At 34.3% G+C, this 61,727-nt stretch overlaps 3 protein-coding genes across 3 annotated transcripts; 1 reads left to right on the forward strand and 2 right to left on the reverse strand.

The window, feature by feature from the left end:
• Nucleotides 1-1,891: 1,891 nt before the first annotated feature.
• Nucleotides 1,892-9,467, reverse strand: LOC131630442 (exocyst complex component EXO84C-like). The gene is made up of 7 exons (XM_058901213.1): nucleotides 9,290-9,467; nucleotides 8,252-8,346; nucleotides 5,233-6,268; nucleotides 3,465-3,989; nucleotides 3,163-3,351; nucleotides 2,484-2,620; nucleotides 1,892-2,374 (listed from the first exon to the last, which is right to left on the reverse strand). Exons 1-7 carry the CDS (start codon nucleotides 9,383-9,385, stop codon nucleotides 2,131-2,133), a joined length of 2,322 nt encoding a protein of 773 aa, XP_058757196.1. The 5' UTR covers nucleotides 9,386-9,467; the 3' UTR covers nucleotides 1,892-2,130.
• Nucleotides 9,468-35,588: 26,121 nt separating this feature from the next.
• LOC131630462 (uncharacterized) lies at nucleotides 35,589-36,582 on the reverse strand. Its single transcript, XM_058901231.1, has one exon. The coding sequence runs from the start codon at nucleotides 36,580-36,582 to the stop codon at nucleotides 35,680-35,682; it is 903 nt and encodes a 300-aa protein (XP_058757214.1). The 3' UTR covers nucleotides 35,589-35,679.
• Nucleotides 36,583-50,739: 14,157 nt separating this feature from the next.
• On the forward strand, nucleotides 50,740-53,871 carry LOC131630443 (pentatricopeptide repeat-containing protein At1g10270-like). Its single transcript, XM_058901214.1, has one exon. The coding sequence runs from the start codon at nucleotides 50,855-50,857 to the stop codon at nucleotides 53,540-53,542; it is 2,688 nt and encodes an 895-aa protein (XP_058757197.1). The 5' UTR covers nucleotides 50,740-50,854; the 3' UTR covers nucleotides 53,543-53,871.
• The last annotated feature ends 7,856 nt before the right edge of the window (nucleotides 53,872-61,727 follow it).

The raw sequence follows: 61,727 nt of genomic DNA on the forward strand, positions 1-61,727 counted from the left end.
ATGTGCGGAGAGAGTAAAAGTGCATGGGGTCCACAATATTAAATCTGTCGTCTCTATTTCTCTGATGCACCAAGCAAGAGAAAATATGCTTTTCTCATGTTACTCTCTCTTACATTTCTCTCTTCACAAAATCACCTCAAACAAACAGACCATAAAGGTGTAATGGATTAGAAGGCGAGATTTTCAACTTCTAATTTTTGTTCCTAAAATATCTTTTGGCCAATTTCTGTTTGCACCTCCTTTTTAATTTTCTGATCCATTTTCTTGCTGACATTCACTTGAGTACACAATTAGGGATGAAATGAACTGAACGAATTAAATTGGTAATTTAGCACTTGTTAAAAAAAATAAACAGAGTTTTGCATAATGAAGGGAGGTTGGTTATGTCCAACCAATCACCTTTAATTCCTCAAATGTTACAAGAACTTCATTCATCCCCTCAAGGGGGACACTCGGGTTTTCTCTAAAAATATAAAAGGATAGTTGTCAGTTTATATTGGATTGGGATGAAGAATATTGTACATGATTTTGTAAGGTATACGTGCCAGCAATAGAAATACCTTGATGCATCACCAGAGGGATTCCCAGCCTGTTCCATACAAGATTTGGAGTGACTTTTCTATAGACTTTATTAGTGGGATACAGAGCCATATTGGTAGTGATGGATCGTTTGTCAAAATATAGTCACTTTGTGCCCCTCATTCCTATACAATCATGAATATAGCATAAGTGTTCACTAAAGAGGTCATACGCTTGTATGCCTGATTCCATCGTTAGTAATAGGGATATGGTATTTATGAGTCATTTTTTGAAGGAGTTATTCAAGTTACAGTGTACTTATTTGGAGATGAGTTTGGCTTATCACTCAGAGTCGGATGAACAAACGGAGATAGTGACTCATTGTCTTAAGACGTATCTTCGTTGTTTCATAGCAGTGACTCATTGTCTTAACACTTATCTTCGTTGTTTCATGGCAGTTGTTTCATAGCAGTGACTCATTGTCTTAAGACGTATCTTCGTTGTTTCATGGCAGATCAACATAAGTCATGGGTAGGGTGGCTCCATTGGGCACAATATTGGTTTAACACCACATATCATTCAGAGATGGATAAAACTCCATTTGAAATTATGTATGGAAGGAAACTACCATTGATTTTTCATTAGGGGATACGTGAAACAAGGGTGGAAGCAATGCAACGAGAATTACTTGTCAAAGATGAAGCCTTGCATCAATCGAGAGCACACTTGTTACACGCACAAGACATGATGAAATCACAAGCAGACAGAAAGTGATCACAGAAGTGCTTTGAAGTAGGAGGGAGGGTGTTTATGAAGTTAAGCGCTGATAGACAACGGTCACTAGCAGCTCATATCCATGTCAAGCTGGCAGCTAAACACTTTGGTCCCTATCCTATTGAGGCTTGTATAGGAGTTGTGGCATTCAAATTGAAACTACCTGAAGGGTCCAAAGTGCACTGTGTTTTTCACGTGTCACTCAAGAAGACAGTAGGAGGAAGGGCTACCAGAAAATTTAGAAGGTGATGGTTCTAAGATAGTTGAGTAGTTACCTTTGGTTGTAAGATTTTAGTCATGAGAAGGGAGCTGTAAGCTTCCCTATAGGAGCATAGCTCTGGAAGTACCTGGGTACAATTCTCTTGTCTGTAAACATTCCAATTTAACCATCAATAATAATCAAGCTTTATTTCACAACTTTATTCTATTGATCTCTGGTCATTTTGGGTTCCTAACAGTGTCAAGTGAGAATTTGAGAGAATGGGTCAATCTGATATAATCTTTGAAAAAGTGGGACCAAAATAAAACTTTTAAAACATGAACATCATAGCATTTATTACTAGAGAGATTCATTGATCAATTGAAAAATAATACAAAAACAGGGAGAGATTCAGATTAAGTGATTAACTTACCTTTTGTTCAAATCAAAATATACAAATAAATATGGATCTGTGATTATTCTCCAGCTCACAATTTTCTAATTCAAATACAACGAATCATGCTACCCTAGCAAGGTTTACAGACATGTTTATAATACATTATATACTTTACACTAGATAACAATCACATATAGCAAATTTCATAACTTACTCTATTTTAAATCTACATGAAAAAAAATCAATTATCAGGATCAGACAAGTTAGAGGGGCTGTCAAGTTCTGCCATGCTAGCAGAAGCAAAAGATTCAGTAGAGTCCATCGTAGACAGGGAAGAAACGGTATCTGAATCTGAGACAACCTCGTCATGGATAATGATGTGATCTTCATCAATATCAGATGTCTCTGATCCTGATGCCCCGAGCAAGAGTTTGTTTATTGCCGACTTTGCAGTTTCGACAAACCACTCATCCGCAGGAAGGGCACTAGATGGTAATGGCAATTTGTTGAAGTCAGAATTCGGCAATGAAATGCAACTAAGAGTAAGGATTGCAAAACATGAACCGAGACCACGGAAATGAATAACAATAATACCTTTGTGGGTTTATGCCCCTAGCGGAGAAGGTCCGGATGGCACGAGCAATAATAGCCGATGCTATCTGATGAACATGTCGAGATGGATATCCCGCAAACCGTGCGATTTCAACCGTAAAGTGCATATCAAGTATCAGCTGCCACAAAAAGTCAGTTATGGTTTGTAAGATGGGGGATACCAGTCTCTATAAACTCTACTTAGTCCTACTCATTTTTCAATGTGAGACTAAAATTTTTTTCAATACACCCTCTTACACCGTCCTACTCATGTTTCAATGTGAGACTTAAATTTTTTTTTAATACACATTATTGGTGTGTGGCCCAAATTGATAGGACTTGATAGTTGATACCAAATTAGAATTTCAGTTGGGTTTAACTCAACCCTTACAAAACCGGCTTGAAAGGTAGAGGGTGTCATTCTTTATAAACTCTTTTTAAGCCTTATCATTTTTCAAAATGGAACTTAGATTTTTCCCAATAAACCCAAACTATAGGCATTAGTTAAAATGGAACTTATATTTTTCCCAATAAACCCAGAATATAATTTTGCAGTCAAAGAACTATTTTAAAACTCGGGTTGCATTTGAATTACTGAATTTGGAAACAAAAGAATTCAAACAACCTGTAACTTACAATAATATAAACTTGGGAGTCATTATCTATGTAGAGTAGATAGTACCTGATGCAAACCAAGAGGCAGTAGAGGAGCTGAATTATCCTCCAAGACACCCCAAAATTCTTGCTCATCGGATAACCACATGACAACAGTCTCTGTTAATCTTGCAAGCAAAATTTTCTGTATTTTCTCCTTCCCAAGCAATACATCTCCAGCCACAGTAGCTAATTGCTGCAGCTTTGCAAATAATGCCTGCAAATATAGACCTCTGTCAGTACTAAAATAACACAGTTTTCAAAGTGCAAAAAACACACCCAAATGTTTACACACACACACATATAGAAGTAGAGAATGAGAATGAGGACCTGAAATGGAAGTGAAGGCAGTGGGCCAGAATCCAAGTAAAGATCCTCTTTGTTATCGCTCAAGTAAATATTTGCATTCAATCGGGTTTTTCCCTCTCTTGAATAGATGAAACTCAAAACATACTGCCGACAGAAGTGATCTCGAAGCTTGTCAAAAGAATGCTGAAGATGTTTCCTCCACTCCTTTAATTCTACGCTAGCATTTGTATTGAAACCAACACTCTCTGTGAGTCCACTATTTGGTTCTTTGCTTTCATTTTGTAGTATCCATGTCGACAATACAGCACTTGGTAATAGTTCATCCAAAATAGTAAACGCTATTCCTAATATTGCAAGTTGTTCCGAGTCTGTCTCAGCTCTGAAAGGCACAGCCTCTTTAAGCTCCGGAAGATTGTCATCATCCAAAGGACCCGGTAGTGATTTGATAAGAGCGTCCATGTATTTATCAAATAGTTGTATGATTCTATTTAGTACATTTCCTCCAAAGTGTAAAATAGTCATTGGTGTTAACTGTTCCAATATCTCCTGTATAGTTTGTAAAAATAAACGTTCTGTTATAACACGACAAAGCAAAATTACAAGCAAAATCATTCATTTAAACTCATTGAAAGACTCTTACTATTTTCACATACAAACTGAAATACACCAACAACAAAACAGGAGAAGAGAAGATGCAGAGACAAAGGTAGAGTGTGATCGATCATTTTGACCACGAAAGCCAATTATTGCTTTCAGGATATCCCTATCCACACCAATCTTGTTACTAAACCCTTGGGAAAATAGAAGCTCCTTCTAAGGACAATTCTTCTGTTAGGACTTAGGACAATGGCAATTTATAGTAATAATAGTAATTATATATTACATGTTATAGATCATTAGAAAAAACCCTCATTCCCCTGATTCTTTTTTTCTGTTTCTGAGTTGAAATCTCAGCCACTTCGTGGTTTGCTGGCACAATTGTTTGGAATAAGTTGTTTGCAGGTTCAGTATACTGTAAGATTGGTCCTTAAACATTGCATTTATTCTTAGTGATCTGAAAGGAGGAAAAACCCGAAACTTCATGCTGATGTACACATTTTGCAGATATTAGGGGTATTTGGTTGGAGCAGAACGCTCACACTTCCAAGGTGCTTCATATCCTTACTGTTGTTAAACTATGAAGCATGGACACTTGACACGACATGGGAAAAAATATTGCGATAGTCATCTGAGTTGTTGGACACGTGTACACTGTCATACGGGTGTCAGACAAGGGAACATGCCTCCTAAGTCCTAACTTCAGGGGTGTTTGTACTTCATAGTTGCTATGTGAATGTGATAGGAACTTTTCATGGTTTCTCTTAGGTATTTTTCTCATCCTTTCTACAAAAGAACTCCCCAATCAAATATGCAGAGGGATTATTAACAGGTTTTTCTTCTATTTTAAAAAATAACCCCCAAATACAGACACCTAGCCACTTATTTTAACAATAACATTTCTTCAATTTAAAAAACGGAAAACTCACAAGGAATTCTTAAAAAAACTATTTCCGGTTTATGGAAATTGTAGTGAATTTAATCAACAAATGGTAGGAATTCTCAAATTATTTAATATATCTCCAGTATAAATGTTTATAACAACAGAAAGAGCAAAAAGAGGTGGGAAAAATCAAAGCAAAGGATGTTTTATCAAAGGTTGCTTAATTCCATCAACCAAAAAAATGTGCAGGGAATGCATTAATTATTGTTTATTTGATGATATCCATATCAAATGATGAGCTTAACTTACTTCAATTACGTGCATAAATCGCACTCCACTGTCAACAAGCATGGTACTGGATGAAGATGCAACTGCGGAAAGTGAAGAGGCAAACTGTGGTGACAGTGGTAAGCATTCAGCCGATTCTGCCATGTCAAGAACTACTTTTCTAGCACGTCTAAAATTTGACTCTAAAACTTCTTCAACAGAAGGACGCAATAGCACCAATAGTAATTTAGACATTTTTAATCCTTGTGGCTCCAAAATTGAGCAGTACTTCAAACTGGCCTGAATGCAGATGCTAGCAGATCGTAAGGCAGACACTGTCTCAGATGATGGTGCATTCTCTTTCACCAATCGTACAAAATATTCAATTTTCCACTCAGCCCACTGAACAATTCTGTTTGTATAAACAGGATTATCTCCAAAAATCAAACCAGATTCCTTTATTGTCAATGAAATAACAGAGAAAACAATCTTAGACAATGTAAAAGGAAATGTTTCAGGACAGAAAGAGCTCGAAGGAAGCAACGCCTCAATTTTTTTTTGGAGGTGAGACCCATAAAATTTTAGCATTAGTTGATGTGCAACAGGACCTTTTCCAAGTTTTATCAAACCATCTAAGGCCTTCTTAAGCTCAGGAAAACTAACAGAAGGTTGCTCAGCAATTCCAATTAGCTGGTCTTCAAGCACTGCCTTTCTTTCCATGAGAGCAGACTTATATGAGGAACCTTCATCTGAAGAGTTATTCCCTGAGACTTTCAGCTCGGCAGAATTTTTTTCTTCAGCATCTAATGCCTCTAATGCTTCTTCAAACTTATGCTCAGCCAGAAGTACATCAATGTTTTCCAAGAATAGAGTTTTCTGGTCATTTCCCTCATTGGATAAAGGCTCAAGGGGTTCAGGTTCATGAGGAATTTCATCAACATCTTTGCTAGACTGATTCCACTTATCCAATTCATGGCAGACACCAGTCATTAAATCCTGTACAAGAATACCTTGAGCTGATATATGTTTTTGCAGATCAATCAATTCATGTTTGACCTCCACAGCTTCTTCAGATATCCTACAACATCAAGAACAAACAACTAAACGAAATTATGCAAAATAGAGGAAACTGATTTAAATTATAACAAAAGTATGTAACTTTACAGTTCAGATTTCAAATTTATCAAAAATATTGATATAGGAACCATTCATAAGCCTTTTGCTAACAGCTTGAACTTTGGGGAAGCTTGGTTTTCTGATCAAGTGGCGGCTTTGTGCTTCGTGCATACTTCAATCCCAAAAATTGCTTTTGTCTTTGTGCATATGAATATGTTGGAGATATACTACAGTATAACTAACCTACTGGGCAATATATTATGAGGTTAAGCTACTTAGATGATTATTGTTGGAAATTCAGCCTTAATTACACTCCGCCCCTTGCCGCCTAATCGCGCCATCTGGGTTGCCTTCATTGCAGCCTCTAGCACCTTTACTACTGTGTTGGATGTGAGGGGATGGTTTAGTCTTGCGTTGTCTAGAGATATGGCCTAAGGATTGGTTATAAAGTTCAGGCACACGTCATCTCAAAAGCCGGTTTTCTAAGGTTGAATTAAGTACTCCTAGAAATTGGATTGGGCCTAACTCAGCCTAACAAATTCCGCTTGTACGGTGAGAGTTGCTCTCACTTATAATTGCATATTCAGGTTGTCCCTCCTCCAACTTGGGACTCTTAACACACACCTCTCACACTCAGGACTGGACATCTCGAGCACCGCCCAAGTGGCCTGTTAGCAGAAACTTGATAGGTGGCTATAGATTTTGAATAGACTCTGATACTATATTAGATTTTAAATTGGATCTAACTCATCCCTACAAATTGGCTTGTAAGGAGGACTGATAGGCTATGATACCATCTTAGAATTTGGGCTATGTACATTCCAAATTCTAAGAGTTCTTAATAGAACTACACAAATGATAATACTACCAGCTTGATCCTCATCTTCCTCTGTAGTATCATTGGTGTAGAAACCTTTAACAAGCTATGCTTGCAACAGAAATGGTTGTCGTGAGTCGTGACAGTGGTTAATATGTTCATTAAATAAGATTATAAAAAATGTCATCAAAACTTAATAAAGATACAGTGAAGAAAAATGAAAATAGACTAGAGCTTTATTCGTGCTTATTAGCATAAAAGAAAATATCTTATACCATATATGATTATGACGCTTGTGTTAGAGTATCTTAGTATATCTTTAGGAATCAGTTTCTAATCTTAGATTATCTCTTAAGGTTAGTTTCTATATTATTTGGTTGTTATTTTAACTTTTTTCTCATATTCTAACAGGTATCAGATCAGCCAAAGAAAATGAATTGTTTAGTGTCTGCCAGGGGTGTCGAAGGCAGATTGTGGAATATGGCAGAAGGCCATAACAATCCAAATGAACACACCATTGCAGCTTATGTAGCCGACATGGTGCGCACCGCTTCACAAATTGGCTACGGTGGTTGCCAAAAAAAAAACTTCCACGCCATTTTAACAGCACTGGTATCTGCTTATTATAGGCCCTATATGGGTAAAGTTGAAGTCAAAAGTTCAAGGAACAACTTTCTAAACAACTTCACTAATAAGTAATAACTTATCCAGAAATATCTTACTCCCATTTTCACCACTCTATCAAAATGATCATTAATATGTTGACTACATCCCTTTTTAGAGACAACTGTTAAAGTTGTGTTAAACGATTATGGCTAAATGGTGATCACTCATATGACCGGTAACCAGTGCATATAGGTACCAGTTCAGAGACCAATTGAATGCATCATTTTCATTAATAAAAATAGAAATGGTCTCACATCCATACTCAGTAAGTACCTACTATGTGTGCTTGCAGTCATATCAATACAATAGACAAAATGTAAATGGGATATACAAAGGTTTTAGCATTCCTTACGGGATAACTGTAAATTAATTGAGATGGGAAATGCATGCTAGCTGCTTAATAGAGAAAATCAGGAGAATAGAAAGGAGCAAGAACATTTTAAGTTAGTTGATATATGTTACCTCAAGAAAGCCAAGTACTTTGAGTGCATATTGCCACATAAGTTCTCCACGGCATCCTTCAAATCTAAGAGTTCACAACAAAGCTTTCTAATTCCCTGAAATGAATGACAAGTTTTAACATCAATATCATCTAATGATACATGCACAGTACGGGCGGTGATGATTAGTTAAGCATAACCACTATACTATGCTATGCTTATGATGTTGAGCATGCTACCAAATCTAATAGTTTTAAAACGGAACTCTTGCAACATGCAAGCACACCAGGGCTACAACCAGTGTTATTGATAACGGATCATGGCAGAAAACCAAAAATCCGCTGCCACATCCGCCTTAAAACGCCATGGTGTTGCCGCCCTTCACAAATTGGTCAATGAAGTTGTCAAAAAATCCGCCACCGTAATTCACCATGGACAGTATTTGACAACACCAGCTACAATATACAGAAAAAATGACCAAAACAGTGATTTTACTACAAGTCTATTGGTACAAGACTTGTGAAGAACTTATGGAAATACCTTACAACATGTTCATAAATTGTTTTCAACTTATTGCTATAATCTCTCAGCGATAATTTACGAAAACAATTTGATTTTAATTCATCTTTTGTTATAAAAATAGCTTATACACCATGTCGTCAATCAGGAATTGCACGAAACATCGGTTTGTTCAAATTCTGCTACACTACATGGTTACATAGCTACAAATAGCAATGTATTGCAGAATAATATCAACTTGTTCAAATTCCGCACACACAATAGCGCCGCTATTTGACAACATTGCTTATACATAAGCCCATACATGTGTTTAATATAGAAAACCCTATCAAAAAGATAACTTTTTTAATTGAACTTAACCATCAAAACATCAAATCCGAGTTCCAAAAAAGACAGATGATGAGAATGAAGATAAACCCCCAATTTAATTTCTATTATCTAGAAATGTAGGTTACAAGGCATTGAAAAATTTCAAAAATTGAAGAGAATAATGATAAAAGGCATTGTTATTAATGGTAAAGTGAAAGAGGAAAAAGCAAACCTTTTCGGTTTGAGACTGGTAGAGAGAGTCGACCTTGGATTGAGGAATGATGCTCTCAATGGAAGGGAAATCATCTTCTTCCTCGCTACTTTCCATCGCTCTGTGTGTTGAGTTCGGAGAAGCAGTGTGTAGTTGTTGAAAGCTCAGCGAGGAAGTGAAACAGACGGAAATTTTTGTTTATTTACTTATTTAGATATTGATTGTCACTAAATATAAATTTCATTTTTTTTAGCTAAACCTCTATAACATATATTCATATAAAAAATATATTATTTTACTAGGTATAAAATAGTTTTACTCCCATATTATATGGATTCATTATTAAGATAATTTGGCTGAATATATGATGGTGATTGATTTATACTGTTAGTGTATATTATTTTATTTCTCTTCTTTTATATTAATTTATTTTGATCAATTATATTAAAAATATCTATGAATTTTGAAGTATATTTATTATTAGTTTTTTAAATATATTTTTCAATAATTTTATTAATTTGTCTTAAAAAGATCAAATTAAACATATATAAAAATAAAAAAATTTAGAAACGCAAATATGTGTAGGGTCATTCAAGTATTCTTGTTTTTTGTCAAAGATTAATCACGTGTTTTTTCTTCGAGATAAAATATCTTTATTTGAATGAGATATTTCGATTTCTTTTAATTGAATGGAATATCTCAATTTCTATAAAATTCTTAGTTTTGCAATGTCTTTCGTTCAAATTTTGTTGATAATTTTCTTTTGAGTAGTTATTTTTTAGTCTAAGCATCTCTTGTAATAATAATATCATCAATATAGACAAACACTTCTTTTTGCTTTTCTCCTTATTTATATTTAAAAAATAAAGTGTGATCTCTTTGATGTTGTTTACAATCCAAATGCAAGCATTGTCTTTGTAAATTTTCTAAATCATGCTTGATGGAACTAATTTAATCCATATAAGACATTCTTCAATGTTGTTAGCTAAAGTAACTAGAATAGCATTCTTGGCCGACCATTCCTGGAGACTCTAGATGTTGTGGCCTTTTTTGTCTACCTAAAGATAAAGTATCACAATAATTATGGTAGACCTGTTAGAGTCAAAGTCGGCCTTGGCGGAGCACGTCAAATACATGAAGCAATATTGAAAAATCCCTTGATGGTAGTCATTGTTCATGAATGAAGAGATGGGGGATTATGAAGCGTTGGATGTGGTTGACCTCGATGTTCGAGAAATACTTATCTTGCACTTTGTGAGATCTGTCTGCGTTCCTTCGACGATCGGCCTTAAGGAGTCTGTATGTGCTCATTCGGAAGTCGAATTTACCTTTGATGGGATATGTGGCAGTGGACTTTATTTTCTGATAGGACTCTCGCCTTTTTGTTGAACTGAGGGTTTGGTTCCTGTAGGTTTTCGCATTTGTATTTTATATGGGATCATGGCCCCAAATTTCTTCGGATTCTTGCATCTTCCAAGCATCGAGGTGGATCGTGTAGGCTGTGACCACCCCGATTTAATTTTGAACAGTATTAATATTATTTTACTATTACTATCTTTATTTTTAATTATTTTAATTAGGTGTTGGAGTATTTAAAATAATTAATTAGGTATTTTAATTAATTAATTAATTAATTATATTTAATTAATTTATTGGAATGATCGAGTTTATTAGAAAAATTAGAGATATTTTAGAGTTTGGAGAAAAATATAATTTTTATTAAAATTAGGGAGTAAGGGGTGAATTGAGTAAGAGTTTGGGTGCGGTGAGATTTAATGAAATGATTAAATTAGAGTAAGATTTAACTAAAATCAAATAATAAAATTAAAGTTTTAGAAAATAGAAAGAACATGGGTGAGAGGAGAATTGAGATAATTAGGCTGAATAAATAGATGGAGTGAGGTAGAGTTTTCTACTGTACGTGCAAAATTATGGAAAATAGGCTAAAAGAGGCGGACCTAGGAGAAACGTTGAAGAGCATGGAAAAATCTCAAAGACAAAAGTTTTAATACATATGTAATTTTGAGGTAAGGGGAGAATTATTCATATATGGGTGGATAAACATAGGGATGGTGAGGGTTTCTTATTCTCTTGTCTTCTCTCTTTCCCTATAATCTGTGTTTTTAATGTTTGTAGCCAAAGAAAGTTTGGACAAAATCCTTTTAGGCAATCAATTGATAATATTTTTTTGAGTAATATGATATGTATATTCATTTATATATCTTGATGTCTTATTTATGTCATTTGATGCCTTTATGATGATTGATGAGTTATAGTTACACCTTAAGGAAAAAGTGTAAAAATTAGATACATGTGTATGATTTGTGTATGTCTATGTTTATCTGTATGTTTTTGAGGTGGTGATAACTCAAATAGGCGAAATAGATGAGTTTTGGATATGTTCAATAGAGAAAAAAACACATAAAATCGCAGATAGACATATAAAGGGACTGACCGCCATATTTCATGCGTAACTTAAGTTTCGTAAGTCCCTTTGAGGTGTCGTTAGTTGCGTTAGAAAGCTAACGCGATAATCTTTATTTTGAAGCTGAGAAATTGAGTCTAGGATTACTACAGTAGTAGCAGTTATATAGTTTTTATACCAAAGGTGTAGTCAGTTTCAATTTTGCATTGGCCATCTTGTTTCACGCGTTACTTGAGTTTCGTAAATCCATTTAAGGTGTGGTCACTTGTTTTATAAATAGGGTTTAATGATATTTTAAATTGGAGAGTTTCATAATTTTATCATGAGTATGTGGTGTTTATGTTATTTAGAAGTAAGGCAATATGTTCTAGAGTTTATGCAGGAAATATTGTGATATGGCTGAACTGAAACGAATACAACTAGAGTTTTGTAACTCTGTTCGAGGTATGATCAGTTGTGTTAGAAAGGGAGTTTAAAGAGTTTTTAAACTGGAGAGATTCATAATTTTATCATAAGTATATAATATCTGGTGTTATTTTAAAGTTAGACAATTTTAGAGTTAAGTCTAGAGTTTTGGGAAACTCTTTAGCAATTTAAGGAATTAAATATATTTATACATAACTTTAAGTTGATTTAGTTGATATTTTTAGTGTTTTTTAAATTAAGAGGGTTGAGTTTGATATGTTTAGAGTTGATTTTAAGTTATTTGACATGTTTAGAGTTCAGTTTGAGGTATTTGATATTTTTATAGTTGAGTCTGACATGTTTTGAGCTGAGTCTGAAATGCTTTGAGTTAAATCACTTTCAATGAGTTATGTTGATGTGTTTGGAGTGTTATGTGTATCAATAATATTGAATTTGAGAAATCTGGCGTGTTCAGAGTCATGTTGAAGAGTAGTGAGATAAGACTAGAGTATGTCGGTGAGTAATATTGAGCATGTATAATAATATTCTTACTGTGTTGGTGAGCTTACATGAGTAATAATATGTTTACCATGTTGATGAGTATTGTTTAGCACATATGCTAATACTTTTCCCCGTCGATGAGTGTTGTATATATAATTATATGTTGTTGAGTTGTGATGACTTAAATATTGTCGAGTTATAATTATATGCATATGTTGAAAAGTGTACTAAGATAAAAAAAAACTAGGCTTAAATGTAGTTTTGGCCCCTTAAATTTCTCAATTGCTTGATTTTGGTCCCCTATGTTTCAATTGCTTAATTTTTGTCCCCAAAGTTTTGTAATTGCTTGATTTTGGCTCCACAAGTTTCAATTGCTTGATTATGATCCCTCAAGTTTGTCCCCCTTTTGCATTTGATAGTCCCCTAATGACATGTGGGCTAAATTTCTCTTTTTTTGTTGCTTTTTATCTTTTCTTTTTTTTTTTAATTTTCTTCTCTACAACTTTATTCTTCTTCTCTTTTTAATAGTTAAACTTTGAATGTAAAATCGTTGCCAAAACCAGTTAAAACCGTTGTCAAAACTCAGGAGGGACTAAAAATGAAACTGCAATATTTATAGGGACCAAAAACTTATTTAACCCAAAAAAGAAAAACAAAAAACAAAAAAAAATGAAATTTAGTCTACATGTCATTATGGGACTATCAAAAGCAAAAGGGGGACAAACTTGAGAGCTCAAAATCAAGCAATTGAAACTTAGGGGGCCAAAATTAAGCAATTAGAAAACTTAGGGGACCAAAATCAAGCAATTGAGAAATTTGGGGGTCAAAACTGCATTTAAGTCAAAAAAACTATTGCGGTGGCCTTAGTGGGCTATGTTTACAGCTCGAAGATGATTCAGTGGTGATTATTGCACTTGTATGTTTTTGTTGCATATCATGCAACATGTGTGTCATTGATAGATGTATGGACCTCGGTCTATTGACGAGTCTCTAGCTCAAAAGAGGGGATTAGTGACAAGTCGGGGTTCGAAGAGGAACCATCTGTGGGTGGACGAAATTAGCAACATAATTCTGATGTCCGGGATTGGTACCTCATGCATTAGAATTGAGGAGTTGGTTGCATTGCATATATAACTGAATTGTGAATCGATTATTGTTGTTGTGAATAATTCATGTATTGGTGAATCTTATGTATGATACTATCCTAATTGTTTATTACACCGTTAACATGATGAACGTATTTCTTACTCCTTTTATTTGCTTGTGTGGCTCTTTGTGCCAATGGTACAGATATTCAAGTGGAGGAGCATTAGTTGCTGTTGTGTGGAAGGATTGACATAGATGCCTACTTCGTTCTATTTATTGTTTTGTTGAGTTTACTTAGTATTTTCGCATTCCGCTCTGATATGTAACATTGGAAACAAGTTTTTTTGTTACGTGTTATATTTTCTTGAGTCGTTTGGATTATTTAATTAGGTAAATTATATTGAGATCAATAAATGAACTATTTGAAGTTTTGATGTTTTACTCTGTTGTATGTTTTATGCTCCATGCTTCTTCGAGAAAGTCAAAAATAAATTTCTATCAAAAGTACAAAAACAAGAATCACAAAAGCTTGTTTGCCTAAATAAATGATAATGGTACTTCTAAAATTCTCAAGCATTCACATTTTCTTTCACCTTTTTTTCCTCCTTCATCATCTGTTACAACCTTTGGCATAACTTATTCTCATAAATATTTTTTCTATTTTTTAATTTTCCTTTTTCAACGCTTTTTTCTCTTTCTTTTTCTTTCTCACCCGCATAACAACCAAACATTTTCTCCCCAACTTGAATACAACCAAACATAAAATGTGAATACGTCCAACTTTCTAAGACAATGGTAAAAATTTAAACCACGAGTTATGGTTGACGGTTCAAGAAAAAAGTTCAGAATCCACTTTAAAATTAACAATGAACTAATTAGTTATGTACAAGTTTCAAAAGTTAACATCAAAATGAATCCTGACACATGACTCCAAACAAAGACTTGTTTGAGGAACTATGTTATCAAGATGGTGGATCTGTATTGCTGGGGAACAACAAAGCTTATAAGATTACAGGTGTTGGATCTATTAGATTTAAGCTCCATGATGAGTCAATAAGATTGTTGACTAAAGTCATGTATGTACCTAATTTGAAGAGAAATTTGATTTCTCTTGGTGAATTCGACAAGAAAGGATATGTTTTCAAGGAGAGAGAAGTATCCTAAGAGTCATGAAGGGATCGAAGGAAGTCTTGAGAGGCGTGAAGAAACAAGACTTGTATACCCTTGAGGTTGAAGTTGTAAGTGGTTCTGCAGATGTTGCATCCATGAAACCTTTGTCAAAGACAAAAAATTGACACATGAGATTGGGCCATGTCAGTGAAAGGGGTCTGGTCGAATTGGGGAAACAAAATCTGCTTGGTGGAGACAAAGTCGAAAAGCTAAAGTTTTGTGAACCATGTGTACTAGGAAATTCTTGCAGAGTGAGGTTCAATAAAGGCAAACAAAGATCACATGGATCCCTTTATTACATCCATGTTGATCTTTGGGGGCCTGCATGTAACATCCCGATTTTTATTAATATTTTTATTAATTATATTAGTAATTATATTATTTGGTGTTTTTAATAATTACTTATTTATTTAGTTATTATGTGATATAATAATTATTTAAGTATTTAATTATGTGAGTGTTTGTATTTGACTCAATTGAGTTATTAGAGAGATATAACTAAATGGGCCTAAGTGATAGAAACATAATGGATGGATTGGTGGGTTAAGCCCAATTGACATAAGTGAGATAGTAAGAGAAGGTTAGGGTTTTAGAGGTTACTATTTTCATTTGGGGGAAAAAATAGGAAGAAGAGAAAAGAGGCAAAAGGGAAGAGAACAATGGTGGAAGAGAAAAGCTAGAAGAAACCTCATTTTCGCAGCAAGTTTCAGCATTGAGTCACCTTAGCAAAACGGATGTATCTCTCAATCCAACCGTTGGATCGTCGCGTGGTTTTGACACGATGTTCCTGACTCATAGAGGTAAGTTATGACCGGAGCGATTTTGATTTTGAGGATTTTAAGTTCGTCTGATAAGCTGATTTCCGAACTGTTTTTTAGGTGTGTCTCCAAATTATGTTTGAAGGATTTATTTTGGAGAAAAGCTTAGAGCTATGGTGAAAGATTTCATATTTGCCAAGGTAAGGGTGGGGTTCTTTCATGCTAAAGGGTTGTATGATAGTATGTTATAGTGGGTTTAATTCTATACTTTGATATCCATGTTCTTCTATGTTGCAATTTTGGGTATTTGATGATTGTTGGAATGTGATGATATAAATGTGATAAGTTGTGTGCAATTGATAATCTATGTGTATTAGATTGTTATGTTTGTTGTGAGTAAACCATTGATAGTGAAATAATGGGTTTTGTTATAGAATTGGAAAATAATGGAATAGAAATATAATAGTTGAATTGAAATTAATATAGTTTAATTATTAATTGGATAGTTAAATTATTAGTTGAATTGATTCCAATAAGTCTATGTGATTGGAATATACTTGAACTTGGACCAATTATTCGGTTTATCGGTAAATTACGGTATTTTGAGAAATTGTTTGTAATTGTGTTTTGGCTTGAATATGTATGTTGAGAAATATATATTGTCATGCCAATGATGTTGTTTTGATATTGATTCTTTATGGTTAGCTGATTAGCATTAATTCTAATGACTAATTGCTTGATGTTGAAAATGTGTGTTCATGTATAATTGACAAAAATGAGAATTAACATGAGATAGTATGATTACTAGTGTTAATTGGATAGTGTGAATCGTAATTGATTAATTGGCCTCTCATATGTGAATGATGTGTGTGTGTGTTGTGAATGTTGTGTACAATTGGTGGATAATTCATAGAGTTGAATTATTGTGATATGTGGAAAGTTAAGATGGTAGAGATGATCTTAATTGCATATATTTGTGAGATTGTACATACATTCATATCATAGTGTGCCTTGAAACATAGGTGGAATTGCTTTGAAACACAAGCGTGGCTTGGATTCTAGAGTGAATCGGAAAGCGGTAAACTATATGTTTACATTTGGTGGCTTTGGTCTTGTCCGGATATGAAGCGTGGCTAGATTCTATATGAATCGGAAGCGGTGGAACTTTGGGTCCATATTGGGTACCACATGCATAGAGTCACATGTCTTGCATTGAGTTACATTGGAGTTATGTGATGTTTGAATATATGTAATTATGTGATTAGGTGATTGTTATGTGTGCATGAGATGTGATAATTAAATTTGGTGATGTTTGATACATGATTTTGGTGATATATGTAAAAGAAACGTATATGATGCGAATGCAAAATATATATATATATATATATATATATATATATATATATATATATATATATATATATATATATATATATATATGTGTGTGTGTGTGTGTGTGTGTGTGTGTGTGTGTATTAATGATATATGTATATATGTGGAATATATGAACCATGTTTTGCCATTGTTGATAGTTGTATTAATTTACGTTGTGATTATGAAGTATATGTTATTATGTGCTTGAATGACATACTTGTAAACTTGAATACATTGTTATAGTTGATAGTTAACATTATTGTTGTGATGCAAATTGCTTATATTGAGAAGTGGTGAATTGTGTATGATTTTATCTTTGCTATATGTATTATCATACTTTCCTTTATAATGTTTGATATCTCACCCCTTCTGCTGATGTTTCCCCTACCATGAGAAATAGGCAGGTACTCAAGTATAACTGTGGAAGTTTGTAGATTCATCGTGTCTGGTTGGTGTGTCGCTCTGATACGTAGCACTCGGGGGTTGTCTATATTGTTGTTTCTATGTTGTTCATGTTTTAGTTGTTGAGTTCCAAATTGGATAATGAGAAGTACTATGATGTTTGAAGTTGTTTCCGATTAAATAAGATGATTTGTTTATAAATTCGAATGTTATGATTCTGCTGCATATTAAAATGAAGTTGGTTTGTCTAAGAGCTGTTATAAGTTGTTTTGTGCTTCTCTGAGATTAAAGTGCTATGTATCTGTTTATGAGTTGTTTATAGGAAGTAAATGTGATATCCCAAATGCTTGTTGATAGTTTTTAAAATACTCTGATTTCTCGCATGATATTTTTGGGTAGAATTTGGGGTGTTACACTGCAAGGTGTCCATCACATTCAGGAGCAAGGTATTTTTATCCATAGCTGATGATTATTCCAGAAAGTTATGGGTATTAATCCAGAAGACTAAGGATGAAACTTTTGAGAATTTCAAAAGTTGGAAGACTCTAGTTGAAAATAAGACTGGCAGAAAGGTAAAGAGGTTGAGAAACAACAATGGCCTTGAATTTTGCAAAGAGGCATTCGATAGTTTTTGTGCAGCATTTGGTATTGCAAGATATAAAACTACCACAGGTACTTCCTAACAAGATGGTTTGGTTGAAAGGTTTAATCGAACCATTTTGGAAAGAGTTAGATGCATGTTAGCTAGTGCTAGATTAAAAAAGGTGTTTTGGGCATAGGTTGCTTCAACAACAACATATCTAATAAATAGAATTCCTTCGATTGTGTTAGATATGAAGACACCTGAAGAAGTTTGGTTGGGGCATCCACCAGATTTCGAAAAACTTAGAATATCTGGCCGCGTAGCTTATGCTCACATTAGGCGAGACAAGGTCGAACCTAATGCTCTGAGATGCGTGTTCATGGGATACCATGAAGAAGTCAAAGCTTATAGGCTATGGTGTCCAGATCCATGTCACATGAGATGTATCACTAGTCGAGATGTATTTTTCAATGAAGCTAAGATGGTGTAATACGGTGAACTGACTTTATCGAAATGTTGCGGATAGCAAGAGTCGCCACCGACTTTTATTTTATCGAAATTAACAGAAAGGATAAAAGAACAGGAAAAACCTTTTAAAAAACTGAGCTCGGGGGGTAATTTATGCAAAGGGAAGGTGTAAGGCACCCTTTGCATCCATGGTTTTCCATGGGCTCTTAATTGCTTTGCTCTTTTGAAAGAAAAAGTGTAGAAAAGAAATAAGACTTTAGCTTGTAAATAAGCGTAGCTTTTTGAAGATTTTTGAGAAAAGGGTAGAAAATGATTTTAAACCAGAGCATGCAATTAAGGGCAAATTACCTGGTTAGATGAAAAATGTTCTTTAGCCTTTTAGGGCTATCCCTACCATAAGAGGGTAAGGAAGTCCTTTGATTTGGAGGTTGAAGGGTCGTCGAATCATCATTCGCCATAAGACTGTCCCATGCCATAGAGGGGCAGGTAGTCTAAGGGAAGGATCAGAATAGCCATTTTTCGTTTGGGCAACCAGAGGATACCTCAGCACTTCATAGGCAACTTCGAGGGACGAGATCATATTTGGCGAATCGAAGGCAGCATCATTTGGGACTTATGATCTTTGAATGAACTGAGGGCAACATTGTTGAAGTATCCTCGTATTCGAGGGACATGGCTATTCTGCAAAAAACACAAGGCAACAAGCAACGGGAAACAGGCAACAAGAGAGGTACCATAAAAGGCGTGTGGGTGCAACAATCACGTGATCAGATTCAGTTATAATTTATCTTGTAATTAAGTGATTCTAGATTCAGTTCAAGGTTACCACTCCCTAGGATTACTAACCACGTGGTAATATAGTGCATACAGTTTAAGTGCCTTCATGGCCAAACAATACACCAGGAAGCAGTTACAAAAATATTATGGGGAAGGGGAAAAAGAAACCAGGGGACCAGCAGGGCAATAGGTCTGACATAAATAATAATTAAGACAGGAAAATAAATGAGGTTAGGTTTTAGGGTTACCGACTATTGAGCTTTGACGGTTGGCTAACCCTGAAAATTGAAAAAAGAAAATAAATACAAAAGGGGTGAGTGCGTTATCAATTCGTTGACAGTTAAAGCTAACCCTAATTTGATAAAAAAAAGGTAAAAGAAAATTAAAAATAAAATATAGAATAGGACTTAGCTTTTGATCTGATATGGTTAGTAGTCGGGGGTAGCCTCGAGGTTAACCCTGAAAAATTGGCAAAGACAGACAGAAAGGAAGTGAGTGCAAAAAGAGTCCATTGAGTTTCGAGGACAAACCCTAATAACAATTTTATAGGGCAAACAAATAATAAAAATTGAGACTTAGCTTCGTAATAGGCGAGACGCACAGTCGGAAGATGTCTGGTGATTACCCTGAAAAAAAATGCACAAAGAAATGTTTTTCAGTGTAGGAATGATCTCGCCTTCTTGTGGATATTCCAAAGGAGTTTTCCCATCGTAGCGGTATTCCACTCTCTAAGAGAAATGACATTGAGTCCTCCGACTTTTGTATCTCCACAAATGTATTCCCACGAAACTGGTGCCTTTCTTGTTATTATCTCCTTGCCACTCCAAAGAAAACTTCGACATGTGGCCTCAATGTCTTTGATGACTTTTTGAGGTAAAGGGATTATTTGCATCCAAAAACTCGTGACAGCAAATAAAACGCTCTTAATCAACTGACATCTCCCCGCATAGCTTAATAGCCGTGCTGACCAATGTCTGATTCTCGCAACCACACGCTCAATAAGGGGTCTGCACTGTTGTATGGTAAGCCTACGACTAGATAATGGAATCCCCAAATAACGGAACAGCGTCTCTCCCTCTTCAAACTGTGTGTCTGTCAGAATTTGTTGTCTCTCAAGAAAACTCACTCCCCCAAACAGCACTTTACACTTTGCAGGGTGGGCCTTTAAACCTGTTGCATACGAGAACCCGTGGAATTCCTCCATGAGCAGCCTCACTGAATTTCTATCTCCTCTGCAGAACAAAATTAGATCATCAGCAAAGCTGATATTGGTAATTCCCAGCTTTGCACATTTTGGATGGTATTTGAATTGTGGTCTGTTTCTCAACTTGCGCAAACAGCGGGAGAGGTACTCCATTACCAAAACAAAGAGCAATGGGGACAAAGGATCCCCTTGTCGTAGTCCGCGATGAGCCTTGAGGAAATCCGTGATGATCCCGTTGATTGAGTACCTGTAGGAAACAGTAGAGACACACAACATCACCCAATCAATAAATTGCTTCGGAAAGTTCAGTTCACGCATAATACAATTAAGCGGCAGCCACTCAACGGTATCATACGCCTTTTGTATATCCATTTGGATGGCACACCGAGGCAAAACATTTTTCCGGCTATAACCTCGTATCAACTCATGGGCAAGGAATATATTATCATGAATTATTCTTCCTGGTACAAACGCCGATTGACTTCTATCCACCACTTCATTTATCACTCTACTCAGTCTCTTTGTCAAGATCTTGGAGATAATTTTGTAGAATGTTGTACAACATGCAGTAGGGCGGAGATCCTTCATGTGTTTTGCCTCAGGTATTTTGGGAATGAGGGTGACTACAGCACAGTTGATAGCAGCAAACATACGTTTGTCTCGAAAAAATTCCTGCACAGCCTTCATAAGATCTATTTTGATAATGTTCCACGCATGTTTGAAGAAACTAGCATTGTAACCATCGATCCCTGGGGCCTTATTATCTCCAATACTTGTGAGAGCTTCCTTTACTTCCTTCTCTGTAATAGGGGCAATCAGATTTTGTTGGCTCATCTCATCCAGTTGTTTTCCTTGCCTTAACACCTCAATATCCACATGTCTAAGTTGAGTTGCATGCGTACCAATCAAGTTCTTGTAGAATTCAAGCACCGTCTGTTCCAGAGCATCTGCTTGTGTGATTTTAGTACCATTGCTATCCTCCAAGCTGTGAATGCCATTTGCTTTGTGTCTGCCTTTTACTACAGCATGGAAGTATGCATTGTTTGCGTCTCCTAATTTAATCCAGTCCACTTTAGCTTTCTGTTGAAGTAATTTCTCTTCCTCTTCAGCGGCCTTCATCAATCGTTCCTCGATCCGTTTAACCTCCTGCAAATATTCCGGGTTAAACCTGTTTTGGGAAACCTTCATTTGTGCTTTTTCAAGTTGAATCCGATAGTTCTGGATCTGTTTCACCTCCATAGTCACCCTTCTATTCAATGCTCGCAGTTTTGGTTGAAGCCTCTTTAATCTCCTCCATAGAATCATCATTGGAGTACCTTGTACCTTCGTATTCCAGCTCTCTTGAACCGTTTTTAAGAAGTCCTCTTGCGTTAGCACATTATTCAGGAATTTGAATCTTGGTTGTGGTGGAATCATTTTCATATGCAGGCCCTGTATAGTCACCTTCAAAGGATTATGATCAGAAATATGATTGGGCAACACTTCAATATCACAGTTGGGGAAGGTCAAAAACCAACTTCTATTGCATATAGCTCTATCTATTCTAGAGTATATGGTATTAGCACTTTGATTGTTGGTCCATGTGAAATGTGAGCCTCTAGTTTCATGTTCAAACAGGCCAACTGTATCCATCATCTCCTCCAAATCAAGGAATTCCCAGTCATGCACTTGATTTCCTCCTGCCCTGTCCGCACTAGTGAGGACATTATTAAAATCTCCTATCACAATCCAACTGTCCAGGCATCCAGTGGAAATCCTACTAATATCATTCCATAACACTCTGCGATGTTGTAGCTGATTGTGTGCATAAATCACCGTCATCCAACACAGTCTAACATCAGTAGTGTCTAAAATCTCACAGTGAATGTATTGGTCAGAGCAATCCACCATCTTAAGCTTTACCTCCCTGTCCTTCCACATAATCCAAATACGTCCATTGTTGTGCTTATTGTAGTTGTCAATATAATTCCAATGTGGTCCAAAGTTATTTCTAATTGTTCTAGCCTTATTCTCCTTAACCTTAGTTTCAAGAAGCGCTATGCAAGACACATTTAGGTACCTGAGACAGGCTCCAATCTCAATGTGTCTAGCTCTCTTGTTTAAGCCCCGCATATTCCATGTACATATCATGGTGGTAAAGAACTCGAGGCTGCTTGGACCTCCAGCGTACCCAGAACATCAAAGCCATTGCTACAACCCACATCATTCTTTTTCTTATGCAAACTCAGCTCCCCCCCTATCGGGCTCTTGCCTTTGTTTCTGCTGGAAGCTCCCACCACTGTCCAGACAGGTTCATCTCCTTGGTTAGGGGTTTTTGTCACCGAGCTTTCCTCTGCATTCTGCACTTGTTCACTCTTCTTTAAAACTTCTTCACTCTTCTTTATCATTACTTCAGAGTCTGCAGCAATGGATGAAGCTTTCACTACCCATTGCTTCTTTTCTTGTTTCGGTTTTGTGTCACAGATATGTCCAACTTGATTGCATTGTTTACAAAATGGCGGTCTCCACTCATATTCCACAGATTGGACGATTCTGTTTCCTTGTGGATCTCTAATAGCAATGGTATCCTTTAGCTCTGTTGTGATATCCACTTCAATCAGCACCCTCGCATATGTAACTCTGAGCTTCTTAGCTGTGCATTCGTCAGTCATCATTGGTTTACCAATGATGCTAGCAATCTTCCCAATGCTCTGTTCCCCCCAAAACATGAGTGGGAGCTGTGGAAAATTGACCCAGATTGGTACAATCCTCACTGCATCCTTCATCATGGTGAAATGAGGGCTCCATTGTTGTAAGAACATTGGTTTCCTGTAAATCGTATATGGCCCCTTCCTAAGCACAACCTCCTTATCTTCTTTTGATTTCAAATTTATAATGAAGTATCCCTCTTCATTATAATACAGGTCTGGGAGAGTAACAAAGTTCCATGTATGCTGCATAAATCGTCGCACCGAAGTCATTGTCAGTTCTCCCCCTATCACATACATTATTAGGGCATTTTCCCAGAAAATCAATTCCGAAGCAATGTCTTGCTCGTCAATCTGGGCTTCAACCTCCCCTTCGACAATCATAGGCGCAGTATACGACAGTTCTAATCCATTAGACAGTAGGCGGTTCCCGCTAAGAACTTCCACCCAAGGTTTGGCCTTTGTCTCATCCTTTCGAGTATCTGATTCCTCCGGGATTGTGTCAAGTTTCTCAGATGTGCCATCAGAATCTACTAGCTTCGCTTCGGACTGTTTAACAATGGAACTTGGTTGAGTCGAGAACACCCTCACACTCGCCGGAGGCGTCGTTGCCGCCGGTTTCTTTGGTGGCCGGCCCCGTGCCTTTCCCATCGCTATCGCCGCTCTGCTAGGGTTTACAGGAAATAATTGTTTCTTTCACATTCGATCTCGTAAATCCTGATTAGGGCACAAGTTAACACTGGTTAATAGAATAAAATAAAAAACCAATTAATTGTTGGTTTTCAACCCAATTAATTAAATCGGTGACAATCGGGTTTCGATTAAATATCTAATCCTAATATTTATTTTTAATCAATGAATAAAAACTAATTAAAATTAAACAAAATTTAATCAAATTAAAACAATTAAAAATCAAATTATTAATAATAATAAAAATAAAAAAAAGTTCGAAAAAGAATATGTTTTTTAAGATTTTTAACAAATAATATAAATATATAATAAAACTAGTTTATGTAATAAAAAATAAAAGAAATTAAAATTTTCTTAGCTTTTGATTCGGTGGTGTGCATGTCTGAGGGTCCACGGTGGACCTGCGCTTCAAGATGCGTTGGATGAGTCTGGAGAATTAATCTGATGGACAGGATGATGGGGATGCATTCTGGTCACGCACGAGACAAGCATACTGGATCCATAAGCGAATCACTACATGCATTTTGTAAAAAAAAAAATAAGGGTCCTCAGTAGGGTTCGAACCCAAGCTACTTCCCTCGCCTTAAAGCGCTTTGCCAACTGATCCAAGTTTTTGCGATGATTTGTGAACACGTAACAAATAATATATACACAAACATAATTCAAAAGGAACAAGACTCAAACCAGACGCGCACCCTTTTTTATTTGAAACCAACCAATGAGACGTTGACAACGCTCATCTTCCTCCTTCGCCCGTCGCCTTAGGTACTTCCCTTTACTTACGGATGTGCACTTCGTCGCTATAGCTTCTGCAGGTAATAAACAACGCAAAACGCAACGAAAATACATTGCAAGGACATAGATCGAACGGGTCCAACCCCCTGAACACAGTAATAGCGTTAATACCGGCTAATTTCATCTATACGCAGAAACCCTAAAACGGAGCTTTCATAACCTAACAATGGCGGATTCATGTACCTATGCCTAAAACGAAATTAAATAAACCAGAACGCTTCCAAACATTGCCACGATCACAAATATATCGTTAAAACATGTTAAAGATGCTTGGACATGCGAAATCGAAATTTACAAAAAAAGCTATGAAACCGGGATCGAACCTTACAACTCAGGGAGATTTGTCTGCTTTTGAACGGCTAGGATGGATCAGAGTGAGCCAGGGAACGAGTTGGAATGCTTTGTATGGCTTGAATTGAAGTAGAACTCGGTCTGCAACCTCCTTGATTGTCACTATTTTTGAAGTTCACCTAGGGTTCTGAATGCTGCAAAAAACGTCCCCTAATGCCTTGGATCTATCACATACTTATAGTAGAACGTGTTAGGTCACAGATTTTTGGCCAATTCCATCTGATTCTTGGATTGTAAGTTTGAGAGATTTGATTTTTAAATCTTTCTAATTATGGCCAATCTTTATCCAATCTTGCCAATTTCACTTTGCACGAATTTTGGCATCTTATGTATTGTGATGGATTATTGAAATTAATCATTATGGTTCCTTTAATCAAATCTTTGATTTCCCTTTTATTTATGAGAATTATATCACCTTTAAATGAGTGAAAAATTCATATAAAATAAAATAAAAATCAATAATTCGTGAGGATTGACTTAAGTATCTTGGGTAACTTGAGGAACCGGATTGGGCCAAAAAAGATTGGGTCCCTTTGCAAGAAAATTCAATTTGAAGCCTTTTGTTTCACATTTTTTCTCTTGAAATCGACCAACTTTGACAAGGCATATCTCCCTCAATTTTTAAGATATGGAGGATTTCTAGGACTTTTTGGAAACCTCAAGATGTCCTCTACAAGCCACTTTCGAAGCTTTTTCCCATTTGAAGAATTTATCTTGATGATATGGGCTTTGACAAAAAACTATTTTTGGTTAACTTTCAAAAAGGACCTACAATCTTTTGATCCATATCTCTCGAATGAAGCATTTTTGGACTTGACTTGTGAGAGAAAAAATTGTAGAGAATTCAATTTCCTTCAAATTGAGCTTTGGGTGGGAAATTTCTGATGTTCCATGTGGAAGTTATGGCTGGTCAAAGTTCAGTTGACTTTCTCCTATGAAAACCCTAAGTTAGAAACTTTTGAATCTGTTGATTTCTGATCTTTCCTTGATGAACCATGATCAATTCTTGATCAAATGGTGAATGATACTTCAATATAAGGATGTTGACAAAAAATCAGGAGTTTTGACTTTTGTGAGCAATTGTCTGGGCAATCTTGTGAATCAGAGCTTGAAACTTAGCATAAGGATTATTTGAATCATATGAGAGGCCATGGAGTCCACTGGAGGTATCAGAACCTGACTTTTCTTTAAGAAAGGCAAAACCCTAGTTGGAGGGCGTTTGTTTAAGAGAGTGTATATTCCGTCAAGTATTGAGTCTTTGATTTCAGATGAGCTTGAGTATAAAAATGTGGTGGGCAAATTTTGAGGTATGACAGATGGCTTTCAAGAAAACTGATGATGTTGGTCAAAGTACAAAGATATATGAAGAATAGCTGGAATAGGGAGAAATTCCTATTAAGGTGGATCATGTGGATGCTGATGTGTGTATCCCAAATGATGTTGAAGAAGCACAAGATGCTGAAGATACTGAGGAAGTTGAGGAAGTTGTTGATGACTACCTGTTGGAATGAGATAGATCGAGAAGAGTCATCAAACCACCTCAGAAACTCACCTCATAGCTTATGCCTTAATCTCTAAAAGTAAGGTTCTAGATGAAGAACCTAAAGACTATAAGGAAGTTTTGAGAAGTTGAAATATGATTGAATTACTGAAGGCCATAGATGATGAGATGAAATCTTTTCATGATAACCACATTTAGGAACTGATCAAGAAACCTGTTGGATCCAGGTTATTCAATTGTAAGTGGATTTTCAAAGTTAAGGAAGGAATCAAAGGAGTGACGTCGTAACTATACAAGGCGAGATTGGTCGCAAGGGGGTTCACTCAGAAAGAAGGTGTCGACTTTAATAATGTGTTCTCACCTATTATAAAGCATAGATCCATCAGGATGTTGTTAGTTATGGGGGCAAAGTTTGACGTAGAACTTGAACAAATGGATGTGAAGACTGCTTTCTTATATGGTGATCTAGATGAAACAATCTTAATGAGGCAACCTGAAGGGTATGAAAAAAAAGGGAAGGAAAATTATGTGTCAAAGCTAAAGAGATCTTTATATGGACTGAAACAATCTACTTGATAGTGGAATAAGAGATTCTACAAGTTCATGGCACACATAAGTTTCGTAAGAAGCCAGTTCGACCATTATGTTTATTTCCGATTTCGACTTGGTAATTCATTCGTTATTTTGTTGCTTTATATGGATGATATTCTCATAGCAAACAACAATGTCAAAGATGTAACAAGGGTGAAGGGTGAACTCAATAAGGAGTTTGATATGAAAGATCTGGGAGCTGCATCCAGGATTCTTGGGATTGACGTTCGAAGAGATAGAAATCAGTCAAAATTATACTTATCTCAAGAGGCATATATACGAAAGATTCTCGAAAAGTTTGGTGTGTCGAATTCAAAGTGTGTTGTAACTCTAAAAAATCCTCAATTCAAGCTAATTATAAACCAATGTCCCAATACTGAGTTCGAAAGAGCTTATATGAATAGCATCCCATATGCTAAGATAGTAGGTTCATTGATGTGTGTTATGATCTGTACTAGACCTGACATATCATATGCAGTAAGTCTTGTAAGCAGGTATATGGCAAATCCTGGAAAGGCTCACTGGCAAGCATTAAAGTGGATTTTAAGGTACATAAATGGGTCTCTGAACAGAGTCCTAATTTAGGGTGGAGTTTATGATGAATATAGTAAAGCAGTAATCGAAGGGTATGTCGACTCTAACTATGCAGGTTGTATGGATTAAAGGAAATTTACTTCTGGATATGTGTTCACTATGTTTGACAAAATAATCAGTTAAAAAACAACACTTCAGAAGGTTGTTACCTTATCAACCACTGAAGTAGAATATATTGCCCTAATTGAAGCTGTGAAAGAAGCATTGTGGCTTAAAGGTTTTGCTAAAGAGCTGAAACTTCTAGGTCGAGTTATCATTGTGAAATGTGATAGTCAAAGTGCAATACACCTATCTAAGAATTCAACCTATCATGAGCAAACCAAACACATCGATGTGAGGCTGCATTTCGTCATCAAGCGTGGAAAAGTCCAAGTGCTGAAGGTTTCGATATATCACAATGATGCTGATATGATTAACAAAACCTTGCCAAGTTGCAAGTTTTTCCACTGTATGTAGTTGATAAAGCTACAGGAAGAAAGCTTGTTTGTTCCCTTGATGTTATAGATTTTGTTCCAAGGTGGAGATTTGTGAGATATTGGATCGAACTCTAATGTGGTCAAAGGGTGTCTTCTTGGTTTGACAATTCGATAAGATCTTAGCATGTTGTCGAAGTTTCTTCACATGTTGTAGTCGAAGGCCTGAAATGTTGTAGTCGAAGTTTGCTCAAATATGCATTAGTCAAAATTCTAGAAATGTTAGCATGTTGAATTGGGTCTGTTTGTTAAGCTCAACTGTTCAAGTTAGCTTGTTCCCTAAGTTAGCTTGTGTAATGGGTCTGTGTGTAAAACCCACTAGTTTAGTGTGTTAGTTTTATCATAAATAGCATACTAGTCTCTCATCATTGCATATTGAAAATCCAAATTAGGGTGAGAGGGGTTATTTGTTATTCTTTTTTTTTTTTTTTCTATTTGCACCGGTGTCGACCCACCACAGGTGGGCCACTAATCCGGCTCGTGCGGAGAGGCATGCGCACTGGCCAAACAAGATTGTTCCGCCTGGGAATCGAACTCGGTATTCCCCGAATACGTCCTTGGACGGGGCTCCTTGCCAATGGAGCTCAACCGCTTGGTTGGGTTATTTGTTATTCTGTAACACTTGTAATCTTGCTTAAAAGAGAAAATAAAGAATAACAGTTTATAACTAATTTCATTGTGTTCTTCTTGCTTTCATCTTTCCTACCCTTGTGGGTTTCTTGCCAAGAAACGAAACCTATTATACTTTATTATTGGCATCGATTTCACAACAATGTGGCTAGAGACAGGCCAAAGAAACAAATCACACCACCTCAAGGGTATGAAGAATGGTTTCTTTTGCACTCAACAGCGTATAAAGCATTGAAATACATGTGATGAAGCAAGAACCAAGTTTATTTTGAACAAGAACATAGTTTATTACATGAAGCAATACATGTGATGAAGTATCAAAGTGAATTGGTGCATTGAAATAAGAACCCGAACCCTCCATAAGAATCATACTCGGGAGCTTGCTGAGTGAAATTCTAGTATCAGATATAAGATGTTGAATGAGACGTCACGACATGATATATGAGCATTTTAACAGTTATGAACAAGTATATGACAGCGGATAAAACACCACAGAAAGTAAATGACACATCGATATGTTGACCTAGTTCGGAAACAACCTCCCTACTCTGTGGGCTACCAAGCCAGGGATGAAACCAATATTTGATAGTATCAATTCAAAGTCAAACTTCTCGTTTACACTTCTCACTTAATCACTACCCTTCATATGACTTCTACCTAAGAATCCTCTAGGCATGAGACCGTCCTCAAATCCATTTAATCACAGAACCCCTGTGACAACTTAACAAAACAAACAAAAACGAAGATCACACTTTTCAAAGACACAAGATCATCACTTGCTTAAAAGCTCATGGATGATCAACAAAATACAACTCAAAGAAACTACTCCACCTCTAGTATCAAACTGATACAATAGAGGATTACAATGGACTCATAAACTTAATTACTAGGCAAAACAAAACTCAAAGTCCTTAACAAAAGCCACGACACAACTAGGATTGTGCAACCCCTAAACAGAAATAGCAGCAGCAGCGGACAAGCAAGCATGGGCTTGGGACAACAAATAGGGTTCATAAGCAACCCATAATAACTTCAATCAGTCAGGTTATGATTACTCGACTAATGCTGGAATAACTTGAGAAGATTCCTCCTGAGATTAAGCAAACGAACCTGACACAAATAAAACCCTAAAATAGGAATAATCAAACAGATCATATTTAAAGACACAATATCAAGACATATGTTTTGACATCTTGCAAAAACACCCTGATAAAATGTTTTACCAAAATAGCTGCCAACTCACAGAAATAATATTGAGAAACCAAATGCTAAGAAGATTGTGGGTTGTAAGTGGATTTCCAAGAAGAAATATGGAACTAGATATAAATCAAGGCATGTAGCAAAATGTTTTACAAGGAATGGTATTGATTTAATGAATTTTCCTCCTAATGTAAACCACCGTTCCATTAGAGTTATTCTTGCTTGTGTCTCTGCTTTATGTAGAGTTAAAACAAATGGATATGAAGATACCCTTTCTTCATGGTGATTTGGAGGTAGGGGTATAAATAGGTTGGGTCGAGCTAGGATTTGTCAAGCCAAAGTCTGTCATGCTAAAAATACCAAAGTATAGGCCTGGCATGTAGCCTCTCATAAGCTTATTTTTAAGCTTGAGTCTGATATTTTTGAAGGCTTGATTGGCATGTTAGTCAACTTAAAAGTCTGTTTTATTTGAACATATGTAAATAAGGAACTAAATTAATGTTTATATAGACAAAACATTAAAGATCACTTATTCTAAAAGTTTACTTGTATTGACTTATCTGAGCTTATAGTAGCATAAGTTTTGTGAGACTATTTGTTCAGGAAAACTTATGAAAACAACTTTTGACATTGTTCATAAAGTTTTTTCAGCCTATTTTCATAAATTAGATTATATAAGTTTGTATAAATAATTTTTGAATTTAAATGAAATACACTAACAGTGTAAAGAAGTTTTACACTGCCAGTGAATAATAACCGTTAAATTTTTGTAGATGTTTAATTTTTTTATTTAATCACATATAAAGTAGTATTTGTGAATGGTTGTGATGTAATGACCATGTAAAATATTTTACACTGACAATGCATAACAATCATTCTCATAATTTTTATAACAAAAGATTAAATAATGTTTTTTATACGTTATAAGTTATTTTTAAGTTATTTTGAATCATTTGTGAAAATACAATTTGAAAAATATCATAAGTGTTATGAATAAAGATTAAAGTGGATGTCCATCCTTATTCTTCTTTTTCATCTTCCTATTCCCCTTTAATATATGTGACTTTCTATCTCACTTGGATCCTATATAAGACTCACATTGTGATGTAAATGATACTTTTGAAAGAAGATAATACAATATTAGTTTTTCCATTCTCTTCCTCTATTTGATCTCTCTATTGTTTTAGTTAGTTTTATAACACGTTATCAGCACGATACTCTACAACGCCAGTGATGATATAGTCAGGTTCTACGTTATTTTTTTAATCTTAATATATTTGAACCAATATAATATAATTCATGATTATGTTACTATTTTTTTCTTCATATAAATATGTTTATTTTTTATATATTTTGAAGCGAAGTTTATTTACCTTGTACAATAATATTAGATTTCTTTGATCATTCTTGTTAAATTCCGAAAGAATTTAATATTAAAGCATTTCTATATGTTTGTCTGGAATTGATTTTTAACACATAAAAGTGTTAATTTAATATTCAAGCATCCCTGAAGGATTGCACAAAGAATAATTTTTCTTGACCATTGTTTATGGAAATAGTTTTTGATGTGATATTTGTAGAACTAAAGATTATTATTAAACTATCTCCAAATTATTGTTCAAAGATTGAGTTTAATCGAGTATTGTATTTATCAATAATTGATGAATTCCAGAAGAATTCAACGTTCAATCACCTTTAAAAGGCCGCGTCTATAATATTATTGAGTCCCAGAAGGATTTCATAAATTTTTTTTGTTGCATCGATCTAAAAATTCATAATTTGTAATATGCTCGTTAAAAGATTGTCATTCCAGAAAAATGACACAAATAATTTTAACGCATCTCAGAAGGATGGTTATATTTTTTTTAGATTATTGTTTATAACAAATTATTTATATAGTTTCAGAAGAACTTATCAAGCATCCCTGAAGAATAGAAAAAATAAATTATTTATATAGTTCCTGAAGAACTTATCCATCTCTAAAGGATAGTAAATCAAATTAATTATATGATGATATAATTTTACTGATATAATATTGTATGATTAAATATGTTTAATTTTATAAGGGGTAATTGTTTGATAATTATATGATAATATGTTCATATAAATGTGTTTGATTAAAGTGTTTAATCATGAGATACTGTTATATTGGTTTTGAATTATATTGGAGGTATCAAATATCTTTGTATTACACAACATAATTTGGACATAAAATGTCTAATAGAAAAACTACTGGCTTTTCCCTCGGATTTGCACTACACTTATATTAGTACAATTGAAGAACATGTCATTGTAAACCAGTAGTTTACAAATTACACTTAAATGTGTCGTTGGTAAAACCGGTTGGGTCATCTAGAATATAATAGGATGCGAATAATTTGTATTGAAGAACCGGAAGTTTCTTCAATCCAGTCAATTTTTGTGTTTTTCTAAAGGAAAATAAAAATTTGAGAAATTGCATTTTTATGACATTAATTGTTGCATCAACTAAAATATCATGCATATGTCTCTACTCACAACCAATTAGACTAAGATCTTGTTTTCTGGATTTTTTGGAAATTCATGTATAAGTATCACATATATTATTAAAATTGATATTGAATATCATGTAATATATGTTCATAAAAAGAAAATGGACCCGAAGATCCATTCTTTAGACGTCTAAAGTTAGTTAAATGGTTGATACTTATGAGATCATCAATTCTAAATTATATATTTGAAACACCTAAAGTATGATATTAAGATATTTATTCGTATTAAGCCAACAAGATACTATATCTTAGTCCTTCCTAATTTATTCTAATACTTCTCATCTAAGTGAACATTTGGATTTGTTGTGTATATTCAAATTGCTCCAATATAATACATTAAGACGAGTCATGAAAGAATATTGGAAAAATATAATTAATATGAATCTCAATTTTGAGGATATAATTTGAGCAAATAATCAAATACTTGATTGCAGCCCAGTAGGCTGATTATTCCTTGATAAATTAATTTTTCCAATATTAGGGGGGGAGAATAAGCAGCTGAAATCATCAATAAGAAGTTCAAATGAACAGCTGAAATCATGAACATGAAGTTCAAATGAACAATTTAAAATAAATTGTTGTCTTGATCCTCATACAAGTCAATATGAACAAAAAGTTCAAAATACTATTCATTTGCAAAATTTATGAAATAAATTATCAGCAGATAATACTCCACTCAAAGTGGTTTCTCCTATTGGATAATATATTATTGCAAATGAGTTGTTGATGCGCCTGAAGCGTGGTATGAAAGTCGGTTCCAATGTTAAAAGTCCTCTACTAAGAAAAAAAACTAAAGATGACCCAAATGAGGATATGAAAATTCTAAGAGCACTTTGACCTAATTTAATTTTCATGTCCAGAAGAACAAATCAAGTACTTGAAATATAAAATAAAGAGATCTCGATAAATTATGTCATGGATGAATTAGAATGGAACCGAAATTGAGATAACCAAATAAAGTCAATATTGACAATGTCTTTGTATAAAATATAGCACTAAAAATAATCAATGATAATGAGGATCATGAGTCAGAGTCTATTAAAGATTGTAGACTAAGTGAGAATTGACCAAAATAAATATATTCAATTGAAGAAGAATTAAACTCACTTTACAAGTGACTCACTTTTGAACCTGTAGTCCGAACACCTCAAGGTGTGAAACTAATTGGATATAAATGAGTTTTTGTGAAAAAGAAAAGAATGATATAAAGTTTGATTTATTGCTCAATTATTCTCACAAAGACCTAAGATTGATTTTGATAAAACATATTCACCTGTAGTGGATTCAATCGATTTTTGATAATTAATTAGCCTTGTAACACATGAAGGGCTTAATCTGAACATGATGGATGTAATGACATCTTATTTATATGGCTCACTTAATAGTGACATTTACATGGAACTCCCTGAAGGATTCAATATACCAGAGGCACATAATTGTGGATCTCGAGAAAACTACTACATCAAATTGAACAAGTCTCTCTATGGGCTGAAAGAATCTAGATGCATGTGGTATAATCACCTCAGTGAATATTTACTAAATGATGAATATACAAATAACTCAATTTGTACTTGTATTTTCATAAAATGATGTGAAAAAGAATTTGCAATACTAGTTATCTATGTGAATGACATACATATTAGTGGAACTCCTGAATAGCTTCCAAAAGCTATAAATTTCTTAAAGAAAGAGTTTGAGATGAAGGACCTAGGAAAAACAAAATTATGTCTAGGCTTACAAATTGAGAATTTAGACAATGGAATATTTGTACATCAGGAAGGTTATATAGAAAAGTGTTGAAACACTTCTATATGGACAAATCTCATTTGTTGTCTACTCCAATGATTGTTATATCATTAGATGTAGAGAAAGATCATTTCAGGCCTCAAGAAAATGATTACAAAAATTGCTTGGTCCTGAAGTACCATATCTTAGTGCGATTGGAGCACTAATGTACCTTGCTAATTAAACACATCTCGATATATCGTTCGTGGTCAATCTATTACTAAGATACAATTATTCGCCTACACGAAGACATTTGAACGGAGTCAAACATATACTTTGTTATCTTAGAGATGCTGGTTACTTGTCAGATTCTCACAATAGTAGATCAGAAACAGGCTATTTGTTTACATGTGATGGTACAACCATTTCATGGAGATCTATGAAACAACTCATGGCAACAACTTCATCAAATTCTGCATAACTATTAGCATTACATGAAGTCATTTCCAAGAAGAAATTTTAAGCAACTACTACAAATAATATCGTCTCACATGTAAATGTCTGCATGAGGGGGATAAATACATATGTTTTGCACTCTTTTTTCCTTCATCGTGGTTTTTTCCCATTGGGTTTTCCTGGTAAGGTTTTTAACGAGGCAATTCACATTCAAAGGATATTGTACCCTTTTTCCTTCACTAGAATTTTTTCCACTGGGTTTTTTCTAGTAAGGTTTTAACGAGGCATATCCTCAATGGACATCCAAGGGGGAGTGTTATGAATAAAGATTAAAGTGGATGTCCATCCTTATTCTTCTTTTTCATCTTCCTATTCCCCATTAATATATGTGACTTTCCATCTCACTTGGATCTTATAAATAAGACTCACATTGTGATGTAAATGATACTTTTGAAAGAAGATAATACAATATTAGTTTTTCCATTCTCTCCCTTTCTTTGATCTCTCTATTGTTTTAGTTAGTTTTATAACAATAAGTTATTTTTATAAGTTTTCTTAAACAACGCCACAAAATTTATGGCATTAGATAAAGTGAGGTAACTCAACTGATATATGATAATCGAGTGTAAATTTAGAGTTTATATTACACTAATTCAAAAGTAAATGAGTTAAATTTTTTTTTTTAACCTCAATTCTATGAAATGATTAAGTTCAAAAATGATTTATTTTAATTTAATTTTTATAAGAATTTTTGAATTTGGTTTATTACGTCCAAAAATATTATTTGAAAACTAAAATTATTATAAAAAAATTTCAATACGCAAGATTCGTAAATAGATTGTGGAGTTTAATTCAAGCCTTGCTTACATATAGGTCCACAAAAAAGGATCATAATCTGCTGACATAAATGTTTTATTCAAAGAAAAGCAAAACTAGCGGCGACAATAATTATAGCGAGGATTAAGACTCTCTTTATTTTGACTGTTTTTCTGATTTTATTCTAATGACTATAAGTTGAAATAAACAAAGGCTACTCAGAGACGAGGCTCGTACTTGCGAGCCCAAATGTGTTTTCCGTTGATTTGAAGCTTGGCAACACGTTTCCCAGCCAGAATTTGATCCACAATTTCCACCATTTTCAAAATCATAATTGCAAATAAAGGTTGATCATTCTTGACATGATTTCCTCCCATGACCAAACGTTGCACACAATCCCCATAATTAGCTGTGAACAAGTACCTCACCTCCATTTCCGACACAGGGAACCCTCTAGAAAATGTGAGAAACAAGGATTTATCATCATTCGTAGCGTCATCATAGGGTTTCTTTTGAATCCATATACTTTCATCAGACAAGCTGGTGTTCTCGTTTCTTGGTAACAAATCAAAGCTGCCAAATAAAGGGTGAGGAAAACCTGGAAGAATCAAAGGCATGTTGAGTGCGTGAGTTCGTGATGTGGTACTACTACTACCCCGTGTTTCGATTATGTTTTTCCTTTTCAAAACTATCTGCAAAACATCGTTAAAAACTCGAGCGCACGTCTCATTTAAAACGATTTTAATGCCAGTCATTGCCGTATACCTTTTCGAGATGAACATCTCAAGAGAGATGTCTTTTTTTATGAGCATTTTAGTCAAGGGTAAACCACCTCCAATTGGGATAGGAGGGTTATCCCTCTCCAAAAATTGCAAGCAAGTTATAGCTTCAACAACAATGGCATTGATAAGGGTACCTTGTAAAGATGCTACTTTATGGATAAGGTTATGGTACCCGATTTTTTCAAGCCATAGCCATAGTGCCATGACTAAAAGAGATTGAGTTACTTCATAGTGAAGTTTGAAGATCAAAAAACAAAGTAGCTCACGATCAATACGATAAAATAAGTGAAGCTCTTTTGTGGTGATAGGAATTTGTGTGACAAGTAAAGGTGTATCCATGCTTGGATGGAAATGGGAAATTGAGATTGTGTATCATTAGTGAACTACCATATTAATATATATATACAACTCAAGAAAGTATATTATATTAAAATTATGTTTAACAAATATGAAAATATTTTTATTTTAAAAACAAAAATAATAAGTAAAAGAAGAAAAATAGGAGTTATTGAAAAAAGGCATAATTTCAATTCAATGGCTCTTTTTTCAATAATGGGGGTTACTTTTAATTACTGTTTGAATTTTGATTATTTTATTTAATTTTAATTGGTAGTTAGTGAATATTATTTTTATGTGAATTAATGGATTTTGAAATTAAAAATTAATGAAAAAGAAATAATTCATTCATTTTAAAATATATATTCTTTTTGTTTGAATACAAATATTTTATTTAAGAATATTAGTTTTTTATACAGTGAGAGATTAAAAAAAATGATATACTATGGTGATTAACATAAAAAAGAAATAATGCTATATATATATATATATATATATATATATATATATATATATATATATATATATATATATATATATATATATATATATATATATATATATATATATATATATATATATATATATATATATATTAAAAGGTGAATTCTTTTTTACTTGGGGTTCATTTATCCAATTTAAATAATAAAAAAATTTCATTACTCAAAATATTGTTTGGTACTAATTAATAAAATTCAAATTTTTAGATATGGATAGGTATCCAATAAATCTCAATAATACCAGAGTACTCGCCAAAATATTAAGGAATATAGACAATATAATATACACTGTTCAATGTTTGAATTTAAAATATTTATTTTTTGACTTTTTAAAAAAATCTTGGAAATTGGATGAATGACATCACAAACATAAGTATTTTTTCCTTGAAAAAATTATGACATCATAAAAATTAAGCTGTAATAAGTACAAATTGTGTACAAGGCAAAAAGATCCATATTTATTTTCTAATAAAAGTAAAGTTATTTGAATATCCAAATATTTTATAACTACTGATAAAATATAAAAAGAAAAAATAAAATAATAAAAAATAATATTGTATACGGAACCATATCAAATATTTAATAAAATTTCAAATAACATTTCTCTACCCATATTATCTTTTTCTCCACCTTTTTTCATCATTAAGAAATGTCAACATGAAATCCATCAAAAAGAAGGATTATTAGTTTAAAGTTCAAAATATTTAAAATAAACAATTTCATAAAAGCAAGTGGAAAATAAAATCTTCCTATACACAGTATATTCACAAATTATTTTATATAAACTATTATTATTATTAGTTTAAAATTTTATTTTAATCCCTAAAAAAATTATCGGATTCAATTTAGTCCTTATAAAAGATAAAAGTAATTTTAAGTCTATGAGAAAATATATCAGAGATTTTTTTTTAATTTTGTTTGGTTAATGAATAAAAAAATAACAAGAGAAAGTAAAAAGTAGATAGAGTTAAAGATGAGATGATAACTAATAGTTTGTATTAAAAAATGAAAGAAAGTTATGATAAAAATATATACGTGAATTTAAAAAATTATATAAGATGATGACCAATAGAGTTAAAAATAAGATGATAACGAATAGTTTGGTAATAAAAAATGAAAGAAAGTTGTGATAGAAATATATACGTGAATTAAAAAAATTATATAAGTGTCTTTGAATATAAACTAGATACAATAAAAGATTATTATATTAGCAAAAAATTATAAAAAGGAACAATGGAAAAAAAAATAGTCAACAGCAATAAATTAAAATTTTCAATTTAATAAATTAAATTTTTTAGTTTAATGAAAAAAATTTACTAGAAAAGAAAATTGAATTAAGTTTTATTTATAATTTAATTGGTATACACCGATGGTGTAAATACAGTGTTAGTTAATCGAGACCGTTAGATTTATATTAAAATCTGAATTTTGTTTTAATTTTTTAGTATTATTTATGGTTGTTGTGATACAATGATCGTGTAAAAAAATTTATACTAACAAGTCGTAACAATTAATCTTTTTTTAAATAACATAATTAAAATTAAATTAAAATTTAATTTAATTAATAAAAAATAACATAAGAAAATCTAGATATATTTTTACATATTTACATATTGTGAATAAAAAATATTAATAAATAAAAATTTGATAAACAATACCAATTACATACCATATAATTAACTAAATGTTATCCTATGAAAGTTATTATTGTCCTTTTTATTGTTTGTCATATATTTATATTTTATATTTTTTAATTTAAAAAGATAATTAAAAAAATATTTATTTTTAGCCCCTTTAGATATTGCGCGCTCAATTAAAACATAAAAATGACTTCTAGTTATCCAGAAAATGCAGTCAACTCATTCTTTAACTCATTATTTTACATTTTACCTTTTTAAGACTGTGTTTGAAAGCATTCGATCCTCCGAAGAAAACAAAAGATATATAAAAAAGCAAGATAATTTCTTAAATATCTCCCCTCGATTTAAAAAATATTATACAATGGAAAAATAATTTATTTATTATTTATTTATAGTATATAAATAAATGAAATGTTAATATATTTTATTCTTTATTTATTCATTTATTTATTTGGAACATTTTTTAATTATTTTATTAATAATAATATTTATAATTTATATAAAAAATTGTTTAATTTTTAAATAACTTTCTAGATTACATTTTTGTTCTATTTTTTTTATAAAAATTTTCGTTAATTATAATGGAATAATTTTCTATCTTATGAAATTTATCATTTAATAATTTTTTTATCATTTCATAAATATACATATTTCTTTTCTATTATCACTTCTTTTTATTTCTCTCGTATCACACTATTAATTAATTACAGTATTTTCTATTCATTTAATTTATTTTATTTTATTTTTCTTTCCTATGTTTTCACTTCATCAACTAAATAAAGTATAAAGAAGATATAGTTTAATTATCTTTAAACAAAGGCAAGTATTATGAAGTTCTTTGATTGAAAGATGAACATGCAATTCATCCATCTAGTCTGTATGTGTAAGTGTGAGTTGCATGAAGCAACACGTTTGAATTTAAAATTCCATATTATTTAGAAAAATAGAGGTTAAACACTTATGAAATGACTCATACATCTATCACTTTAAAGTCTTTGGTGAATATGAGGTATCTTTCTCATTTGTTTGGATGAGTCTTTGATTTTTAGGGGAATGTTAGACCTAATGTGTATGCGTTCACTCTCATGATGACTCATCAGTGGTATCAGAGTTCGGTTCGAATAAGGGACCGACTCCTTGTATCGAAAGTCCTCCTAACATGGTGGACACTCGGCGTGTCCCGTTGAAGTGCCCATGATGAGATAAGGGTGTCTCTCAACGGCGATACAAGCATGGAAGAGCTTCCGCTCGAGGGGAGCATAGTGGATGTACTCACACTTGAGGTGAAGATTGTTGAGAAACAAGTGTGAGTTGCATGAAGTAATAAGTGTGAATTCAAAGTTCCACAATGCTTAGAAAAGTGAAGGTTAAACACTTTGTAAATGAGATGACTCATACACCTATTACCTTAAAGTTTTTGGTGAATATGTGATGTTTCTCTCATTTGTTTGGGTGAGTCTTTAATCTTTAGGTGAATATTTGACACATTGTGTATGCTTTCCCCTCTCACGATGACCCATCAAATAGACCATAGAAGCAAAGTTGTTAAAATCTCGATTTAAAACCTAAACTCTATAGATTTCACGTGTCTAGGTCAACATTTCATGTTAAATCGCATGTAAAAACCTTTTTATGTAAAATCGTATTCCGGAGCGATTTTAAGTGATTTAAATTTTTCTAAAACTGATGAAATCATATAAAATCATGTAAAATCGTTGGATTTACTCTTCGACCTGATTTTACTTTTTTTTGGATCAAAATTTATAAATCACATTTTATATTTTGGCCTATAAAATTTTCTCTATGGATTTTTAATTTTATTCACCTTCATATCGCTGTTATACTACCTCCGGTTCCACTTATAAGAAAAAATTATCTTTTTAGATACATTGAATAAATAATGTATCTGGACAATATGTTGTCCAAATATATTATTTATTCAATGTATCTAAAAAGTGATTTTTTTTCTTATAAATGGAACGAGATTAAACCTAAACTCTATAGATTTCACGTTTCTAGGTCAGCATTTCATGTTAAATCGCAGGTAAAAACTTTTTTATGTAAAATTGTATTCCCAAACGATTCTAAGTGATTTAAATCTTTCTAAAATTGATGAAATCGTGTACAATCATGTAAAATCGTTGGATTTTACTCTTTGACCTGATTTTACTTCTTTTTTTGTCAAAATTTATAAATCACATTTTATATTTTGGCCTATAATTTTTTCTCTATGGGTTTTTAATTTTATTTACATTCATAACATTTGGAGATGGATTTAATCAAGTCGAATATGAATGTTCTAATGAAGATGATGTTATAGAAGGATTGAACTTTTGATTAAGTTAAAGAAGAAGATGAAAATATTTGTTTTTTTGAACTTGAAAAACTTATGAAACAATTGTTTTTTTATAATCTTTTGGATGTTACATTTTATAATTTGGTGGACAATTTATGTAATTTGATACAAGTTTGTGAATATTATACTATATTATGATGAGATAGTATATTTTTGCTTTATAATTAAGTTAAAATTTTAAATAATTAATGCATTTAGAATATTATATATATGTGTGTGTGTGTGTGTGTCGTATATATAAATTTAATATGAAGTAAAAAGTTGCAGCCCTCCAAATAGCATTAATGATGTTGATTACACAAGACTAGATCACAATCAGACCTTGGGGAGACCAGTCTATGTCCATGGCCTTCAAACAATCATCAAAGAAGTTTATAGTAAAAGAAATGTTGGTATCACTAAAGAACCAGTTCCAAATATAGGCCGCAAATTGGTAGTGAAAGATGAAGTGCACAATTGTTTCAATCTTCTTCTAGCATAAAGAGTGCATAGAAGAAATAAGAGCCCTCTAATAGATAAGTTCTCATCCGTAGAAAATTTGTTGTGTATTATCTTCAATAAAACTTGTTTCATAAGTTAACCTGATGTTGTTAAGGAATGAAAACATAAGCATGTTTCAAGGTGAGGATTCATTGGTCATTACAATGTCAAGCTCTTCTACCATTAGATTCTTCTAGAGGAATAAAGCATTTGGATATTATGCAAAGCAAATAAGGAAAAGCCAACATGAGATTTGGACGTAAGGACCTTTTTTGTTAACAAAGAAATTGCTAACAAGTATTGTGTTAAATTTTAGGAATATTATACCTTTTTGGGATAATAGTCATTTATCCCTGCTATATAGGCGAGATTCAGGTTACTCCCTATTATTTTATTTTTTTGAATTACCCCCTTGAAATATGAAAAGTTCTATAATTTACCCCCTAGACTGTAAACTTGTTTTTTTGATTCACCTTTTGATTTTTCACAGTTTTTTACACGCTTAGGGGTACCTTAAAAATACATGGGTAATCAAAAAAAAAATAATAGGGGATAACCCGAATCTCGCCTATATAACAGGGGGTAAATGTCTATTATCCCTATTTTTTTAGTAGTGGGATATCACACCAATTACCCAATGAAAAATTAACCTATTTCTACTGCCAACAATCCAAGATGAGTGATTAATAATTGTGCTAAAGTGAATTTCCAAACTACTCCGTATTGAGTAGAAAATATGATAGGTTTTGGCTTTACCATTTTTAAAACTCTAGATTTGACTAGCATATCCAACTTTCCTTTCCTTCAAGCACGTCTCAACACAATTTCATATTATAAGCTTCATTTAAGTAAAACAATTAAAAATGAGACATTTTTATTCATTAAAATGACAATAATAACTAAAGTGTTGCATTACCATTAATCCTTTTAAGTCTTGATATAGATTGTCGCTTTCGTTGAGTTACAAATCCTCCAGGAATACAGGGTAACACCTCCTAGAAGCATGGGGTAAACATTTTGGTCCCTCCCGGATTAACACAACGCCTCCTAATTTTTTATGCAATTTCATTAATCATACTCTCCAGTTGTATGGATACCTTGGAGGTGATTTTAAAAGAAATAAATGAGTAGGCTTGATCACCCTTTCTATCCCCACCCAAATTGGAACAATCCTCATACATATTAGGTAATTCAACTTTGAAATCCCTGATATTCTTTTTTCGCATCTACTTTAGAAATTCTCATGGTTGTAAATTCTTGACATTTTATCCATTCGAGCGTTCATTCATCCCTGAGACATTTAGCGACTATCAATCTTATCCAACCTCAAGGTTTCCATCTCTACAAGCCCTTAAACTTAAGTGTTCATGCTCAATCTTACTACTTGTTGGCTATCAACTATAAGATCCCTAATACCAAACACAAACCTTAAGTTAATCAAACTTAACATTTATGAAATGGTAGAAAGAACACAATCAATTTCCCATAATCTTGCTTGGAACTTGACACTAATGATCCATGGCTAGGTCGTGAACTGACGCGATATAATACCAACTGTAATACCCTATACTTTCTAAAAAAATTACAGATGCGTATTAACCCTAAGCTGGTAGGAGTTTCAAGAGGATTTAGTGTTTTTGGATGTTAGGACAGGCTCACGAGGACAAGGAGCCCCATTCTAGGCATGTTTTATGTGGGGTTAGAGCGAGCTCACGAGGGTGAGAAGATCCGCTACATGGGTATTTTTTGGTGAATACCAGATTATCTATCTTAACCCTAATGGAGAGATATTTATAGAGGTCTATGGACCAGGTTTTGGAAAACTCTTAAAAAGCGATAATTGTCACACCTTGACTATAAAACCTGTTAGCTGCCTACTTCGTAGGGAATTGCGGTCATGACTTCTTTAGTACATGGTTATAAATCGTATACATTATGTCATTATCATTTTCCTATTAGGGAGGATCATTTAGCGAGTGGAAGTCGTGCCTAGGCACTACCCATTAGGTGGGCGCCCAATAGGGGCATGTCTTTGTATCGTTGATGCAGATCTTTTATAAATATATCACTACATATTCCCTCAAACATGAGGACTTGTAAAAGGTGAATTGATTAAGCTTCTTCTCCATACTTTGAGTCTTTTGTCCCTTCCAAACAAGTCCCTTAATTAGGAGCACATCCCTCAATTAGGGATGCGTCTCTCAATTACAAGTGATTCCTTATATTAAAGGCGAGTCACTCAATTAGGGACAAGTCCCCCAGTTAGGGGAGAGTCCTTCAATCAAGGGTGAGTCATCAACCTCTTGCCATTTGTCTCCTACGTAGGATATCAGACATCAAACAACCAATTTTAGAGACGTAACAACTTCAATCAATTATGAAAACTTGGTCGTTTAGTGGGAAAAAGGTGTGTGTTGGAACTTAATGTTGCTCGTGATGGTTTTCTTGGGGAAATCCAGTCTAGTTTTTTTTCTAACGCATTTTCTTGATGTGGGAAGTATGTTTCTTGCACTATTAGCTTTTCATTATAAAGGGCCCTGGTTTGCTTCTCAGAAAGACCGTTTCCTCTCCCTCTTATTTTAGAATTTCCACTATTTAATTAGAGAATATCATAGGTGAGGTAGTTCTTCTCTAGCCTTTAAGCTCGAATAAGAGAGGAAAAATTACGAGGTTCATTAAGCTTCTAGGAATCCAAGTACTGCATGTTTTTAACCCTAATCCCTTTCATCAAAAATTGATGGCTAAGAAGAATGCCAAATGTGTTCATGTTCGAGATATTGTATCCTTATATTTCGACTCGAACATGATCGTAAGGTTTCATCAGAATATTAGGTTCTCAAGCACAGGGAACGAAAAGGTTGTAACCTTGGAGCCATGTTCAGAAACGGAGAGAGCTAACATAACTAACATGGATAATTTAGGTAGTTTATCTGACCCTTATCTTTATTTGCACCTCCTTGTCATTCATGAATTAGGGATTCTGATGCCTTTTTCACCATTTTAAGTAGACTTTCTGGCGATCAAATCACACCCAATGTTTGGAGCATCATTAGGGGCTTTGAGATCATATATTATCATTTGGTCGTCCTCCCTGTCATTAGGATATTCTTTTTCTTTTTACGATATAGAGGTTCTCCCCGTTTGTGGTTGGGTAACTTTACTCTCTTTGCATGGTATGAGTTTGTTGGAGCCCGGTGTTGAGCCTTATGAGGATTGGAAAGATAAATTTATGCGAGACAGAGGGTGAGATGGTGCTTCTATGGTGACCATAAAGGTGAAATGCACCTCTCACTTTCCTCTATCATGGACAACGAATCCTCGACTTATCAAGGGAATATACTCCTACATCCTTTTTCCCCTTGAGTGAGAGGTGATATAGGTGTTGAGTTGCTTCCATACGGTGAGTTCTTATGCTCTGATCAACCTCGATCAAGGAGATAACGACGAGAACGAGAAAACAAATGCCTCTACTCCCAGCTCCTTGTAATACCAACGAGATACCCGAAGGCCGAATAACATGTGCCAGTGAAGCTGTTGCACCAAAAAAAAACCATGCATAGACCAAGACTAAAAACTTCCAATAGTACCAGACACTTAAACTAGGACACCTCCCTTAAAAAACAACTGAATGTTAATCCTCAGTGTCACCCAAACATTCTCTACGATGCGAGAACCACTACACAATATTATTCGCTACCGATCCAAATTTAATATGTAGCCATTTCCAAGATAAAATCTTCACCTCCTCCACCATTTCTTCTAAGTTTATTTCCTTGTTTTGGAATACCTTTTTATTTCTACCCTTTCAAATATTCCATACACATGAAAACCATATAACTGTCACCTTTGATGCCGTCGTTCTGTCTCGGTAAAGAAACCCTTGGAATTGAATAAAATGGTGCCAACTAACGAATTGCAAAGCAGACTGAATTCCAAGCCACTTAAGAATGAAGCTCCACAACCCTGCAAAAACAGAACACTCGAAAAATAAATGAGATACCGATTCATCCCCCCCGCACCCTCCCACACATATGCCCAAACTTTGGTCAATCACCCCCCTTCTAATTAAATTATCTACTGTTGGTACTCTATTTTGAAGCAATCTCCATACCATCCCCACCACTTTTGAAGGAATCACCTTATTCCACACCCTAGCCCAAGTATGAATCATAATACTTTGAACATGCAACACTACTCCTTTGTACACCTCACTCACCGAAAACTCCTCGAAATGACTCAACCTAGCTATATCAAATTTATTGACACCCCTTCACCATACTGAACTCTCTCTTCCCCCTGGATTGACTACTTCATTAGACTCGCCATATTTGTTAACCAAATCCTTATACCACATACCCCTTTTTTTTTTTCACCTTCCAAGTCCATTTGCCTAATAAAGCTTCATTGAAAGCTCCCAGGTCTCCAATTCCCAGCCCTCTGTCGATGATGGGTCTACAGACCTTGTTCCAACTAACCCAATTGATTTTCCTCTCCTCCTCACTACCCCCATAGAAATTGCTTAAAAATAGACTCTAATGTAGATATAATACAAGTTGAAGCCTTGAAGAATGAGAGAAAATAAATTGGGATTGCGTACAAGACAAATTTTAAAAAAAGCTACTCTCCCCCAAAATGAGAGATACTTATTCTTCCATCTTGATAGTCTATCTCTCACAGTCACAACCACTTTCTTCCATATTTCCTTCCTTTTTGGATTCTCCCCAATGGGAATACCAAGATAACTAATAGGAACATTGGCGATTTTGCAATTTAGGATTCTTGTTGTCTCTGTCACCCATTCTTGAGATACGTGATACCTAAAATCACACTTTTTTGGAAACTAAGCTTTAACACTGACATCAACTCGAATAACCTCAAATTTGCTTTTATGATCCTAATATTTGACCAACTCTTCTCTCCTATTATCATGATATCATCTGCATGTTGAAGGTGGCTGAATCGATCAACTCCCTTTTGGAATTTAAAACCTGTAAATAGGCCCATCTCCTCCGCTTTCTTCGTCAAAGAACTAAATCCTTCTGCCATGATCAAGAAAAGGAATAGGGATAACGGGTCACTTTGTCTAAGACATCTACCCATCTTGAACTCCTTTGTTGGGCTCCTGTTTATCAACACTGATACTGAAGACATACTTAAGCATTCTTTTATCCACTCCCATCACCGACAGAAGAAAATTCCATATTCTTTTGTTCGCCTCAATACTTGCAATTTCATTCTCCTTTCTTCACATATTAATATATCCATGGTAATATCTCGTATTAGCATCTCCTTCTTTCAACCATTTGCTTCTCGCTTTTTACCATTAAATGTTGCAATTAATATTTGACAACTTAAATAATAAAGACATTGTATTAGTGTTTGGATATTTAAAAAAACAAGTGTGTTTACATATGACTAAATATTCTCACATTTGGGAACGTTCTTGAACTCGTTTTCTCATCCAGTTAGAACAATTAAGGACAACTATCTATAATATAAGAAAAATTGTTATTCTAGAAATAACAAAAATATCTTTTTGTTAGCTTAGTCTAAATTAATAATTTGGGGGTAAAAAATGTCTTTTTTTGGTTTTTTTAAACTCACTTTTCACTTTCCAACCCAGTTTGCACTTTTCATCTTTTCACGTTTCACTTTTTAAAACTTTATTATTATTATTTCTAATGACCAAAATATTCCAATAAATTATTTTTTAATAAAAAAACTATTATGATCATTTTAAATGATTGTTAACTTACATTTAAAATAGTATTTAATTTTTAAAAATTAACTTTAGTAATTGAATATTAATAACAAAAAAATATATTTTGAAATAATTTTTATTTTAAGATACAATATTTTTTAAGAAAATAATAATAATTTTAGTTAATTTTTTTTATTTCAATTAAAATGAATTTAAAAATATACTTGAAAATGTGTGTTATTGGATAAAATACAAAATTGTGTGACACTTATCATTAACTTTAATTTATATGATTCAAAATATTATTATATTAACATATATCATTAATGAAGTTTATACAATTAAAATAATATTTGCACAATTAAATATTAAAAAAATTATTTGTTATTGATGTCATTTCACAAATATATGTTATCAATGTAAATAGTATATATATATATATATATATATATATATATATATATATATATATATATATATATATATATATTATTTACATTGATAACATATATTTACATTGAAGGCCTGACTGGAGCGGGTGACGGAGAAGGAATGGCTGGGGCGGGTGAAGGAGTAGGCCCGACTGAAGTGGGTGATGGAGAAGGAATGGCTGGGGCGGGTGTATCAGATGTCGTAGGTGCATCATGTGGAACAACTGCTCCATCAGTGACCTGAGATACTACACGTGTAACACCCTTCTAAACCCCGCGGAAATAATTAGAATAATTCAGAGTAAACATGAAATACAAGGGTATCACAATTAATTCAAAATAAATACCAATGCCAAATGTCATGCCACACGAGGAACAATTTAACATAAAACACCATTCATGTTCAACACAGCAGATTATAATTCATAACGTTGCATATTCGTCATCCATGCAAATTTATCCAAATCAAGTCTAAAACAACAAATTCAAAATAGAGTAATTCATCTCTAAACCAGCGTTCCCCGGTGTTACAATCAGAGCATGACCGACACGACTCATGGATGAACTCTAAGAGCTATCCTCACCAAATCAGCTAAGCCGCTACTCCTCAATCTGAAAAACAACATGTAAGGGTGAGTTTCATTCTCAATTAACGAGTATTATATAGTCGTAAGCAATAAACGTCAAGGAATTATTAATCACTCAACCTACATGTATATAAACATTCCAATACTTCACATTCGTCAAACATACCAGGATACATCATCAATCACAACATAATTCATTCAAGCCATAACATCTTATAATGCATATGAATGAACTAACACTAATGCATGTGGTACCAAATCATGGGCTGAACCCATCCAACTGATCTACTCATCATCGAGATACAGTCCACCGACACAAATTCCGCACAATGGGAATTATGTCCTACAAAGAATCCACTCATCATCGGGATATATCATCAAATGCAAATGATTCATGAATGGATGCACACATATCACATACTTATATCATCATCAATACGATGCTTAACATCGTCTATTTTCATCTCATCTCATCAACATCGTAAGCATGTACATGTCTAAGCATCATTCAATCATTCATGCATATTAACCACAATCGTCATATTAATATTAATCATATATTAATACAATCACAAATCATCAAACCATCATACAAACGCATGGTCATATATATAAACACATTTATACATATACAATGTTTCAATCCACCAAAGCAATTTAATCGAGTTTTTAAAATAAAGTCGGCCACCGCCCATTTTATCACTTTGTCATGTAAAACATCTATTTAGCTTCGCAACGTCCAAAACGACACATAAATCGGACAAACGGATCAAAAGTTATGACCTTCAAAATATTTTTCAAAAATTGCATGTTGTGCGTCGACGCATAGCCTCCTTCAGGTCGACGCATATAACTTCTACCACTCTCGGGTAAGTGTACGCTGACACTATAGGTCGACGCAAATTCCTGAATGTGTCGATGCAACTGACACTTAGGTCGACGCATGCTGCGTTTTATGCAGAATTTTGTTGCGATTCTGACATCCTTCCTCTCTCACTTTCAGTCAAATCACACCATAATCATACCCACATAAAAACATCATCGAGTGGCATAATATACTACAATTATAACACATTTTAGAGGTCATATAACATCAAAACTATTCATCAATTCATCAAAACCTAACATTCATACTCATTCATCATACATCTAATTGACCCAACTAGTAATCCTAAACAATTCTATCACTATCGATCACATAATAATCATTAACCGAAAATGAATCCCCCCTTACCTTAGGTTTGATCTTCGGTCTTCCCCTTTCTAAAGCTCTTCAGGTTTTCACGTTCCTTCTCTCAAATGCTGCAATCCCTCTTTTCACAATATTCCTTCTATTTTATGAAAAATAGAATAATTGTGGTTAGTGGGCTTAGTAAATTAACACCTCCTATTTACTAATCGTAACGCAAGCCCAATAACTGTCTTTTCCAATATTTCTCAATAATCCTCACAATATCGCTTATTCAAATTAAATAATTTATCCTCATTTAAATTAAATAATAAGAAATAATTAAGGGGTGTTACAACACGCATCCGTTCTCGCCGGATGGATGCATGCTGTGTGGTCCTCCCATGAATGTCCTCATCCGGGTCGTGGGTCATGATGTCTATATTATGATACAAAAAAACTCGAGTTAGATACTGCGTATTTATAAATAAACATCAAAATAAAAACAGAAAATTACTCTTCCGTAGATGCATATACAGAAGTACCTTATTTTTCCAAACATTGGGTGCTTCCATAGATACATCTACGGAAGTACCTTAGACTCAAAACATTGGGTGCTTCCGTAGATGGATCTACGGATTGTCCTAACGTACACCTCTTCTGTAGATGGATCTACGAAAGCCACTGAAAATCAGAAACGCAACAATGGCATCTGAGTATTGTTCCAGCCACTACAAACTCTATTTTTGTGGCTTGATCGTCCGTTTAAAACCTCAAACAACCCCTACATTGTCTCTAAACACTATTGCTAAACCTATTAATTCATTTCTACACCTAAATATCAAATCCTAATTTGATTTTACAAATACTCTAAAACTAATCGAAATGTCGAAAATTTACCGGTTAAATAAATATAGGAATTGGATGGAAGCTGATACTTGAGTTGAAACGTCTTCTGAACTCGAGATAAAGAAATACGTCAATTTGAAATTTGAAGGTTGAGAGAGTTTGAGTTTGAAAATGTGAAGAATGATGGAGGGGAAAGGTCTGACGCGAGTTATAACTTCAAATCTTTTCGTAGATGCGTCTATGTAAGTTTTTCTTAAAGGCATCTACGAAATAAAACACCGTTAATAATAAAAAAGTTATTTTTGGAGATGCATCTAAAGAAGCACGAGGACAATTTTATCAATTCAGTTGTGCGCTTTGAGTTAAGAAATCTTCGTAAAAAACTATGCTTAAAATATAATTCAAGTGAATACTATGCATATTAAAAAGCTTTTCATTGTAAAAAAGAAAAATCTTTTCGTAACCAATAAAGGGTTTAACAGGATTTTTGTACCAAAGAAAAAGGTTTACGAGAGGAAGAGAACTGTAACAGTCACTTCTCAATTCATTCATCACCCAAAACCATGTTGTTACGCCGTCTTCTCCTCCGCTCTCTCCGTTCATCCACCGTCCCTCCCATTTCCATCACCGCACGCTCCTTCGCCTTCTCATCCGCCGAAGAAGCAGCGGCTGAGCGCCGTCGTCGTAAGCGAAGACTTCGCATCGAGCCTCCCTTGAACGCAATCCGTCCTCCACCTCACCAACACCAATCCCGCGACCCTAACGCTCCTCGCCTTCCCGATTCCACATCGGCGCTTGTTGGACCTCGACTCAACCTCCACAACCGTGTCCAATCCCTAATTCGCGCAGCTGACCTAGACGCCGCCTCCGCCGTAGCGCGTCATTCGGTATTCTCATCTACTCGCCCCACCGTGTTTACTTGCAACGCTATCATAGCTGCCATGTACCGCGCCAAGAGGTACAATGAAGCTGTTGCTCTTTTTCACTTTTTCTTCAATCAATCTAACCTTGTTCCTAATATTGTTTCTTACAACAACTTGATCAATACTCACTGCGACGAAGGCCGCGTCGATGTGGCTCTTGGGATTTATCGCCATATTATTGCTGAAGCACCTTTTAGCCCTTCCCCTGTTACGTTTCGCCATCTTACTAAAGGTTTGATTGGTGTTGGTCGTATTGATGAAGCTCTTGATCTTTTGCGTGAGATGTTGAACAAAGGACACGGTGCTGATTCATTGGTTTATAATAATATGATATTGGGTTTTCTTGAGCTTGGTAATTTGGATAAGGCTAATGAGCTTTTTGATGAGCTTAAGGAAAGGTGTTTGGTTTATGATGGTGTTGTCAATGCTACTTACATGGTTTGGTTCTTCAATCAGGGAAGAGATAAGGAGGCTATGGATTCTTACAAGTCGTTAATGGATCGCCAGTTTAGGATGACCCCGGCAACTTGTAATGTTTTGTTGGAGGTTTTGCTTAAGCATGGTAGGCAAAAGGAGGCTTGGGAGTTGTTTGATCAGATGTTAGATAATCATACTCCTCCTAATTTTCAAGCTGTTAATTCTGATACTTTTAATGTCATGGTGAATGAGTGTTTTAAGCTTGGTAAGGTTGATGAAGCTGTTGCTACTTTTAGGAAGGTTGGAACCAAACCTAATTCTAAGCCTTTTATAATGGATGTTGCCGGGTATCGTAACATTATCTCTAGACATTGTGAAAGTGGGATGTTGTCTGAAGCTGAAACTCTGTTTCAAGAGCTGTGCTCTAAGTCTTTGAGCCCGGACGTGCCTACTCACACAACTTTGATAGATGGGTATTTGAAAGCGGATAGGATTGATGAAGCCTTGGGGATATTTAACAAAATGGTGGATTCTGGTTTGAGGGTGGTTGCTACCTTTGGCAACAGGGTGTTTGATGAATTGATAAAGAATGGTAAAGCTGTTGAGTGTGCTCAGATTTTGAGCAAAATGGGAGAAAAAGATCCTAAGCCTGACCCTACATGTTATGAGGTTGTGATCAAGGGGCTGTGTAATGAAGGTTTGTTGGATAAAAGCAAAGAGTTGTTGGACGAGGTTATGAGATATGGTGTTGGGGTAACTTCTACCTTGCGTGAATTTGTGACTGATGTTTTTAAAAATGATGGGAGAGGTGAGGAGATTGAGAGGCTCTTAGATATGAACCGAGCTGGTTACAATCCCCGTCCAAGACCTGCATACCGTCCACCACCGGGAAGGTCCCCTTCTCAAATGTCTGGAACACATAACCCAACTTATGGGCTTCCACAACAGCGCCCACCATTGACTTCTGCTCAGAATCAGATGGCTGGGGTGCACAACCCAGTGTCAGAATTTCCATCTCAAATGGCAGCACCTCAGCGATACCAAACACAGCCTTCTCAAGTTGCAGGAACACATAACCAACCTTCTGGGTATCCAACTCAAATGGCAACACAAAACTCCTCACCACGCTTCGATACTCGAACGGCTGGAGCACGCAACCCGCCTTCTGAGTTTCCTTCTCAAATGGCAGCAGCTCAACGATATCAAACACCGCTTTCTCAAGTGGCAGGAACACATAATCAATCTTCTGGATTATCAGCTCAAATGCAAGTACAAAATTCCCCACCAAACTTTGATAATCGAATGGCTGGAGCACATAACCACCACTTTCCCTCTGGATATCAACCTCAAAATTCAGGGCAGCAACACCCACAACTGCCTTCTCAAATGACAGGGCAGCAACTCCCACCACTGCCTCCTCAAATGGGAAGAATGGATCGTCACCCTCCATGGGGAGCATCTCCTCCAACGAATGGGTTGCGAATGCCAGCAACTGGACCTTCTCCTAATTCAACAGGGCAGTCTCACCACCCTCAATACCAATATCCTCCTCATATGCAAAGGGTATCTCCTCAAACATCCCCAAATCCTTATACACCATATGAACCTTCTCATCCAATGGCAGGACATCAGCCATATGGATCACCATCTGGGCCCCAACAAAGGGTAGAGCAACCATATCCACCGTCAAGATTTACTACTCCAATGTCAGGTCAACATTATCCACTGTCAGGGCCAACTCCTCCAATGTCAGGGTCTTCTCTTCCATCAGCTAAAGCATCAGGGCAATACTATGCAGCCCCAGGAACATCTCAGATTACAGGATCAAATCACCCATCATCAGGAGCCCCTCCTCACTTTGAAGAAAAACATCAACAGCAATTAGAAGTTCCTGAACAGGTTGCAGTCTGATCATTGAAGTTCAATCTAATCCTTAATGTTGCTGGTTCTCTTTGAATCTAGAAAAGGGTTTATCGACCATTTTATATTGTCAGTGTCCTGCGATGCTTACTTCTGATGGTCAGAATCACTAGTTATTTATGAGTTTTTATGGGAATAATTTTTTTTTTTTTGGTCAGTGACATGTATTGCATTTGTTGTATAACAAATTATTTTAATTTATTCCTGTAACTCAACCCTTAATATTTAATACATCACATACTGCTATTGAATTTTCTGATAAACTGTTTAGAGAGTTTAATTTGGCATTTAAATGTAATTGGTGCTATTTTCCACCTTCTATGGTAGTCAAGTTATTGAATTTTGATCTTTTCTCCTATCTTCCGTTACTTCTTATTCTGAGCAATCTATCAATTTCCTTTTTATTAATTTCTTATCTTGTCCTGATACTGAGATTTTGCCAATTTGATTATGGTTCATCTGATTTGAATGGGTGATACTACTGTGGTAGTCTATGTTGTATGATTCAGTTTTACAATTGTTTTGAACATGTCATCATCTTAACTGTGGCGGAAGTCGGAAGCGAGAGTAGAAACTTCATTTATCCAGGATTGTATAGTAATTGAACAGATATCTTGCTGGATACCTAACACTGTGTGTGGGGTGTGCTTGATTGGCTTACTATGCCGGAAAGGTTGTCAAAATCAGGATCTTGCATAAGATCGGGAGGGGATAATAAGATCATAAAACATAAGATTGTAACTAGAAACGAAAGATCCTACTCAATTATTTCTGTAAGATCGAGAGGGGGAAGCAATGTCGTAAAACATAAGATCGTAACAAAAATAGTAATATATTACTAAAACGAAAAATAATTATACTATATATTTGAAGTATTTATACATGATATTTTTAGTAGACAAGCGTAGTAGTGGGAAAGTAGTGGGAAATTGGACGCTGCCAAACCATAAATATTGCTCATATGCCATTTGTCATCATTCTCGGCATGTCATGGAAGTGGCCGCAAAATAATTGATCGTGGCCGAACCTAGCCAAGATCGCACATAATCAATGGTTTCACAATTTTTTCACAATTTGGCTACAACGCGTGATTCTACTTAAAATCTGGATCGTTGGGGGGTGAGTGAGATCGTAAAATAGTAAGGTTTTAAGATCTAGATCGAGATTTTGATAACCATGGGAAAAATAGTGAAGGTCTTGCAACTTTCCTCGATTTTTATCATATAAAGGAAATATGGTGGATTCAAATCGAGGACATGGTAAGCTGCTAAGTCTTGTTATACTTTATGATCTCTTTGCAGACTCTCGAGCACCAATATGGCAATATCTGCACCACTTCCTTTATTGTTAAGGGGTTTCTCCAGATCCAATTTGTCATCTCAATTTAGTGGTAGAGAAAGTGAAAGCTCATATGGTAATATTGTGACTTGTGAGTAGCCATTAAGCGGATACATTTGATGATACATGGATTTTCCTAGTGTCTGATCTTGTATGTGATCTGGCCAATAAACTAGTTAACGAATTAATTGATTAATTATCTGTGTTTATATTGGGTTATCACCTGAATTTATTTTAATTTTGCAGGGGATAGCGGAAGAGACAAAAGCACGTTTTGACAAGGCCAAGTTTAATGTTGTTGATATGGTACTGTTACTGTAACTTGCTTTCTCTAATTTTGATTAGTATTTATCTATTTTATGGGTTTGTTTTTTACGTGGGTTTTATCTATGCTTTGGATTTTGACAATAGGAAGATTATGCATATGATGCCGATGATGACAATGAGTACAAGAAAAATTAATAAAGGAGAATGACTCTTTTCTTCTTAGATACACAAGTATTTATCTGTACCTTAAACCTTTTTTTTGTTAAAAGAAATTATATTCATTTTTGTGTATGTTGTTTTGTTGATAATTATAATCTGTTGTGGGGTGGGTGTAGATATGATAATGGTGAGCCAACCAACTGATAATGCGGCGAAAATCTATAAATGGTTTTCGGAGGTAAGTATGGTATATATTCTAGTTGCTTTGATATTGAGAATGAAATTATTAGTATTTGCTTTGTATCTTGGCAGGGTGAATGTGATTTCAGGAATATGGAGGGTAAGAAGATTCACTTAAGAACCTATGCCCACACTCGTTGGGTTCGGGTTTTTTCACCCGAACCCAAACCCAGTCAACTCGAGTTTTCACCCGTTAACTCGGGTTCGGGTGCGGGTCTTCTTAGTTCTTACCATCCCTAACTAGAAAGGGTAAAATGGGGAATGCTTGATTAATTATGTAAGAAGGTTTGATTGTTGATTGTAACTGTTCCACAATATAAGGAAAATGTGTAGAGGGGTTCAGAGATTATCTTGGGGTATTTGAGCATTAGATATGAATAGCTTCCTATAGAGGCCTAGCTCTAGTCAGATTCAGGGTGTCATTCCTTCTCTGTAGCATTCCATTTTCCATAAATAATACAATCAGTTTTGTCTTTGTTTGCTTAATTTCAATGTTGAGCAACTTTGTTATTTGGGTTCCTTACAACTTGGGAGTAGACATTATGAGCATTTTTATAAGGTTTGCATTCAAATCCTTATACATTCTCGTGGTTGTCTAAACTTTAACTATAGTAGTTATCTTTATCTCATACCTATGTCATTCAACACAGGTGGCAAAATAAGTAGATGGTAAGCTTCTCAAAAAAGGTGTTAGGAACCCAAAGATAATAATAATAATAGAAAATAAGATTGTATTATAGATTGAAAAAGGAAAATATTATAGAAAAAAATCTCTGTAATCGAGAGCAAACTCCTCACAGAAGGAACGCTTCTTTCTCTGCCTAACCCTAAGGTTCTAAGTGAAGAAGAATGAACAAAAGATGACATCTTTATACCCTCGCATCTTATTATAACTGAAATGGTCACACTTTTACTTCCTCACTCACTACCATGTCACATTCTTTCTTCTCCTTTCATATATTTTTTGATGATGTCACCCTCCACGTGATGGATTTGTGCAACCAATCAAAAAAATTAATTTGTCACCACACACTTATACCTGACACTCCCTAATGATGATGCTATTATTCTTATGTCTCTACAAAAAATTTTTTGAAAATTCTTTTCGCATTTATCGCAAATTTTTTTTATAAAAAAACCAGATTTTTCCATAATTTTGGATTTTCCAAAAAATTTGGTAGTGCATTTTTGAATTTTTTTTACACTACCGGAGCGGTAAATCACAGAAAATTTCGGTATATTTCAAAATTTCGGTAGTATAAATTTATTTATTTTGTTCAAAAAATTATACCAGAAATTTAAAAATAAACTATCGAAAATTTTGTTATGTTAACAAAAATTTCGCAAAACTACCAGAAATTTCGTTCTTGGCCATCTCCAAATTTGTTCATGGATATTTTTGGAATAATGGAAAATGGGAGGTGCCAAGTAAAATTTGAAGGGTGGCAGTAAAATTCTCAACCAATTAGTAAAATTATTTATTTGGGCTCACATACTCAATTTGGGGTCCTAACAATGTCGTTCTTTGAAATACAGACTTGTCCTGAAGTATGATTTCAAATATTTGCCCCTATAAATAGACTTTATCCTCCCCATTTGCATTTTCTCCAAGTGTGTGTTTCCATTGTATTTGGAGTTTTTTTATCGGATAGGACAAGGGTCTTGTCGCATCTGCAAATGGTTTTGTCTGAAGGTCCCTAGCTGCTTATTGTATAATGATTGATGAATGTGTGTTGTTGACAAACCTCCTTTTAGATCAAATGTTGAGTTTTCTGCAAAATTGGTTACCACAAAAATAGTATGTCAAGGATGATATGTTAACATAAAAATATAACATATTTTCTCTGATTCTTGACATTGTCATATGGTGCATAGTGTTGTCTTTGTTAACATGTAAGAACTCAGGAGCAAACCTTGCATTTCTAGCGACTTATTCGCTCTCCTCCTTAGCAATGAATAAAGCCAATGATATTCCATTTATGTAGCACACAAACTTGCCTTTAAGGCTAAAGTCAGTCTGTTTTACAAAAACTCTTGCTAACTAACATTTCTTCGTAAATCAACATGCATTTTGGTTTGATCAATGAGTTAAAGATTGAATATTTTATAGCGTTGTCATCATTATGCATCAATAGCACCATTGATACCATAAAATTGTCAAATATCTTTCTCAAAATCTTGACTCCTCTTGTAATTTTACTAGCATCAACCAACTTGATTACTTTTCCCTACGTCATTACTTGTTGTGGACTAGTATCATCACCAACAAACATATATTCCCATTTACAATTACTCTTCCATTTGTATGAAAAACATGTTACTTTTATGCCAAAGGTCTTAGAGAAAAAGAATACTAAGAGTAGGATTACAACACACAATGAGATTGTGGCCTTGCTACCTCGTTCTTGATCACAACTGAAGAAAGCAATGGTATGATGTCCATACGCAACCTTGAAATTTCAAGTGAATTCCCATTATTTGAAGATAGCCAAAGTAAAACCCCAATTTACAAATTTGAAATACTCCTCGAGTGTAGTCACACCCATATCATAATCACATGTTTTTACTTTCATAGAGAGCTTATGAACTTGCCTCTCAAATTGATTGCACCGAAGGGGAACATGTGCATAATGTTTGAGGTGGAAACTTAGAAACTCTAAACACCATTTGTGTTTTTCCTCCATAGTGTCATTATTGTTAAGGTCCTTTATCTTTGCTTTCCGTTGTTTTATAGGAAGTACGCGCATTAAAGGGTGTAATGAAGATGTCGAACACACAAAAAAAGCTTGCATGAAAGAAGACATTCTCATCAAAAGGATTTGTAAAGTCGTCAGCGTACGTATCTTGAGGGTTCCCAGAACACTATAAACGCGCATAAGAGGAACTTGCAATGGCGAATTGTCTCGCATTATGAGTTGGTTGAGAAGAAATTTCCCCATTTAAGGCTATGTATCGAGTAATAGTGGCGACAACGCATGTCTGAGGGACTTACAACTAGGTGTAGAAATAGGATGGGTCGAGATAGGCTTTGCCAAACCTAATCCTGGCCTGTAAAAAAACCCGAAGGCCTGGTTAGCTTGCATAAAAGTCTGTTTTAGACATATGTAAATAGACAATTAAAATAATGTTTAAATAAACTAACTAACTAACTAACTAAAATACCAAGAGACTAAAAATTTATTTGCAATGACTTATTTTAACTTACCTAATAGCATAAGTTATGTGAGACTATTTATTTAATAGAACTTATGAAAATAATGTTCACCAGGTGTTTTCATCTTATTTTCACAAGTTCTTCAAGATAACCAAGTTTTATTTATGTATTTTCAAATTACAAAACATAACACAGTGATAATAAAAAATTATTCATATTAATTTAAATAGACCGGCCGAATATGAATTAGATTGGATAATATGAACCCTCCTTAAATCAGGACATTTGGGTTTCTTTTTTCCTAAACCCAACTGTTATACATATTGAATTGGGTCAAGTCTCTATGTTTTTTTTTTCTGTCCAAATTATAAAAGTCATCAAACAAAAATTAACACGAGTTTGGCCCATTAGGTTTAAAGATCTAGAAAACTCATAAAATCTCATTTTTTTACCTTGCCTTCTTTAGAATCTTCTCCCCTAATAATACGTCACCAGTTTGTTTGGTGTGCATACATTTTGACCTTGCATAGAAAAATTCACTAATCACTTTATCATTTTCTCAATTCAAGAGTGTCTCAAGTTGTGAGGGATTTAATAGGATACTGTAATAGTTTATTTTTCTAAATCCGAGGAGTTTAGGAATTTGGATCTCCAAAGTGAAAGAATACAAATTTCTCCATATTTCGCTTTTCTATAGAGCTAGCCTTCGCTACTTCCTTGCAAGGTATTAGGTCGTCAGAAAACAAAACCATAATCGTCTTCATATCCTTGGCAGCTTCATCGAGGGCATCATAAGAAATCCAGTAACTTTTGGCACATTCAAAGAAATATTCTAAAGACCAAAATCTCTGCCTCCATTCCATACAACCAAGTCGCCCATTAGAAATAGGACAAACAACACAAAACTCTTCATGAGGGAGAGAAGAAATAAGTTTATGTAGAAAGCAATTAATCTTAAATTGTTTCCAACTGTCAATGAAGAATTTGAAGACTCGGTTTTCAATGTGACAGGGGAAACAAGCCCATGATCAACACCACCCTTCAAAGCGGAACACAATTAAAAATGATATAAGAAATGATCTCGAGAAGCCAAACCCTCTCTCCCCTGGTATTCATACCAGTGTTGAAATACTCATATGAAGCCCTAGACAAAAGGATGGTATTATGAAGGGTGAATACGAGGGTGTTCCAGAACCTCCTTCTCGAAAGGGGTTAGAGGAAGACGAACACCTAAATCCTGGAAAATATAGACATAAAAAGGGACAAAACACCCTTGGAACTTGTGAAGTATCTTTTTTTTTTCCGGCCGAAACCAGTGTGATTTTCCAATTGGAAGAAACTACTATTTCTAAAGAATCAAATGACATTTCCTTCCCCAAAATGAAAATAGACTCATGGACTAAATACGACAGTTCGACCTAAGAATAATCTTCTATTGCGATCACCGCCATCAGAACTGATGAGCCAAATGAGATTAATTTTTTTGGTAAATAGGGCAAAATGATATGGAGAAAATAGGCATGTATGAAACAACTGCACCAGAAGAAATTGAGAGATAACGCATAAACTCTTGTAAGAAAAGCAATACGTAGATCAACGGTCTAGATTAAACAATCTGAGGGTAACACACTTCTTATCCCATCATTCCCCTCGAATGGTAAAAGCAATTGAGTAACCAACCTAGGTAAGGTAATCGATTCCTAACCTACGCGTCTAAGGTGATGTATTGACGATTTAGAAAAACAACAAATCAGGAACAAGGAAACATTAAACGCGTTCATCACTTTTGCAAAATACTTCAAACATCAATTTTCTAAGCATTCGGGGTATATCTTCGCAATGACCGACTAAAGTGGCTAAAGACCTCCCAATTCCCTAGACTCCGGTAAGTCTTCGGGGCAACTGTTCTAGGCCGATCATATCTCTTTTAAATCCGATCACTACAAGATGTGATATCCTAGATCCAGACCAAGTATTCTCTAAGATTTCAGAATATCCTCCGGACCAGTGGAATCTCAGAAACGCAGAAGCAGCAGATCCCTACCTCCAACGCATCCAACGGTCCCTACATCCAACACATGGAAAGTAACGAGACAATTATATATATATATATATATATATATATATATATATATATATATATATATACACACACACACACACGATGACATTAGGTAACAAGTTTCAACACACAATTAAGTATCCTCTTTATCATTCGCATATTGACTTGAGCGCTAGTGTGCTAACATTGCAGGTACATCCCACTGCCCCGCTGCCTCAAAAGCTCTCATCTACCGTAGCTTTTGGAACCTACACGTTTTTTGGTTCCAGAACAAAAAAATTGTAAATCCATTTTTCTTTTATATAATTTTTTCTTTGTTTTCTTTTGTCTAATTTTATCAAAAAAATTAAATAAAAAATACTTCATTTACATAAAATAAAGTAATTTAATATCAAATTTAATTTTTTCAACTTAATACTCTCTTTATTCCTTTTATTTATTTTTTACTTTCTCCACAATAAAAATAAAGCTAATAAATTTTGTTATTTTAAAATAATGATTCTTTTACTTATAATACTATTAACAATTTATTAAAATTTTAGTATATTTTAATTGTAAATAATTAAAAAAGAAAAAACTATTTTCTTAAAATTTGAAATGATAGTTAAAAATACCCAAATTCTTTTAGGGTGTGTTTGGTTCGAGGTAGAGTGAGGGGAGGGTAGGGGATGGGAGAAAATATTTAAAATGAAATGTGTTTGGTTCAATTTTTAGGAGGGGAGGGGAGGGGAGGGGAGCAAAATCCCTCAAAATGACACTTTTTGGAATCGGGGGGATTCGGAGGGGAGGGGAGGGGATCTGAGTTTTAATATTAATTTAATTAATATATTTACTAAAATATTCTCAGTTTTATTTTATTATTTTAAAAATATTATTTTCTTTCATGTTCCTATTTTTTCTTTTGTGATTTTTTTTCTATTGCTTCCCATCAACTTATTATAATTATTCTTCACCTT

The sequence above is a fragment of the Vicia villosa genome, unplaced genomic scaffold (genome assembly GCF_029867415.1).
Source record: "Vicia villosa cultivar HV-30 ecotype Madison, WI unplaced genomic scaffold, Vvil1.0 ctg.000684F_1_1_3, whole genome shotgun sequence".
NCBI lineage: Eukaryota > Viridiplantae > Streptophyta > Magnoliopsida > Fabales > Fabaceae > Vicia > Vicia villosa.

Excerpts from the sequence above, each read along its gene's own strand:
- LOC131630443 (XM_058901214.1), top strand. The coding sequence starts at position 50,855 with ATGTTGTTACGCCGTCTTCTCCTCCGCTCTCTCCGTTCATCCACCGTC.
- LOC131630462 (XM_058901231.1), bottom strand. The coding sequence starts at position 36,582 with ATGGATACACCTTTACTTGTCACACAAATTCCTATCACCACAAAAGAG.
- LOC131630442 (XM_058901213.1), bottom strand. The coding sequence starts at position 9,385 with ATGGAAAGTAGCGAGGAAGAAGATGATTTCCCTTCCATTGAGAGCATC. Across the intron at positions 6,269-8,251 it reads AAGTACTTGGCTTTCTTGAG|GATATCTGAAGAAGCTGTGG; the intron begins GTAACATATATC and ends TTGATGTTGTAG. Across the intron at positions 2,621-3,162 it reads TGCCTCTTGGTTTGCATCAG|CTGATACTTGATATGCACTT; the intron begins GTACTATCTACT and ends TTTTTGTGGCAG.